This window comes from Lycorma delicatula, chromosome 7, assembly GCF_047948215.1.
Source record: "Lycorma delicatula isolate Av1 chromosome 7, ASM4794821v1, whole genome shotgun sequence".
NCBI lineage: Eukaryota > Metazoa > Arthropoda > Insecta > Hemiptera > Fulgoridae > Lycorma > Lycorma delicatula.
The window spans coordinates 27,499,176-27,562,918 of record NC_134461.1 but is presented as its reverse complement, the minus strand read 5'-3'; the positions used below and the strand labels follow the sequence as shown (position 1 = coordinate 27,562,918).

Here is a 63,743-nt window from a genome sequence, read left to right as displayed (position 1 = left end):
ACAGTTCATTATTTCAATTCATTAAAGTTTTTAGTTCAACTGGAAAATCTCCACTACTACATGTGTATATATATATATTTTTTTTTTTTTCAAAATGAAATATATCTAAAAATCTTCTCAGTTATGGCAAGAAACATGGGTAGAAATTTGGTTGTGATTATTGAGTAATTGAGGTTAAACAAAAAAAAACCCAAAAAAATTAAGAATTAAAAAAAATAAACGTTGCTTCTATGAATTGCCATCTTTATTTGCATCTAAGATTCACCATATTTAAAAAAAAAATGTGTAGAATAATTTTTAAATCAATTGTAGTTTATTTTGTTTTAAAGTTATAAAAAATTTGAACTATTATGAGATAAATTTTGCTTTTAATGAAGCTTTTTAAGATTACCTCTAGAAGCGTTTTTGTCAGTGACGTTGGCATGAATTACATATTGAAGGATCTTTTATTCATGAGATGTTGAAAGAATAGGTGTGATTTTAATTGTGCTTGTTCATCTATAATAGTATTTCTATATGTTTTTGCTTCTCAAAATGGAAAATTTTACTAATTTTCTTTTTGTCGATGAGAGTTTAATAATTTATGCATTAAAATGATTTGCCTTTGCAACATATCAGTGTTTTAAGCTCACTGTTTATTGCAGATATGATTACAATTGATACTTTTAAGATTAATAAAATACCTGTTGTAATATAACTATCGACACTTATTGGTTATAAGAATGCCACCTGTGGTTTTTTCTATTACACTTTAACTCTATTACGCTTGGTGTGTTATTTATATGAAGCTTAATAAGAAATAACTGTGGATAATCCTATTTTATTCCACATTCATCTTTTTAAACTGTATAATTTCATTTTATTAATTAAATAAATAAAAAATAAACAGTAAATTTTTCTAAACATTAAATACTCTTAAATGGTTAGAAACATTTTAACCACCATTTAGTGTAATTTTAAATGGTGGTGAGCTACGCTGCAATACCTTTTATTATGTTGTTTTACAAGTACTCAATGTTTCTCTTATTTGCATGTAATTCTTGCTAGAAAGTCTAAGAATCAGTAATTATGGTGACTGAATCAGCCTCTTCTATTTAATTTATTATTTATGCATACCTAAGTCAAAATAAGTGAACGTTCCTTCTTCAATGTGTTCTAATATGTAGTGATAAACTTACAAGTCAACAAGGCAAAGTTCATATTCGTGGAGGACCACACCACTGTTGTTTTGTTTGGCATAGACATAGATGGAGATATAACACAGCAGTACAGACTGTGCCTAGTCCTACTGAACAAAGTGACATACTTGTCAATTCATTCTAAACAAGAAATGTTGTCTGTTTAAAATAGCTTATTGTATTTTTTAGAACCTGTAATTTGTTTCTGATTACCGTAATAACACAATTAAAAATATTAATTTGCATTACTGTACTCATAAATGATGCTTTTATTACAAAATATCAGAGCAAAAGATAAAATTCATTATTTATACAAAAATAGATGTTATTAGGCAGAAGAAAAATTGATGTTTTACTATTAACATTGAAATTAAAATGACATTAATTAACTCATTAATATAAATAAAGCCTAATAAATAATATAACATTATGTAACATTATCATGATGTATGTCTCCGTCCATACACACAGGCAATAATTTTTAAAACAGAATTCTAATCTCATGGCAGAAGTGACAATTACCGTTAGAACTTGACTGTACACAACAGTAGTTCATAAACTCTCTGAATATAAAATTCGTCTTGTCGACTCGTATATATCTTACATAAAGATTGAAGGAAATAGTTTTTTGTTTCTTAGGCAGTATATAAAAACTACTCCTATGATTGTACATGCCCAGTATGATATTTACAGAGCGAAAATAAACCTACATTGATCTCTGAAATTGTCTTTGAAATGCAATGGTTTTTTCTATCCTCAAGATATATAATCTCCGTGAATATAACTACTTATACAAAGAATTATAATTTTGAATGAAAATAGATGATATAGAAGTTATGATAAGAAAAAAACATTATTATTTATTTCACCCAAAAGTGTTAATTTAATAAAACATTAAATTAGATCTACTTTGTTCAAACCAATAAAATTAAAATTACGAATAAATAATTTAATAAACATTTTTGTATCGTAATGATAAATAAATCGCCAATAATTGTATCGGTGATTACATCACCAATAATTGAAAGAGTGCTTAGTAAACCAGTTACCATAGATCACCAAGTTAAATACTAAAATTACATCTGTTGCCCAGTATACTCATAAAGCGATTGATATGAGCAGTTGTCTGATACAGCAATGGTCCTGAGTAGTGATGAAATGAGTATTAGCTTTTCTTAAGTTCAAATTTTAACCTTATTTTGAATATGTGAATACCTGGAATGAGTTACCTTTTACAATTTTTAAGGTTATGCTGATGAATAGGAACATAGCATTAATATTTTATAAGTATCCGGTGTGACAAATAGCCTGTACATGGTGCATTCATAAGCAACAGAAAAGCAGATGAGAGTTGTCTTGCGATTTTTTAAAGAAAGTGCTGAGATTAATCTGTGGATTGGTGTATTAAGAATCTGGACAAAGATCGGAGAGTTAATGGACAGGAAAGACATCACCATATTTACTAAGATGCAAAGGATTCAATGGCTTGGTCTTCTGGAAAGAATGGACATAGAGAAAATGTCAAAGATTATTGTTTGTCAAAGGATCTTAAACATAAAAGAAAGGATAGAACACTGATTACATGCGTGTATGTAAAGATCTAGTGTTACAGAAGTTGAATAAGATGGAAGCGAGTGGATGAAGTAAGTAGCATAGGAAAAAGAACAAAGAAGAATGAAGAGTTAATAGAGGAAGACGAGGCTGCTCATGAACTAAAGTTCTATTAAAAATAAATGAATAAAAAGTATAAAATAATAATTTATTACAAAATTTTAACATTTCAATCAATTTTAAAAATAGTATTTTGATACTAATTTATTTAGATTTCATTGCTGTAATAAGCATTATATCTATCGTTATTGATGTTTGTTACATTTTCTTTTCTGTTCTTATTTTTTAAACAATTTTTAATAAAGTTTGATGGAAAAAATATGAATAATTCAACTATGTTGATTACACTAATACCAAAAAATGTAACTACTAAGATGAAGATACCAAGAACTGAAAAAAGAATACGAAAAAACAAAGAAAATATTAGTAGAAATTTTAATAAAAAATAAAATAAAAATATTTCTCGCTTATTATTATTACGTATAAGAAATTATTTAAAAAATATGAATATTTTCTAACACAAGAATGTTTATCATTTTTGGGCACCCGTAAGATGAATCTTGTTAAATCTGGGAATTAAAAAATTAAATACTCACATGTTAACTTATACATATGTTTATATTTATAAATGTGCAATCTTTGATTAAAAGAATAGTCCACTTAATATTAAAAATTTAATAATATCCGCCCTTTCAGGTTATGAGAAAGAAGTTTATTATGCTTCCATTGCTATTTTTAATAAATTACTGAATCGTTTGAAAAATATCACTAATTTTTTAAAAACACAATTAAAGGATTCTCTTTTACAAAAAAAAAATTATTACTTCATTGATAAATTTATCTGATAATTATTTTGTAGTGATTCTGTGTGTTTAATACATTTTCTGTAATTTTATTTCATGTTCCTGTATTTAAATCATTAATGTGGACATTAATCACATTTATTAGTGACATGATCTATATAACGTACATATTATTACATAATGATCAGAATTAATTATTTATTTAGTAAAATGTGGTAAAGATAACGTTTTAATTGCTAAACTTTGTCTCACAAAACCGTGCAGCAGATATAATATGAATTCAGCATGTATGAGTAATATCTCAGTAGTTAGGCAAGTCATTCTGTCACTCTGACGTGCAAATGCAGTTATTGTTTTATGCGTATAATAATGTGTACTATAAGCTATCACTTCTCTGGCACTGTCAGTATTGTTTAGGGGTGGTGGTTCAACCTACACAGCCACTCCCACTGTTACTGTACGTGCAATGTGACTGGTTGCATGTGCCTCCAGTTACTTGACTAAAAAACATAAAAAAAGCCATGACGGGAAACCCAAGTAACTATGTATCACAGGCGAAACTGTAACTGGGATGCTCTCTCTCTCTCTCTCTCTCTCTTTCTATATAGATATATATATATATATATATATATATATATTTAGCCTATAAATATATATATGTAGCCTCAAGACAGGAAATTTTAGATTACGACTTAAAACAAACTATTGAGAAGATTTTTATCATGGAAATCATGTTAATAACAAAATGTTTTGATACTTTTAAAAAGATCTTCAATTTTACATTCGTTTATAGATTTTTCTTCTTTTTTTTCTTATGGAAAGAAACTTGTGATAAATATTTGTGCAGAAAAAATTCTTTCAAGAGTACAATTTTATGTTAGTTTCATAAGATTCTATTAATCCTTAAACTACCCTTAACTTTAGTGTTAGTTTGTATTAAAACATACACATTTTATTACTGTGCTATTCTCTCATTGAACATTTTGTTTAATTTCAGTTAAATTTGTTAATTGTACGTTATCTAAATGCTGAAAATATAAAGAACTCTGTTCCATGACTCATTAATGAAGAGTTAATTTTTTTCTATGGTTTTAGCTACACTAGTATAATGTATATATAGTACTGAGATTGCAACCGATAAAATTAAAAAAAATTTTCCTGATTAAGAATAAAAGTTGTTACATCTAATATTATGCTCAATTCTTGCTTAATTTCTTGTTAATAAAAATAATTACTAGTCAGACTTTTTCAGCAATTTCTACTATATTATTAATTTATATTGTTATTTTTTTATTAATTAATAAATGTATACCTATTAATTGTACAATCGTAAGAAATGGTAGAACAACAGAATATTCCAAAGTATTTTTATGCCAAGATAACTGAAAATCATCATAGCGAATTATCACTTTGCTCATGCTGAAAAAAAAAAAAACACAATAACTGAAACTACATTACAATTTTAAATTATATGAATAATCTTCTAACATTTAAATACCCATTTCTTGTTATCAGTGTAACAGTCTTTTTAATAATAGCTGATACATTCTTAATCAGCAGCAACATTTACAAAACTATTTTGTTACAATCTATACAGAGAAAAAAATTAGTTTGCTATTAATATTTTTTATCTTCTATGGCGATTAGCCATCACTATGTCATCATTAAATCTAGAGTGGTATTAGGTAGATGATTGACATGTAACTGCTATGCCTTATTAACAATCTTATAGAGCTGAAGAAATTGTTCATAATTGTATACACTATTACACAGATGGTTATGATGCTATGAAAAATAAGTGTATGTTCTGCCACAGCAGAGTTAATTTACTACATCATATTGGTGTACTTTTAGTGATTTTTGAGATTTTTTTTTTATTGTTTCATCAGTTTGATTATAATGCTATCAAGTGTTATTTTTATTAGATTTAAAAAGGAGGAGGGTCTCAATTATACCTATAAATTTTTTCTATAAATTATTAAGTTTTACTCTCTACCATTTAAGTGGATTTCAAAAAATGTTTTAATTTCTTAGTAGATGTTTTGCGGCAAACGTAGTATACATTTTTTTTACATATACATACAGAAAAGAGAAAAATTTTTCAACTAAAAATTTATTTTTTTCAGATTTTGAAAATCTTTTTTGACTTCACCGCTTAGTATTAGATTTTTATTGCATAATGATATTATATGATGTCATTCTGATATTAAAAATAATTTTTCATAAAAATTTAAAAAGCTTATTTAAAAATCTAAATAATTATTAAAATAATACGTATTCCCTCATTTCAGAGAGTTGTACTTGTCACTTAATTGAATTGAATTTAGTCTCTTAATTGAATTTTCTTGTATTCCTTTCTGTATTATAATTAAGATTCACTTTTCATATTATTTACTTACTTCTTAATATATTTTTCATATGTTCAAACCTTAAATAAAGATGAGACTATTAAGTGCAATATAAAATAAACAAAAAAAGAACATACAAAAATTAAGAAAAATAATCTTTTTTAAATTAATTTTTCTTTGTTTCAACGATTAGAAGTGGGCATCAAATTAAAAACAACTACCAACTACCTATTAACATAGAACTTGGTAGTGACTTTATGTATTTTGCTGTTTTACTTTTTTATAATTTCTATTTGTTATCTTGAGAAATATTGATGGTGTATGAATACCTCTATTTCTTGTTGTTTTCTAACAAAAACTTTTATTAAATCAGTGATGCTATAGTAGATACCATACTAAGATGCCATACTAAGTATCAGGTTTAAAAACTAAAATTATATAGTATTAAAATAATGTTATAAGATTATGTTCCATGACATAGTCCTGTATCATAACGATTATCAGTAATAATGTATTTTTAATATATATATATATATATATATTAAAGTGCTAAAAGAATACAGTGAAACTACTTATTTTTTGGTCATTTACGGGAATCATTTTATTAAGTGCGGCTTTGGATATTCACAGGTTGTATAAGGAAGTGCCATATGAAACATAAAGAAATGATGTTTAACTTCAGTGATCATGGGAATTTTTTTATTAACTACAGAAATCAGCTGTTGCCTTTTGCCTTACTTAATTTATCAGGGTATTATTTCCTAAGAGATTTCAGATCTTTTAAAATAATCAAGTTGTAAGAGACAGTTTACCGTAACTTTTTTGGTTTACTCCACTATCTAGTGGAATAAAAAAATTATTGTTTTTAATATAGTTTAAATGGATTCTATTTTTAATGACATACATTACATTTAAGAATGAGAAATTTGTCATCTAATGATATAGTCAGTTAGTTGATCTTGTGTCTATTATGATAAGTTAAAAATATTCCTGACAGTAAGAAGTAATAAGGATTGGTCCTGAGTCAAAGGATATGTGTCCAGATCAAAATTATTTAATTTAGCCGATTATTTACCAGAAATTCCTGAAAAGAAAATACAGACTGATAGTGATGATGAGCAAGTCTACTATTACTCACATCAATTAGTCAAGCATTAGTCACAATCAATAATACCTTTAATAACATATTGGTATGGTACTTGTTTTAGTCACCCTGACATGAACCACAAGTTTGCAGGTTTAATATTATAAGTTAAAACACCTGCATTTTGCTTATCATAAGGACTGGTTGTGTAATGAATATTATACAATGAAATTATATTTAAAAAAAAAAGTAACTCTTGAGTTATATTGGTTTGATATTTCAGATGCTTTGTATATGTCATAGCCATAAGAAAAAAAGACTGGACAGATAGTACAAAGCAATAACTTATTGTACCCTTTTCTGCTGTGAAACAATACTGTATGTCTATATATATATATATATTGCTTTTACACAACAGAAAAAATCAACATATCAATTTATAAATAAAGCTATGTTTCTATGTTTATTGCATACACATTTACTGAATGAATTTTAAAGAAAAAATTGACACTGGCTACTAATAACTTTACCTTAAAGACATCAATCACTTACTTGCTCACTGAAAATTACATCTTGTTTGTTGGTATTATATCGACACTTTATGTTCCTTGTAAATATTCAGTCTAAATTTAAAAGGGTTATTGTTAATATTTAATGATGAATTCATAATCTTTAAAATTGATACAGAAAAATCGTAAAATAACTGAAAAACTGGTAAAAAATTAAATAAATGCTCTAATTTGATTCAGTTTTACATAAAACACAAAGGTGTCATGGAAAAAGTTTTAATTTAAGAAATTAATTCTGTGAAACTTTTTTAACATATTAATCCTGGTGCAAAGGTATACCAACAACCAATTTAATCACATCTTTATTTATGGCTTACAAGAATGTAATTTACAATAATAAAGGTGTCAAGAATATATCCCATCATGAAAAAAAGCCTTAATGAAATAGTGTTTGCTAACCAATACTTCAAATAATAAATTTGATTTATTAATTATTTATTAATTTGAATTATCAACAAACCTCTTATAAGTATGAATTTTATGGTATTTTGACCACGAGTAATATTTACTTGATGACGATATATCGTATAATATTTGATCACAAGTTGGTAGACAACTACAGTTATTAAATACTTCATTATTGAAGAAAAATGTTTCTGTAAAAAGAAAAGAAAATAAGTATAAATACACTGAACAGCATAACGAAACACCATAATGCTTTAAAAGTTTTAAATATAAAAGATTCATTTTTGAAACAATGGAAACTTTAGTAATAAATCTATAGAAATTGAACTGCACTGACAACAATAAATAATGTATATGTACATTATATATTGTCATAACAGACTGTATGTGTATTCACTCACCAATACAAGGAACATATTCATTCATTACAGACAAAAACAGAATCAAATTTCTCAAATCATCTTATGAAAGTACACTTATACGAAGATATTAACCACAACACACAAATTTTACAAATAATACACAAAACAAAGAACTCAATATACTAAATTTGAGAAAAACATTATATCTTATCTCTTGTTTTATTAAATATATTATGTTTATAAATCTCATATTGTGAGATTCTTTTGAGTTCATGTGTGATATGGGCTGTGAATAATATTACATGCACTGTTTATAGTTCATGTTATTATAATGTGTCCAGTTTTTGTAAGATAATTTTTGAACATTGATTCTGTTGAGTATATGGGCTTTATGTGTTCTTTGTACTTGATCATGATTATGCATCTATTTTTCTTTACTTTATATCACTACAGTTTAATTTTCATACTTATGAGCTCTTAATAGATGATTATTAATACATGTTTATTTAGTTAGTTTGCTATATGAAGTTGCAAATTTTGAAAGTGACAAATAATTTTTACTGAAAATATTAGTGAATTTTTATTAGTATAGATTAATGTGTTAGCTTAATGTAATCTTTTTTGTTAGGTGTGTTAATGTTTTTATTATAGTCTTTTGCAATATATTATTTAAAAGTGTGGATGTATAGCAAAAACTATTACTTTGTTACGTTCTTTATTATAGTTTTCTGTAGTAGATGATGGAACATGTGCAGAAAAGCTGCGCATGTCTATGTTGTATGCTGGGGAATTGTATTGCAATTATAGTAGGTTTTGTATACACAGTAGTTTGAAAGTTGTTATTGCTTTGGATATGATAATCCTAGGAAAACAGCAGCATGCTGTGTTCATATTCTGCAAAAAGCTACAAGGTGTGTAATTTGTTGATGACATAAGAAAAGTGTGGTGGGATATTGTATTTAGACCATATACTGAAAGATTTAATTGATCTTCATACAAGTCATGTAAATAGTTTAAAAGTATAAAAAATTATTAACAACTAAGAGAAAATCCATCTTCAGTGGAGTTATAGGTAGGTAACTATTAATTGTTAATTGTGAAAAGGTGTTTCCTAATCCTTTCTAAGGCAGGTGCCACATATAATTTTACTAAAGAATGAATTGAAATTGTATTTTGTAAGTTATTAGAAATTCTTATTATTTTAAAAGATTTGTAATCTCTTTGAAAAAGACAAGTGATGTTAGCAATGCACATCTACAGCACCATTGATGAAAGTACTAGACAATATTTCGAAAAGATCTTTTTAAATACATTTCCAAATAATTAGAATGTTTTCTTATTTACTATTATTGTTTTAAAACTTCATAAAAACATTTTTGTCATGCAGATCAATAAATTAAAAATTAATTCTGATCCCGTTTTATATTTTACATGAACTAATGAATTAAATGCAACAGATTTGGATAGAAGGCAAACAGTGCAATATTTCATCAGTCTGTTATTTCTACATCACAGATTTATGCAGAATGATAGTGGTTTTCAAAGTTATAGAATCAGTTTACTTAAACCTCAAATAGTAGTTATAACTTGAGAACAATTATTCTGCATACAATTTAAATTATTTACAACTTTACTGACTGTAACTAAAGATAACAATGCTGCTAATTGTTAAATGATAAACCAATTAAAGTTTTAACAATCAGTTTTTCCAGTGTAGCAAATTTTAAAATGAAATAATCATAAATAGTTTTTATAAGCAACACATTATTTATAACAGATTCACCCTTACCATAAGCGGAATCAAGACACCATTTCTTTCCTGAATCACAGACTTCTGTGTCATTTTTCCCTGCAAATAAAAAATAAATCAGATATAAGAAAACATTTAACTGTACTGCTGTTGACTTACTGCTTAAAGAAGTAATTATTTGCTGAAATGCATTCTTTTATTCTCCTATGTTATACACTAATCTTTTAATATCAATGTGTTACAACCAACTTAACTTATATTTCTACATCTATGATTTGGAATGATTGTGTTCATATTAGCCAGTGGTGGAAATTATGTAAATATATTAATCTTTTTTATTAAAAATCAAACATAATTTATTTCATGAAACTTATTTTATAACACTTTTAACCATTTTATTCACAAAAATGGATCACATCTTTTCACACTCGAACACTATAAAATATAAAAAAAAACAAAAAACAATGGCATATTAAATGAATATACATAATTCACATTTGATGTACTAATCAGCTACATTTTAAATATGTCTTCCAAATGCATGAAAATCATACAATAATATGAGTTGATACATTTTAACTCAACATCATTTTTTCTGATTGATCTTAAAATCTCTTTAAGTTTAATTTGTTAATTCTTTTAATTTTCAGTATTATTCTCCAAAGCACAATGACAAAGTACTTAGAATTCACCATTCTAACTGTTTTCTGTCATTAAGTGCTAAAATTCTCACTAATATTTATAAAATTTCTTTCATATTATCATAAAACTATGTTTAGCGTAAAGATATTTTTAATTTCTATTTTCTCTGAACTCAGACTCTGTAACAGATAGGGTATGGTATAATGATGAAGAAAATTAGAAAAAATTTTATTCATGAATGTGCATGAAAGTATGTTTGTTTTACATACAGATCACTAAATGAGGTTACAAAATTTTTTCATTCAAAAAAATTTGCTAAGTAATAAAAATCTATATTTATAAGTTTTTTAATATTTTTAAAGTTTGGAAATAATCCAGCACATATCACATTTACTTAGGCAAAAATGTAGGTAAGTATGAATAATATATTTATAAATATTCTTAACTTACTTGGCATGTAAAATCCAACACAATTACATAAGTGTAGTGTGAATTTTGTAAAACATTCCAAAACACAATTTTCTTTAGTATACCATTTAAAATAATCAAGCTTATGATTGTTCCATAATTGACAAGGATATTTATCAGGATATTGTAGACTCATATCACGTGCTATAGTCGTAAGTGTTGGTGTAACAATAATATTTGTTGCTGTATCTGATGGTACTGATATCACTTTAGATGTGCTAATATGTGGAACTGTTGCCGGGTCATGAATCATTACCTGAATATATAAAAAACAATTGCAGTAAAGAATAATATGTATTTATAACTATAATGTTCACAAGTGAATGGCTTGGACTCTAATTTTCTAAATTATAAAACCATAAATGCATTTTATTCATTCCAAAATGCATTTCATTTAAAAAACACTGTAGAATGTGGCATGAGTTAATTTAGATCTAATCAATTCCTTAACAGTTTTTTTCAAAATTGAAGCTACCCAATAAAGTTGCTTTGAATTTTGATTTCAATTTTTAAAGAAACATAATTATAATTTTTTTATGCATCAAAGTTTAAGATTTTTCAGTAGTGCATAAATTGTGCATCAAGGAATCAAGACAACCAAATTCACCTGAAAGAGTAGTTCAAGGCCCCTCCAATTTTGTATCCCTAGATGACCTTCAACTCCTTGGGAGTTCAGGATGTCTTTACCTAATGATTTTGTATTGAGCAGCACAAATATTTGCTGCAACAAATTGTTTTTCTACCATGCCATGATTTAGGTTTCACTAAGAAAATCTTCACCTTTCTATAGGATTGCGAGGCATGCTGACATACCTGGTTAAATCATTAACTATAAAGCCAGATATGTACTGGAAGGATATGATTATAACATCTTAACTCGCCAATCACAAAAAAAAAAAAACATATATAATATAACCACTATATATTACATTAATATAACCATTCAAAAACTAAAAATAGTTTGTGTAACATTAAAAAAAATTCAACATACAAAATTATTAATAATAAAATATGTAAATAATAAATAAATAAATTTATTTCTACTGAACACTATATGACGCTATAGTGTGATATGTTGTGTGGTGACACTATAATGTATAAAGTAGTTGAAAATATCTTCTTTATTTAAAACAAAATTAGGAAAACTTAAAATAATTTTACACTAGTTGTGATACAGAGTATATCATGCTTGAATGATAGGAGAAGCAGTTATTTATTAAATGAAAGGAAAATTGATACAAGAAAAGAGGAAAAAAGACAAAAACTTGAGTGAGAGAAATTAGCTCTTAAAATATTCAAGTATCAATGAGAAATATAGATTTTAATTTTTTTTGTCAATACAACATTGTATGATAAATCTCAGCACTGCAAATTCTATATTATGTAATTACCATTTTATCTATTTTATAATTGTTATCTTATTAGTTGTTAAAAATAACATGTAATGAAGATTTATTATTATTTTATAATAATGTATAATATATATATATATATATATATATATATATATATATATATATTAATGATAATATTTATTTTTGTATCATATTAATTTTTTATTTGTTTCTATTTTTAAATTCATTTTATTGTTTTTTCCTTGTTTGGTTATTAATAAAATTATTTCCTTATTATGTATTATGTCAGTGTGTATTTTTAATTTATACTTTTTTCTGTGATTGCATAATGTAAGTCCAACTCATGTCTGCACACACATATTCCTTACCCTTGCAAGCATGATTTCATAAATATTGAAATTAGCTTATCGGTTAAATATATTATTTTGTTTGATAAAGGAATACATTTTTAGTTTTAACTGTTACATATTGTAAAACTAGTCAAGTTATTGCATCTTTTAGTGGATAATAGTAGATCATTTATTCAGTCATTTATTCAATAATTGAACTGGATTCAATAATATTTAATTATTGAAGTATTAAAAGAATAATTATTGTCCTTTTAATAATAAGTGATTTCACGGGAAATATTACTGCAATAAAATGAAAAACCAAAAGAAATAAACACAGGGAAATATAACTGTAGAGAGAGGATGATGTAAAACCATAGTTGTTTAATCTGTTTTAGTAATATGGGTATTGTCTGTGTTAATGACACAGACAATAATGGATCTTTAACTGAAATTTCAAATAATTTTTTTTTTATATAAACTTATATAACATATAAAAATTATAAAAAATAAAATTTTATAGAGAGTAGATAGAATATAGTTCTTTAATGAAATCATCAGAATTCAAAATTAATTTAAAACCAACATTTCATTTTAGATTTATTACAATCATATTTTGTAAATTTTATTACAAATCAATATTTTTTTTTGTTTCAGTTTATGATTTTGTGGTATCTTTTGCTTATCATTAAAATTGGATGATTGTCTTGCCTTGCAATCTTTCTAAGGCTCTTATGATATGGACGGTGTAGAAGGTAAACAAAAAACAAATAAATATTAATCAAAATTACTATTACTACTAACTAAATAATGTAATCTTAATGAAAACACACACACACACACACACACACACACACACACACACACACACACACACACACACACACACACACACAGAGAGAGAGAGAGAGAGAGAGAGAGAGAGAGAGAGAGAGAGAGAGAGAGAGAGAGAGAGAGAGAGAGAGAGAGAGAGAGAGAGAGAGAGAGAGAGAGAGAGTGAGTACTTAGACACACAAAGAAAATTGTAAATTAGATTACAATACTTTAAAACCATTTGATCCTCTACATGAATCATCAGCTGACATCTCTTCCAAATCTTCTTTTGCCATCAGTTCCAAAATTAATTCATGCTTATGTGATGCGGCATATTTTGGATATAATACTGTGTAATTGTAACTAAATAAATATCCACTATCTGGAGACCATCCTTCAACATAATTAGATACTTTCTTATCAGATCCACTCTCCGTTTCATCAATCCCAGTATTTGACCTATTTGTAAAACATAAACCAAAATCGGTTTAAATGAAGTAGTAAATATTATATACATTTTTTTTAAATAATAAACATATTTATATTTAAATACAGAGAATGTTTTCTTTTAATGAGATTTTGATTTCTTTATTTTATTCCAGTCTTTGATGGATTAATGGATTAGTCTCACAAAATATACAAATAAGTAATTGTAGTATGATTAAATTATCCAAAAGTGAAAAGTATTGTTTGAATTTATTAAAAAAAAACAGCTGTAATCAATTGTTTTTTTGTGGAGAAAAAATCATATGCTGATGGTCAATATTTTTTCTCCTGGAGTCATCTTTGACTGGTTTGATGTTATTCTCCAATCTTTTTGGTTCTTGCGCTAACCTTTAACCTCATCATGTTTAGTAGATCCAAAATCCTCGATTACCTGTTTTATTAATCTGCTTTTTATAATTTTTAACATATACAGATACTTCTTTTACCAAATTATCATGCTTTCATATATGACCCACCCACCTAATCTGTATCTTTACAATATTCTTCCATAAATTTCTTTTTACTCCACTTCAGTTTAAGATTTCTTTATTTAGAATTGCACCATATCACCTAATTTTCAACATCCATTACATTTCAATGGCTTCTATTCTTTTTCGTTCTTTTGTCCTGTTGTCCATGTCTCATTACTATAAACAGTTATGCTCTTGATATTTTCAAAAATTTCTTATTGATTCTTAAATCTACATGTAATATATGCTTATGTCTTTTTTACATGAAACTCCTTGATTGTATCAGTCTGTGTCTCATTATAATAATTTCATCTATTTTTTGTAATTTTACTATTTAAGGAACAAAATTCTCTTACTTCTGATATACTGACCCCCTACCTTAATATTTAGTTCCTTATTTCTGTTACATTTCATTTACTTGGTTTATTTTTAAACTGAATCTCTTCCCTAGCAATTAATTTGTGACACTAATATTTCTTCTGGCTCATCTTTGGATTCCGCCAAAATATCAATAGCATCAGCAAACATAACATCTTAATTTTTTCTCCTTGGCTAGCTACTCATCTTTTGTTCAATTCCCTTTATTACTTCTTTGTAGAGTTAAAAACAATGAGGACAGACTACATTCTTGTTTTGTTTTTCAATTACAGAGTGTCTTTCTTTATCTTTTTTTTCCTATATTATTCTTAATAATTGGAACCTGATTCTTGTAAAGATTATAAATAATCCTCTCACCCTCTGTTTAAATTTGTATTCTCTGAATTTCTTTTTTAAATCTGAAGGTAGATAATGTTTTCTCAACATTTTATTAATAATGGGTAATTGAACTAGGTAAAGATGTCAAGTTTGAGGATTTTTAATGGCTAAAAATTTAGAAAATTTCATTGTTAAGAAAAAAAATTGTTTATGATGAGCCTAATAAGTCTGGTTTTTTTTTGTTTTTAAATTCTGTTAATGAACGATACGACAGAAGGGAAAATTCTGTTTCCCTTCTGTCACTGATTGATGATGAATAAGACGTTCAAAAAATTGACATTTCTAAAATTGAAGTTCAAAAATTGACATCAACAATTATAAAATTCTCTGTTAGTTTAATATGAAATAAATGTACTACTTATTACTTTATGTGTGGGTTTTCTTGCACTGACTTAGTTAGAATACATTTTTATTTAAAACTTTCATGACAATAATAACAATAACATGATGACAGGCAAATATTCAATATAAAATGATGAGCATGATGTTGATGTAGCAACAACTGCTCTGTGTCAAAATAACTTTAGATATCCTGTCAATGTAAGATAAAGAGTTAAGTGGTGAGTCATTAAAAATTTCATTATTTAAAAGGAATTATTGTTTATCTTATTTTTTCATAAAATTATATAGTAAATCGAATCATGAAGGTATAAGCAAATATGAATGAAAAAGCTAAGTATAGAGGCAAGTAGAAGGATTAGAGTAATAGATTTATCTCAGCCAGGCATGGTATTTCTCATATGCTACAAAAAAGATTCCATTTCCATTTATTCTCACGCTTCAAAGCTTCTGTAGTGAATTATTCTATCAAGGAAAAAATATATATATGTCACTTTTTGTAAAACAATTTGAAAATAAATAAGAAAATAATAGGTGTGAGGTTTTTCTCAAATAAACAATAATTTCAGTAATATATATTATGTGTACAGTAATTTCTAAGAACATTGTACATTCTAAATAATTAAAAATAAATATACTATTCTGTAACATGTGTATTTTAATGTTGCTTTAAACTTTTGTACTCTGCTAAAAAGAGGGATAATTTTAATACATTTTGTTTTAAACTCATGGAATTATGAAAGCGACTTGTTTTAAAACAGTTTCCTTTATAAATAGATATTACCGGTGAATAATTTAATAAAAGATTTATTTATGATTTAATAGAAATAATCATGAAAATATTACAAAAAGTTCAAATAAATTTGAAGATTACTTAATATAAACAAATAAAAGATTAATATGATGAAAATAATTTAAATCAAATTTTTTGAAATACATTTAAAAGGGTAGTTAAAAGTTAGAGAAACAAACACTCATGTATTATGAATAGAAACCTAAGTAAATGTAATTTGAGACAATGTTACATAAAGATTCGTAAAAAAAAAACGTTTTATTTAGAAATGTAGTTATTTATAAAGTATGTGTACCACTTAGTTTGGAGTGTCCCATAATTGGATATATTTTCTTCCTTTTTTTCATATTTCATTAAATGTAATGACAAAAAAGTAGTAGTGATACTTTTGAAAAGGTGAATGAAATATTTATCAGGTTTTTTGTTGCTTTTAACATCCTACTTGAACAGAAAAAAAAAATTATATATTTTTCTTAAAATCAAAAGGAAACATAATTGTTTTTAATGTAGAAAAAAACAAATTATACTTAACCATTCAGAATTGTAAAGTAGACTGCTATTTATCCCATTAAAAGTAAAACACAAGCCATCGTCAGTAATAACTGAAGTAAAATAATCAAAACAGTGTAAATCACCATATTTACAGGTCTTTACAAAATTTTTCACGGATGGTGGGCTAAACTGTAACAAAATTATTTTCACAGTATAAATTAACAGATCTAACTTATGACAAATATCTGAAATAATAATTAATTTAACAATGTTAATATTTTTTAACAGTCAGTTGCATGTATTTTATATATATATATATATATATAGAGAGAGAGAGAGAGAGAGAGATCAATTTAAAAGTGGACTTTTGTAAATTTGAATGGTTGATTACAAATATATTTTGAGCATGAACTCTATTTTAAATAATTAATATGAACTTTAATCACATCTATATTTTATTTTATAATTGTCTACTTTATGATCCTGCTCTGCTCAAGGATTTACCATGGTTTCCCTTGATCAAGCCAGGCAATGCTAGGCCATTTACTTTTATTTTTATCCATAGAATAGCATATCTACATAACCCACTGGGTTGGTCTGGTGGTGAACTCAACATTGCAAATCAGCTGATTTCGAAGTCAAGAGTTCTAAGGTTCAAATTCTAGTAAAGTTTTATATGAATTTGAATACTAGATCGTGGACACTGGTGTTCTTTGGTGGTTGGATTTTAATTAACCACATGTTTCAGGAGTGGTCGACCTGAGACTGATCAAGACTACTTCATTTATAATCATATATATCATTCACATTTGTCCTCTGAAGTAATACCTTATGGTGGTTCTGGAGGCTAAACAGAAAAAAAAACATATTTACCTATTCTTGATGTGATCTATGTATTTATATGCACAGATCAGAATAAATTATTTATTTATGTATTGCAGGTGTTTAAAATTATATGCATCCTTTTCATAGTATTCATCAACATGTTTTACCATTTCAAACAACTACTCTTAGAGTTCCCTGATTTATTTCTTTGATATTATTAGTAATGTCCATTTTAAACTTCCCTAAGATGTGTGGTTTGTTCTGGTAGACGGTAGCTGTATAGTAATTCCACAGAAATGTTGAACTCATATGTTATTGGTTATAGTATAAATCCTATAGAAGTGATTCTTTTTCTAAAAAAATAGTATATATCAGAATTTATTTTATGGGAAGCTTCCAGATATTTTACATCTTTTCTGAACCTCCAATCATGCTTATTTTACATCACAGTGAGTGCAACTGTATGATTTATAACAAGTTTTTTGTTCATAGAAGAGATTTAACAAAACAGTATTGGTTTTCAAAATCTTAGGTAAAGAATCCTAATTACTGACATTCTTAAAATGTAGGATTATTCTTTGAGAATAAAACAATAGATATAAAATATCAGTGCTGTCTAAAATTTTTTTTAATTTAATAAAAATGATGCAACATTGGTTAACTTTATTAACAAATTTAGAATAAGGAAACTCTCAAGAATAATTTTTCAAAGAATAAAATTCTATCAGTATGTATACAAAACAAAAAACAAATAAAGATTTTTAACTTTTAAAGATTGCTTTACTTTTATTAAAAACAAACCTGCTAAAATTAACTTTCACGAGTTCTCTCAAATTATATAATAAAGATAATATCAGTCGCTCACAAAAACTATTGAAAATATATTTTGCAAAAATTTAACAACTATTAAATAAGTAATTTTATTAGTTTTATAAAAAGATAATAAATATTTTGTCATACATTGCTACAACTTAGTGGTTCTTGTCTAGATATCACAATAGTTATTGACTGGTAGTAGGAGAAGGCTTGGGTTAATATGATTTGCAATTTTTAAATATCTGAATGTACCAAAATGTAACTAAATCATCATAAATTTATTACATCATGGAATCAACAAAATTCTTATCTGTATTCAAACCACCATTGTAGTATGATTATTTTAAAAATTATAATTTTATGTGGTTTTATTATACTTCAAAAGTATAATGAAAATTACCTTTAATAAAGCTTTATTTATAATAGAATTATCACGTTCAACATTGTACGGAGGATTTCCATAAATTTCTAAATCACATAAGGCTTTCATTAATTCCCATTCTTTGTACCTGAAAAACATAGTGACAGAATTATTTGATCAAATAGTTTGCAAATGCACATATTATATCATTTTCACTGATAATTTAAATAAGGATATTTAGATAAAAGGTGTTAGAAAACACCTGACTAACAGACTATAATCAAAGTTACAAATATATGAATAATAATTAAATTAATCTCTAATCACATGGTCTACCTCACTAAGAGGTAAGTAATTTAATGGGTATAGTAGAATAAATGTTTTTCATTTTTAAGTCGATTTTACATCAATTTGTAAAAAGGTTTTGTTTTGTAGTCACTATGTTGTATTTAGCGCCTGTATTTCTTGTTAGTATCTGTGGTGGCATTAAGTTCTGTATACTATACAAGACAGGTTGGACACATTCACTCAGAGATACATGGAACACATGCAGGCATAAAATACAACAGTGTAAACTTTTGAATAACTTCTTGTAAGAGTAAGATATACATACAAAGACGTTAAGATCAGTATCTCATTAAGTTGAACAATGTGAAATTTAGGAATGTAGTAAATATTACGTGTATTAAGTGAACAAATACATCATTATATATTGAATCTATTATTTAATAATACTTTCAGGTTAACTGATATTTTTGAGATTAGCATAATAATTCTATCACAAAACTTGATTGTTGAAGGTACCAACAATTAGCTCAAAAGAATTTCAAAACTCTAGTTAATTAGTTTTAAAGCGTCATTTATAATTTTCTGGTGTTATATTTTATCGTGTTCAATGAAATATTAATACTTGCACTTATTTAAAAATTAAGAGACACTTAAAAAATACAATTAACCAAATATTTTTCTTTAGAATAGGTTATTTAAACCTATTATAGAATATGAAAATTATCATGAGCTTTGGCTTTCTGAGCACAGAGTAACTCGGAGAAAGTTAAAAAATTATTTACTAACAGGGATTTTTTATCAATAGAATTGAAATGAATAGAAAAGAAAATAAAAAAAATAAAATACAAAAAAAATTACAAAAATATATTTGATTACATATAAAAAATTATTTTTTAAAAAAGCTTTTATTTAACTAATATTAATATTAACATTAATAAAAAAAGGAAACAAATTAGAAAAATCCTCTAAAAAGTAAAAAATAAGAATTAAATCAATTAATAAAAATTAATATATTAAATTAAATTGAGAATTTTAAGCAAAAAAATACAATATATTAACAAATATAAAAATGCACTGAAAAAAGTAAAAAATAAATTATATAAATATCTAATAAATAACCAATAAATAATGTAATAATTATTAAATTTTAAAATTAAAAGTAATGAAAATATTTAGTTAAATAATTAAAAATTTTAAAGTTTAATAATTATTAGATTTATTTATTAAATATTTATATAATTTATTTTTTACTTTTCAGTGCATTCATTTTTATATTTGTTAATATATTATATTTTTTTGTTTAAAATTCTCAATTTGATTTAATTCTTAATTTTTACTTTTTAGAGGGTTTTCTAATTTGTTTTCTTTTTTTTATTAATGTTAATATTAATATTAGTTAAGTAAAAGCTTTTTTAAAAAATAATTTTTTATATGTAATCAAATATATTTTTGTAATTTTTTTTGTTTTTTTGTATTTTTTACTTTTTAGTCTTAATGAACAATAAACTCTCTACATCCAAAAAAAAATATTCTTAATAATATTTATATCTGAATATTATTGTTTGTTCAAGTTTGTTTGTTTATTAAGACTAAAAAGTAAAAATATTTATTTTTACACACCGAAGTTACATACGTGTACCAAATTTCAATCATTTTCATACGATAGTTCATGAGAAATGAAAATTTCAACTAAATGCATGAATTTAGCGTAGGCGTAGCACGTGGGGGCGTGGAGGTGGGTCATATCAAATTTCGACACCGTAGTGCTGCATTGTCATCGAAGTTACATACATGTACCAAATTTCATTGATTTTCATACGATAGATCAAAAGGTATAGCAGTTGCAAGATTTGATTATAACTAAAGCAAGTTAAATAAAAGTTTATAATAAAAATGAATAACTTACCATGATAAATTATCTGAATCTACATCACTTGATTGCTTATTAATTTTATTTTCACTACATATAGTGACAGCTGGAAATGGAATTTGATTTACTAGCATATAATTAATTTCATGATGAGGATGTTTAAAACCATTTATTAGATTGGCCAAGATGCTCCATACCAATAATACACAACAAATAAGTATAATAATCATAATGAATATCCATTTTATTCTGTAAAAATTAAACAAAAAGAAATTCTTCCAGTAAAATAAAAAAAGAATACAACGAACCTTGAGAAAGACACCTAATAATATCCATACACAACTGACTTATTCGGTTTATGGCAAAGGTTCAGTCAAAATAGCAAGGGATGATAGTTTTATTTGTACAAAACAATCAATGTTTGAACTATGATAATAAGATTAATATATTAATTTATATTTATTTGAAACAGGTTAATTTGTTACGCTAAGTTATATTTACTAAAACTAATAAAAAAAATTAGATTGAAATATTATTATATTATTTAACGCCATAATTTGTTGCTGAATTTAATTACACTGCTTAAATGTCTTAACCAATTTGAAATGTAGTATTAAATTTAGATTAATTCGTCTGGTGTTAAATAACTACACTTGGCATCTTCATCTATACACCGTAATATCTGAGTTGAATAAATAGAATGTTCAGTGCTTATGATGAAAACGTTTTGTCATTTATCAGTCGACCAATTTTTTTGGGTTCTCCATTCATTTCTATTATATGCAAGTTTCCTAGCCTCAAGATACATCTTACACTCTACATCTTCAATTATCTACTTTATGTATTCTTTGTCTTTATCTTCCTTTAAACTTTTTTCTCCTACATTTTGATTTTAATTCATTAACCTTGATATAGATTCATCAACCTTGATATAGATTCATCAACCTTGCCTTTTCCTTAAGCTCTACCACAAATTTCTGTCTGTAATTTATATGAAATATCTTTTCATTTGCATTCTGTTGACCTACCCGATTTTCAATATTCTTCTGCAACATCACTTAAATACTGTTGTTAAGTCCTTAACAACAGCACTGTTGTTTAGTGTTGTTAAGTCCTTAATTTTTATCTGTTTAATTTCCATATGTTCATGTTTTAATATTGTAATGTACCACTTTTAACTACTCATTATTCTCTGTTTGATTGCATTTCATCATCTTTCTTCCATGTTTATTTTGAAAATAAATTTGTCTTTCGTCAATGAATCCATACTATTATTTTTACTTTTCTAATTTACTCCTATTCGGTTAAAATATCAGTATCATCAAGAAATCTCAATATTTTTATTTTTAGTTTCTGAATTGTAACTTGCTATTTTGAAATTTTTCTTTTATTTCTTTTATCAGATCTTGTCCTGACTGACTGATAGATTCATCAGTGCCCAGCAAAAACTACTAAAGATAAATTGATGAAAATTTGTATACTTCTTATGGTGTAAGTGCACACTTAACAATGCGTGTAACTTAATAATGGAGTTAAATTAACAATGTGTCACTTAACAGTGGAGTAACAATGAAATTTAATATTTTTTCAATTTCTCTGTAACAAATGAAGATATCAGTGTGATTTTTGGTGTGTGTAATCTTCATATCTAAATAAAAATTTTTAGATTTTTTGAAATTCAACCTTGAAAGGGATGAAGAAAAGTAAAAAAAATTCAGTTTTCCCCATTTATGACTATACTAAACAAGATATTCAATCGATTTGGGCTTATAAATAATCTTCATATTTATGTGTAAAAACCTTTTTCAAGTTTTTTTGAATTTCATTATTTTAAGAGGTAAAACATGTAAATTTTTGTTTTACATTTTTTTCATTTTATGCTAGTGCTATTGAATCAATCTCTGTTAAATTTGGTAACATTGTGATGGTAATTTATGTTTATAATCCTGATTACGTATTTCACAAGCAAAGTGCTGATTGGAAATTTGAAAACTAACCAGTGGGGTCCTGCACTGACCAAATTGTTGTTCCGAAGAAGTTACAATACACTGATATTTTTTATAAATTGAACAGGCTTTAATTTTTATTTATTATCATTCTCAAAAGCTTAAATTTAATGAATACTGAGGGATCCAAGGAGCAGAGCCCCTCTGCTAGATCGGCTAGTATTTATATATTTTATTATTTATTATATACAGAATGTATCTGAAAGATTCATCCGATTTCAAAAGGCTTTAATTCCGCACACAACCGTTCACTGCAAACGAGCCAGCCATATAGCATGCAAGAGAGTATGTTCAGAGAGCATTCGTGCTGAGTGTTCAGTGACGAGGCCAGGTTTCATCTAATTGGAAAGATGAATCAACACAATGTAAAGATATGGGGGTTAGAGCCACCAGATGAAATATTTGAGGATAGGAGAAATTCTCCAAAGTCAATATCTTCTATACCTTTCCCGAGGAAAAGCTTATAATCTGTACTTTTTTTATGGAAAACAGTGTTACGGAAATTTCTCACATCTGGAAACATTGTAGAACTGTTTTTTTCTTCCAGTTGCAAACAGAATCTGATGAATTAATTAATTATTTTCTGATAGAAAATTAATTCATCAGATTCTGCTTGCAACTGGAAGAAAAAAACAACTCTACAATCAGGGCGGAGCACCACTGTATTGGCACTTGCAGTTTCGAACATCTGTTAATGAGCTTCCACAACTATGGACGTGGCATAAGGGACCAACCAACGATTTGTCATTTCATTACTGGCCAACAAGGTCACCTGTCTGTGACTTTCTGATGGGGTTTTTGAAACACTCAGTTTATGTACCTCTTCTTCCAGCAACTGTAAACAAATTGCGAAACCGCTTAACAGTTGTGGCTGCAGTAACACTAGACATGATCGCTTGAGTATGGGATAATTTTAACTATCGTGGTATATGTACATCCGAAGGAAGTTATATTAAGCTTTTGTGAAAATTGTAAATGTAATTTCATATTATATATCTCAAGGTTTATGTTCATTTGTTAAAAATAAAAGTGTAAGAAAATTAAAAAAAGAACAAGGATAAGTAAACTAAAAGAGTAGACGAATAGAATTTAATTTAAATTTATCATTTTAAAAATACAAATAAATAACGTAAATCCTGGTAATAAATTGAATTTCATTTAGAGAGATTTTAGTGGTTTAACTACAGATTCACCACAGTTCGTTTAAATAATATTGGTACAATTGTCGGTTGTATTAGTAAATGTGTTTATCGATTACGTGAGAGTATATGATACGAATAGTACTTAGTTTATCCTATTATTAACTGATACGGTTTAAATTTCTAAATATCAGTAACTATCTTTTCGAGTTCACTATTCTTTTTATTTTGTAAAAGCCAAAACTTAAGACTTAGATTGATAGAATCGTACGTTTTGAAGCGCCCAATTTTATTTTCTGGGCTATAGCTCTCTATTACTACTGAAGCAGCACCTATAAAGGAAATGTATCGGCTAAAGTTTGGGTATCGGGGATTTTGCAGATGTCAGTTTCAAGAATCCCTTAGTAAAACAAAAGTCACAAAAAAATTATAGAAATTTCCGGAAGACATATGTTGACCTATATTTTTATTAAGGTAAACACAAAATCATGAAAAATACCTCAACAAATTTCTAAACATGGGAAATTGATGGAACTAAATAAATTTTGGGTAAAATTAAAGACAGAGAAGGATAGTATTAACCATTTCTATTTTTGACTTTTTGTGTAACGGTCGTTAAAAATTAAACTTTGCTCGATGAAAGTGATAGATTAAATTATTTAAAAGTCCAAAGTTTTAAGTCGATGGAATTTATTGGTAGGGGATATTCAAAATTATTTCTAAACAGTTTTTTCCTCATATCTATTGACCAAGCATACATATTTAGATATATATATTCCAGCTTTGAGTTGATTTTCGACGCCATCGAAAAAGGGGGCATCAACGTACCCGTACTTTTTGTATTTTTTTTTCAACGTCAGAGTATCCTGGGATGTATGGGCCAAGGGACTGATCAGGACATCAAAATCAACAGAAACCTTTTCATTCATGCAAAATTGGCCTATCTCATATAATTTTCCCTCTGGCCGCCGTTTTGGGCTTTTTTTTAATAAAAATGTTATTTTAAGAACAAATTGGTAGATTTTAATGAAATTTATGTACAGTTACTCAAAACGTATCTACGAAATAAATAATTGAAAATTTTATCTTTGAAAATTCCAAAATGGGAGTCATTAACACTTTTTAATCATTAGTAGCTTCCTAAATATTAGTTTTATCGATTCTTTTTTTAAAATAAAATGTTAAACCTTTTTTTATGAACAAAATGACGCCTCATTTGTTCAAATCGGTAACTAAAGGCTGAGATATGACCAAAATTATTAAAATGAACCGCAAATATTATGCGGGAAAACAGGCTCAAAATTGTCAGGAATACGTACGGCAACGTATGAAGTTGAAATTCGGTACAATGGTAATACTGCAACAGCTGTTTACAGTACTGAAATTTAAAGTTGATCGGACTTAAAGATGAGGATATGATTTAGCGTTTTTATTAAATATTTCTAAAACAAATTATTAAAAACTTATAAAAACTGGAAAAATTATCTGCTAACAAAAGGTTTTATTTTAGTTAAATTTTGACCCCGGTTCGAGAAGGGAATACAACTATACACAAAATAATTTTCATTTAAATTTTAGTTAAAGTTTCTAAATAGACTTAACAATTAAGCACCAAATTAGGCTAAAGTATTTCAGTACATGAAATCTTAATTATACTAAGTTCAAGTCCTCATAGTCAAACAGTTAAGGAAATTTTTATTAGTTTTCTTCTAAACTCATTAAACAGATTTTATATTAAAGCAGGAGATTTAATTAAAATGTTTTCTTATAAGGAAAGTATACAACGGGTTATTAATTTTTACACGAGGTAATATCGCTACATAAAACCTCTAAAGAAACGATCCACCAGCTAAAGAAACCTCTACGTCAGTACGTAGAAACCAATTTCTAGAGTTGTTTACTAAATTCGTTATCTAAAATCGATTTCCAAAATGTATTCTAGATTTATTTCGTAACTGATTTGATCAATTTTAAGTAAAATAATATTTAAAAACCCAATGACGTATTTGAAATAAAAATCTATCAAGGAGAAGTTATGCAACCTTTTGCCGACTTTTTAAAGATACTATTAGTTCTGCGAAATCTCGATCGTTTTATATCGAATTTTAGCAAAGTGAGTACTATAACAAAATCGAATGAATAAAATAAAAATAAATATAAATCGAATCGTGAAGATGTAAAGGTTGTGAATACGGAAAGGTTTAGTCATCGCCAAAAATAATTTTAAAGTGTTAATAAATAATTCGTAAGCTTTGTTGCCAGAGACATCGGGCATCACTCACTGGACAAGATCCTTTTAATATCCCTAAAGTTTGATATATGTAAGGTTGCAGCAATTTAAAAAAAATCGTATCCCAGAAACTACTCAAACGAGTGATTTTTTTAAAATTCATCAACTCAAAAAGTTTTTTTACATATATTACAATGTTTCAATATGAGCTGCATTGGTCGCTTTGCAAACATCCAGTCGATAATTGACTTCTGCCCAGGTCCGCTGGATCATCGCAGGCGTGAATGTGAAAATAGCAGCGGTGATCCGTTGTCTTAAATCTTGTACATTCCTGATTTTTTCACTGTAGACAATGTTTTTAACGTATCCCCGTAGAAAAAAGTCTAGGGATGTCAAATCTCAGCTTCTCGGAGGTCAAAGCACTGAATCTGCCCTACTAATCCAACGATTAGGGAATCTTTCATTGAGAGCGCGTCGAACAGCTAGGCTAAAGTCTGGGGGCGCACCATCGTGTTGAACCATTACAGCAACGTTACTTTCTTGTTCAATTTGGTTAACTTGCGAGAAAAAGCAAGTTTACAGTTATTGTCACAGTTACGCCTGCGATGATCCAGCGGACCTGGGCAGAAGTCAATTATCGACTGGATGTTTGCAAAGCGACCAATGCAGCTCATATTGAAACATTGTAATATATGTAAAAAACAATTTTGAGTTGGAGAATTTAAAAAAAAATACTCGTTTGATCATCTCTAGTAGTTTCTGAGATACAATTTTTTTTAAAATTGCTGCAACCTTTTCGATAACTCTGTATTTTTGTTTTTTGTAAATTAGATAACCGAAGGAAAATTAAATACAATAAAATAAAAAAAATAAAAACTATAACTAATTTTAAAAAATCTTTTTTTATTTTTTTCCGGTCTTAGTTTAATAAAGAAAGCGTTCTTTTTAATAAAGAAAAGCTTAATTATTTGGGCTGAGGAGCAGCTTACAGCCGGTTAAAAATATACAAAGCGTAATTTTGCCAGGAAGTGTTTCGTTTCTTTTCTTAATATTTTAATAAGTGATCATTCCTTAAAATCAAATCATTCATTGTTATACTCTGCGCTGATGGTAATTACGTGATAGGATTACAAAATTCTACGTTACCAATACAAAAACGTATTTATTAGATTTTAAATATTAAAATTTTTTCGTGAAAAATCTGTTTCAATTGGCTTCTCAAAAAGTAATCATAGATGATCACCGGATAGGAATCCCATTAATGATAGTATTTCTAATTTTTAGTAAATTCAAAATTTTAGAGTTGTCATGTGTTTTTTTAATCAATATCTATCTAAATAATTTGCCTTATAATAAGTTATTAATACTACAAAAAATAAATTTATTTGTATCATACAGAGTTTTATTTTGGCTCACGAGGAAGCATTTTATTATCCTTCATTTTTTAATTTCTAATTATTATCTTTTTTTGTCTTCAGTCATTTGACTGGTTTGATGCAGCTCTCCAAGATTCCCTATCTAGTGCTAGTCGTTTCATTTCTGTATACCCCCTACATCCTACATCCCTAATAATTTGTTTCTCATATTCCAAACGTTGCCTGGCTACACAATTTTTTCCTTCTACCTGTCCCTCCAATATTAAAGCGATTATTCCAGGATGTCTTAATATGTGGCCTGTAAGTCTGTCTCTTCTTTTAGCTATATTTTTCCAAATACTTCTTTCTTCATCTGTTTGCCGCAACACCTCTTCATTTGTCACTTTATCCACCCATCTGATTTTTAACATTCTACTACAGCACCACATTGCAAAAGTTTCTAATGTTTTCTTCTCAGATACTCCGATCGTTCAAGTTTCACTTCCATTTAAAGCAACGCTCCGAAGATATACTTTCAAAAATCTTTTCCTGACATTTAAATTAATTTTTGATGTAAAAAAATTATATTACTGACTGAAGGCTCGTTTCGCCTGTGCTATTCGGCATTTTATATCGCTCCTGCTTCGTCCATCTTTAGTAATTCTACTTCCCAAATAACAAAATTCTTCTACCTCCATAATCTTTTCTCCTCCTATTTTCACATTCAGTGGTCCATCTTTGTTATTTCTACTACATTTCATTACTTTCCTTTTGTTCTTGTTTATTTTCATGCGGTAGTTCTTCTGTAGGACTTCAACGACGCGTTCATTGTTTCTTCTAAATCCTTTTTACTTTCAGCTACAATTATTATATCATCAGCAAATCGTAGAATCTTTATCTTTTCCCCTTGTACTGTTACTCCCAATCTAAATTGGTCTTTAACATCATTAACTGCTAGTTCCATGTAAAGATTAAAAAGTAACGGGTATAGGGAACGTCCTTGTCGGACTCCCTTTCTTATTACGGCTTCTTTCTTATGTTCTTCAATTATTACTGTTGCTGTTTGGTTCCTGTAAATGTTAGCAATTGTTCTTCTATCTATGTATTTGAACCCTAATTTTTTTTTTAATGCTGAACATTTTATTCCAGTTTACGTTATCGAATGCCTTTTCTAAGTCTATAAATGCCAAGTATGTTGGTTTGTTTTTCTTTAATCTTCCTTCTACTATTAATCTGAGGCCTAAAATTGCTTCCCTTGTCCCTATACTTTTCCTGAAACCAAATTGGTCTTCTCCTAACACGTCTTCCACTCTTCTCTCAATTCTTCTGTATAGAATTCTAGTTAAGATTTTTGAAGCATGACTAGTTAAACTAATTGTTCTGTATTATTCAGATTTATCTGCCCCTGCTTTCTTTGGTATCATGACTATAACACGTTTTTTGAAGTCTGACGGAACTTCCCCTTTTTCATAAATATTACACACCAGTTTGTATAATCTATCAATCGCTTCCTCACCTGGACTGCGCATTAATTCTACAGGTATTCCATCTATTCCAGGAGCCTTTCTGCCTTCATCATCTGCCTTTCTGCAATCATTATCTAATGATCAGAAAAATTTTCCGACCAATTTATTTAAAATTAAAAGATTTTCCCTTAAAAAAAAACAATTACTCAACCGGTAAGTTATTCAATAATACAAATTAGATTCACCTAAATTTTACCCATTTAAATAGATAAATCTTTATTCTGATCGGTACATAATAATACTTTATATAAATCATGTCAATGTAAGATAAATTTTAAATATAAAAACAAATTATAAGATAAATAAAAAAATAAAGACTTACTTTTAATAAGAATAACAAAAAAATTAGTACTAAAAAGTACAAATAATTTTGTTTCCAAGAAAATTATTTTCAAAAAACTTTCTATTTACGCATGACTAAACATAAAAGCTATCATATACAACGACTTTATATTAATTAGAGCGAGCCTCACGCTTTTTTTTTTAGTCATGCCTAAAGAGAAAATTTTTTAAAAATAATTTTCTTGGAAAAAATTACTTTTACGTTTTAGTAGGAATTTTTATTTTATTTAGTTATTTTTTTTAAGGAAAAATGTTTTTAAAAAAATTTAAAAAAAATTATTTATTTATATATTTTTTTAATTGTACAGGAATTAAAACTGACAAATGAGTTTTTACATTTATTAGTTGTTTTAATTTTTTAGCAAATAAAATAATATTTATTTCCAGTTTTATTCTATACTAACAGACTCGACAATGCTTCGCTATTGCTGGATTTGAATATATATAGATTAAATGAACACAATTGAAAGTTTGATAAAACATTAACAAAATGAACATTACGGAACTTCACAAAATTTAACCTTTCCCTTTTACCCTTTCACCCCTTTCCCCTTTTTCCTTTCTCCCTTTCCCCATTTTCCTTTTCCAATTTTTTCCCATATTCCCCTCTCCCTTACCCCATTTCCCCTTTACATTTCCAATTTTCATTCACCATAGTTCCCTTTTCGCTTTCCCCATTTTCCCTTTTCAGCCTCTTTCCTTTTCCTTCCCCTATGTCTCTTTCTCTTGTTTCCCTTTTCCCCTCCCGTTTCCCATTTCCTTTTCCTCGTTTTCCCCTTTTTATTCATTCCCTTTTTCCTTCTTCCTTTTTTACCTTTTTCGATTTTTCCCTATTTCCCTTTTCCGATTTTTCCTTTTCTATCTTTTTCCCCGCGCGAAAATCGGTCCAGTAGTTTTTTAGTTTATAACGGGCACACATATCGAATACATTGAAATGGAATCGTAAAATATTTAGTATAGCGTTTGTTGCTTTTACGTCCAACAGATAGCGCTGTTTATAAAAAAAGCGTGTTTTTACCTGTCACAGGTGTGACATCTTAGATATATAAATAGTAGGTATATAAAAACATGCGCGTATTCGAATGCAACGTTGTGTCAAAATTTCAAAGCAAACTGTGAAGAAGTTTCGGAGATTTAAGATTTTGAACAAATGAACATTTACATTTTTTATTTATATAGATTATAACCTCAATAATTAGTTTTTATTATTATAAATGATACCAGTTTATTTATAACTAAATCAGATGATTAGAGTACCGTACATAGATTTTAGAAGGTAAATTTGCCGGCCTCCATGGCGCGAGTGGTAACGTCTCGACCTTTCATCCGGAGGTTTCGGGTTCGAATCCCGGTCAGGCATGGGATTTTCACCCGCTACAGATCATTCATTCATCTCATCCTCTGAAGCAATACCTAACGGTTGTCCCGGTGGTTAAAAAAAAAAGAAGGTAAATTTACGCTATTTATATTAAAATCCGCTTCTACAACCACCTTATCTACTCGTACTGAATCTACAGTCAATATCAATCGGATCGATACCTACATCTTATCGATTCAGCTCCCTTCCTCAAGATGTCCTTCTTGTATTACAAATACAGACATATTCATATAAATGTAGAATTTAGAAAAATATATGGAATTAAAAAATGAAATGTTGTACCGTCACTCGACTTACGTCGCCGTGTAAACTTTTTTACCGTTGTATGAGGTCGGGAAATTAATTTAATTAAGGTTACAAGATTTGAGGATACGGTCGAACCACTAAGTTAAATAACAGTATGTAATAATAAAAATAGGAGTGTTTAAAATCCGTATTAATTATTTAAATAGAAACACATGCGATAACATTAAGATAATACATTAAAAAAAAAAAATTATTACAAAATAATTCACAATTCAGAAGTTACTATTGAAAATCTTTTATGAATACGTAAAACGGGATAAAGTTAAAATTTTTTTGTTGTTGTTTAATTAGTATAATCTAAAAATGCATCAACAGAGTAACATTGTTTTCGTAAAAGAAAATCATTTAACTATATTTTAAACAAATCGGTGGGAAGTTTTTTCAAATATTTCGGCAGTTTATTAAATATGGCCACGGAATCGTAATAAGGTTTTTTTCTGGTAAGCCGATGTATTGTGTTGAGTTATACAAAAACCGTTCTGTTGCCTGGTACGGTAAAGATGGATGTTGTTATTTTTTATGAATAACTGAACATTAATTTTAGTAAAGATTGCATATTCATAAATATAAATACAAAGATTAGTTAAGATATTTAATTTTTTCGATAAATATCTACAGGATTTATACTTATGGACGCCAGATATGATCTGACAGCCAATTTTTTTATTTTAAAACTTACTTTTTTTTGAGGGAGTCCCTTAATATGATATTAAATTTTATTTTGGAATATATGTATGCATAAGAAATATTTAATAGCGATAACAAGGTTAGCTTTTCGTTAAGGCGCTTCAAAGAAAAACAGTGCGGCTTGATTTTGTTACAAATTAAATCAATTTGATTTTGTACGTGAACTTGCTGTGTAATAAAACACCCAGAAATATAGTTTTTTGGACAACAGAAATACTATCGTTATTATTAACGGGAATTTTATTCACGCGATCGGCTATTTTACGCCTACCTGAGAAGCATATTCATACGACGAGGATTACAAATATTCTCGGCTACTTTATTCAAAGCGTCAGTAAGAATTCTTCTTCTTCAGTAAGAGTTCTTACCGATTTTGTTAGTTTATATTGTTTATTTTATGTAATTATTATCTTTATTCATTAATATGTATTATAAACACTTCTCTTTTTTAATAATTAATTTTGCACGTCTCAAGTATAATTTAATCGAGGTTATTTCAAGGTTTCCCTTAATGATTCGTATAAATGGAGCATTTTTTTGTTATCCGTGAAATAGCAGACTGTCAGTCTTGATGTGATTTATGTAAGTCCTAATTTGATTAAAATATTTATCTATTCGATTAACAACTGAACAACGATTAATTAACCAAAACGGCTCACCTGTCTGGTCTGTTGGTTAAATCGTCGTCGCAAAAAGTTAACAGCTGATTTTTGAGTCTGATGTTCAAATCATAGTAAGAGTTAGTTGTTTTGTACGGATTTGAATGTTAGACAGAGGATGTAGGAATACCTTGATGGTTGGGATGCAATTAACTACACGTCTCAGGAATGGTCGGACCGAGTCTGTAATTTATACGTAATTCACATGTAATTTATACGTAATGTTTTTTATATAATTTTCATAGCATTGAGTCGTGGGGAGGAATTTGTTCACTAGTTGAATAGATTGCAACGTACACATTAGGGGATAAAAATTGAATATTATATTTCGTTTTTGTAGTTATATATGTAATTTTTATTGCGGCATACTGTTAAACGATTGAAAAACAGTTTTTAGTTAAGTTAAAAATTTTTTTAAAAATAAAAAATATTGGTGAAATAAAAGTGTGATGTTAGGAAAATTTGTTAGTGATAGTTAAAAAAAAAATCAAAGACTGTGCCTAATAAAAATCAAATAGATTTAATTTCAATAGACGTTAAATAACTTTTCTTCTTTTAACTAATTCCATTGTTTGATAAAAAATACATTGCCAAAATATTCGCGGAATTTTTAATTTTAATTTTAATTAAATATTAATTAATTTATGTTATAATTTTAATAAATTTATTTACAAAATGATAAAATTTTAAAAATAAACTCCAACGTATAAGTAAACATGTTTTCTTAATTTATTATATTGCATCTCGACTTATTTATCAATTAATTATCCATTTACGACAATTATTTATTTCAAATTTCGATATTACAGGCTTATGCCCGACTACAGGTATCCATTCGCTCTTTTTTATTATGAGAAATGAAATGTTTTAGAGTGTGAAAAATGTCCAGCCTGATCGGGATTCGAACCCAGAACCTTCTGGATTAAAGATAGAGAAAATAATTTTCCGCTATGGAGGTCGGAATAATAATAATAATAATAAAATTAAAAAATTTCATCTAGTGCACGAAAAAGGTTTGTAAAAATTTTAAAAAATTTCCGAACTCCGCAAAATTTCATTAATTTATCGTAAAAGAATAATATCCTTGTATATCTTATCTTAAGTATTTAAAAATAATTTATATATATATATATATATATATATATATATATATATATATCACGTACTGACCTATCTTGACGATTTTCATTACATTTATCTGCAAAAATATGAATACAACTCTTTCTTTTAGTAGAGAAACGACTTTTGTTTTTATTATTGTTATTATTACTATATTCATTTACATCCAAACTCGATAATGTTAATTCATCGTTATTCATAACAGATCGTTTTCCATCCGGCATATTAACATTTAACTCCGTTTTACCGTTCGATGTAATCGTATATAATTCATCGATATTATACCATACGTTCGGTGTAGACTTTATCATTATGACTGAACGGATGTTTAAAAAGAATTTGTAATCATCAATTAAAAAAGAGTGCGCTACAGGAATATTAAAATTGCTTATAGGTGACCCAAAACAAAACCTTGGACTTCTCTGTCTGTATTTATTCACTAATATATAAATGCGATAAATGTAGTGTGTTACATATTATTAGACTATATAAACTACGGTATTTTTTTCTAATGAAACAATGTTTGGAGGTCACACGCTATCGCGACTCCCAGCGCACTTTTTATTAGTTATTTATAATAATATGATTATTATCAAAACATTATGTTTCACGCAAATTAATTATATTTTTAATTTAAAAAAAAAATGTTTCTATAAAAATAAATATTTAATAATAAACGTTTCATTTGATGTTATTATTATTATTTATATTTTATCTAGAAAAGAAAATAACTGACGGATTTAATTTGAAATAGCCCGTGATAAATGTGAACTAAGCTAAGAGTAAATAAATCTGAGCTTAGACATACGTTGTTCTAGTTTCATATTTACGGTCTATTTATGCAGTATGTTAGTCTGTTTTTTTTTTTTGTTAGAACTCAACAATAGATTGGTGATGATGGAGGACTCTCATTGATATTGATTCGGAGTCTCATTATTGTTAAAATATAACTGGTTCGGCCAGGCCTCGAACGATCAACCTCTGTCGATATATATGTTCCAATTTCTCATTAGGCCTACTTTTAATTACAATGTAGCATACTGATTACGAACAATTTTTATTTAACAAGATATCCTGACCAGATGATTCACGGTTATAACGCTCATCCTTGAATCTATGAAGCAGATTATATTATACCAAAAATGTGTGTTTGTCGATGTATACACATACGATAAACAACGGAGCAACCGCATTTTAGCCGCGAATTATGTTTATGAAAGTTTCGAAATATGTCTTAGATACGCAACACATTTCTTTTCTCGTGTTTAGAATTCACATTAATGAAACAACACTATTTCTGTTGACCGTAAAGTGAAATTTTTTAGTGTTTTATTAGATGACAAATTCTTTTAGAATGATCAAACAGGTTTCGTTTGCAATAAAATATAGAGTTTTCAACTTAAAAGAGGCCCATAATTTAGTTTAATCTGTAAATAATATTTCTGGCACACTTACACAATAATTTACAGAAGATGTTGAAAATGATGTCCATTCACTTCTATGCACTTGTCAACACGAACATCTTCTCGGCCATTCTTGTTAGCTGTACCCTGTCTATTTCCTGAGTGGCATTGATAATATTTGTCTTTCTGCAGGGAGTGTGTATGCTCGTATAAACAATTTCTTTTAAGTAAACCTGCAGAAAGAAATCTGACTAATTAGATCAGAGGATCTTGGGGGCTACAATCTTTGAAGACTGATTCTTTCACTGAAAAAAATCTTGTGTCATCTCCTTAGTGAAGCAAGCTGTATGGAACATCCTTTTACAACCAGCAGTCATGCTTATTCTCTTGTAGTAACACTCTGAACTGTTGGATGATTTCTTGGTAGATGGCAGCATCTAAAGCTTTTTCGAAAAACAAAAGTCCTATTATTTAAAACCGCACAAAATAAGCCTAATTGTTTTTGGATGTAGGGGAGATTCAAAGAAAATATGTTGATTTTCAGTACCCCAGGTTCAGAAGTTCTGATTGTTAACTACCATCATGAAACCACGCTTCATCTTTCAAAAACACTTAATCATAAGTGACAGTGTTGACTATAATGAAGTTCTTGAACCGCTGACAGTAGTGAACCCTTTTAGCATAATCAACGTTAGTTTGCTTATGGAAAACCTACATACAATACGGATAACATTTCGGCATTCTTCTTATTGCAGTGTGGGGTGAACAAAGTGAAATGTTCTTTTTCTCGACTTTAGTCTCCAAAAATATCTATGAGGAGGTCTTGTAACTGCCATTTTGATGTCCTGCATGACCTGTGTCATTAAAACTGACCGGTTCAGGCACGTTTCTAATCTAACACTGAACCTGTTTACCAAATTTCTAAACTAACTTCTGAATAACACTTTACTGGTGCTTCCTTTTCAAATTCTCCCTAAACTTTTGCCAACACAAAACATAAATGAGATTTTGTTTATAAGTAAGTTTCCATCACAAATACACGTTCTTAAACAATTAACTGTATTTAATAAACAACAACACATGATAATGCAACCTTGTTCAAAAGACAATGCTCGACACAGACTAGCAATACTCATATGTGATGGGAATAACCAGTCCTCCCTACTCCAGCTCTAGTCATATCAAAATCGTCCACATTATTTTACCCATCTGATACCACTTTATGCATTTTAACAAAGATATACATTTAGTAGAAACTTCTGAGTGGTGGGACCTCTTTTAAGTTGAGTACCCTGTAAATTGTTTTTCTTTAAAGTGTCACAATAAAACCCTAAACTTATCATCATTATTAAACCTTTATTATACTAATGTACATTTATACATCTACCTTTGTATTTTTAGTCTGTGTGTTTTTGAGGAAACAAATTTTGGTTCTGTAATTACATGTTCTTTAGTAACAGCCGTCTAATGACCAATTACAGTTAATTTTTCTATGATTGGAATAAGAATGAATTTTTTATTATAAAAACACTTTTAAGCCCAGGTGTGATTCAGACTTAAAACTTATGAAATTATTCATAGAATGCAATACTACTAACATTCATAAATTAAAAATAATTTGGCTTTTTACAATTAAAACCTCATTTTTCAGTTTTATTAGTAACATTTAAAATTGTTTTTTAATTAAATTTTTGAGTTGTCAGTTACTCGACTGGTTTGATGCTATTCGTTACTTTTTGGTGTAACTAACCTTTTGATATCGACATAATTACTTGTTACTTACTCAATTATTTGTTTTATATATCACAATCCCTTGTCTTCTCTGCAGTTTTTACTTTCTACATATCCTTTATTGCAAAATTAACTAAATCTGGACATCTTAATAGATGGTCCATTAACTTAATTTGCCTCTATGTGGTTTCTGCCATAAATTTCTCTATGTTCAAAGCTTGTCTTAAAACCACTTCTGAAAATGTTTATTTTCCAACCTAATTTTTAATTTTCTTCTGTAATATCATGCTTCAGAGTGCTCTAATCTTTTCCCTTCTGCTTTTCCTACTGTAAATATTTCACAACAATAAAATTCTGCACTTCAAACAAGTATCTTTGAGAATTTCTCTAGTTCTATATGAGGTCTGTTCAGAAATAACCGAACTTTATTTTTTTGATCTTTCTTATTAATTTTACACATTACTTGTCTTTTTTCTCCTACAAAGTACTCCCCTTTCCTATTCACACACTTTTCTCAGCGGTGTTTCAACTTCACAAAGCAGCCTGGATAGCTTCATTTGAAATGGCCTTTAAGGTCCGTGAAGAATTTGCTTTAATATCATCAATAGTTTCAAACTATGTCTGATGTGCTTTCTTGGAGTATGGGATCCTTTGCGGTTCCATTCTGAACTTTTGAAAGAACTTTTGTCTCGATGTCGTAGCCGTAAACCCACCTTTTTCTCTCGTTATGATCCTTTGCATGAATGTTTTATCATCATTGGCTTGTTCGAGAAGCTGCCGAGAAACATCCAATCATATTCTTTCTGCTGTTTGGTCATCAAACGAGGAACAAACTTTGCTTCGACTAGATGCATGTTCAATTTTTCAGTCAAAATGTCACGACATGATCCGATCGAGGTGCTACCTCTTCTGCAAGTTCTCTGACAGTCGATCGGCGATTTGCATGCACCAGATCATTGATTTTCTGAATGCGGGTGTCATCAGTTGAAGTTGAAGGCCTTCCTGATCGAGGGTCATCTTCGATTGATTGACGACCACTTTTAAATTGTGAAAACCATTTGTAACATAGCATACAACCCAGAGCATCATCTCCGTAAGCTTGTTTCAGAAGTTGAAACGTTTCTATGAAAGTTTCCCCAATTTCACACAAAATATTACTTCTTACCGTTTCTTCCTAAAAATGCACATTACCAAAATCGCTACTAACACTTAAACATGTTGCACTCAAATAACAATAACACGAAAACTGAACGAGACATCAACAATCCAAGAATATGTGGTGACAGAAGTGGTTATGCAGAACACAATGCTGCCAACCACACGTCACTAAATATCTCTGTTGGCGCGTAATTAAAAGTGATTGGTTATTTTCTGAACAGATCTTGCCTTGTATGTGGTACTAGAACCTTTTTTTCGTGAAAGTTTCTATTTATAATATTTTGCTTTTAATATTTATTTTGTATAAGTTTATCAATTATTATAATTTATTCTATGAATTAATAAAACTACTATTCTTCCTCAAGGTGAGGAGGGATATTTGCCTGTGGTTGATTTAAGTTAACATATAATCTAATCAATCAGATTTATGATAAATTAATCTAGTAAAAAAAAAAAAAAAAAAAAATTAGATTAATATTTTTTTGTGATATGGAACATATGTAACACAGTTTTTAGATAAAAGATAGTGGACTAATTTGTTTAACTTTTGTTCAAAATACAGATTTATCATAAAACGAGGGGTAATTTGTGTAATGTATTGGTAAAACATCATTTTTTCAAAGTAACATAATTTTTTCTTTTTTTTACATTATATAAATTTGTGCTTACACAGTACTACACTTATTTGTGTTATAAATTCTAAATTCAATATAAACAACTGTTTAAATATTTGGTGAAATATACTTATTACATTATAATCCTCTAATATTCAGTTATGTAAAAAAATTTGTTTTTGTAAGAAAGATCTAAACCTGTGATTGTTTTCTAGAATTAAATAAATACTGTATAAGTAAGTATCTTCTTAAGTTTGAATACTGGTTGCTAGTTGTTGAGTAAGTGCGAATAAAGGGGAAGTATTTGTATATTTATACATTTATTTATTTGGTTGTACATTTATTTACTGCTGTTGACCATTTAAAGTGTTCAATTAAAGAAGGCCTTGAAGTGAAATTCATATAATTAACAGTCATGTAAGGGCTATGAATCAAAGAGATGGATATGGACAATTGAATTAGCAGGTATAAAACCACACACAATTTTTAATGAATGATGAAATAGATTAAAAGATGTGAATTAAATCAGTTCATTTTATCTCTTGGAATGTTAATACTTTTTTTTACATTTGTATTTCTCTTTGTTTTGTTTTTCATTCTGTTCATTTACTGTATTCTTTTATTTTATTTATGTTTGAGAAATGTTAATAATTATACTGTAATTTAAACTACAAGTGTATGTGTATATGTATGATGTTTTTCAAAGATAGAAAAGAGAGCAGTAGTAGTAGTAATAGAGTAGACTAGGTGATAATAAGTATTTTATGATATACTTTTGCTTCAATTAAATAAGTAAAAATGTAGATTCGCATTTAAATGGATAACTAAAATACATACTACTGATATTTTTTTGCTTAAAGTTAGCATTTCATAAAAATATACTTTTAAACCATTTTCATAATAGCCCTGGATCATAAAGTAGTATTATGATTTACTAATGTTGTTGTTTTATTTGGTTTCAACTAAGAAGAATGAGTTAAAAAAGCAGAAAATGAAATATATTATCTTATCTCTAGGATAAAAATTTTATTTAAAAGTAAATAAGAATAAAAGATGGAAGTCAACAACTATTGAGGAATTTCACTGTTATCAGTGACTTACAAGATTCTCTTCTAAGCTCCATTGAAGAGACTGGAATGACAGTCTGAACCACAGGTAGAATATCAAGGGAGGTTCAGAAAAGGAAAATCATGTGCAGAACAAATTCTAAGTCTGAAACTAATGATTAGGGATTTCTGTATGAAAAGTAAAAACTGACAAAATTTGTGGATTTCAAAAAAATATACAACTTGGTTGACAGGGAAGCATTATTTTTCGAAGTCAATAGTTCTAAGGTTCAAATCCTAGTAAAGGCAGTTATTTTTATACGGATTTGAATAATAGATCATGGATACCGGTGTTCTTTGGTTGGGTTTCAATTAAGCACACACTTCAGGAATGGTGGTTGACCTGAGACTGTACAAGACTACATTTCATTTACATTCATACATATCGCCCTCATTCATCCTCTGTGTAGGTAATACCTTTCGGTGGTTCCAGAAGCTAAACGGAAAAAGAAAAAAGGGAAGCATTATTTAATGTGAAGAAGAATCCAGGGTTTATAGAAAAATAAGAGAAATCTAAAACAAACCTTAACAGAAATGAAATCCAAAGTTAGATTCCTGGGAGAAATCTCAGGGCCATTCAAAATTAAAACAGACGTGAGAAAAGGTATTGGACTTTCATCAACACTTTTCAGTTATGTGCTCAAGAAGATTATAAGGAAGTGGAGAAGAAACCAAAATTTCTGGGGTAAAACAGGTAATATTTGGTTGCAAAAAGAACAATTTGATTATGCCTTTATTTGACCGTTTAGCCTTTGTAGACAATTTGGCAGTACTAGCAAAGAATACAAAAATGTGAAAACTCAAGTGAAAATATTGGAAGAAGTTGTAGAAAAAGCAGAACTACAAATATCCTTTGAGAAAACAGAGCTCATGCCCTAATCTAGAAACTCAAGAAACTGAGGGCTGGAAACAAAATATGGAAAAATTAAAAAGGTTGAAAAATTCAAGTATTTAGGTGAAATCATACAACCTAATGGTTTAATAAAGAAATGAAAAAATTTAGATAAAAAAGAATGGAATTAGCATATCAGTTAATAACTAACCAAACTACAACAATCAGATACCTCAATAAAATCCAGAACTTGGCATTACAACATTGTAATCACACCTGAAAGCCTGAAATAAATATATGGACTGGAAAAAAAGAGAGAGAAACTGAGAAAAAGCTTAGGATCAAGAAAAATTGGATATGAATGGTGACTCAGAAAAGAGCAAATTCTACAAGGAAACAGAGAAATTATCAGATGTGTTAAGGAAAATAATTTGTTTTTTTATGGGCACTAGGAGGTGAGAATTAATCTAGGAAGTCTGACAAACTTTTTTTGACAATTTTAACTTTTTTTTTTTTTTGTCTTCAGTCATTTGACTGGTTTGATGCAGCTCTCCAAGATTCCCTATCTAGTGCTAGTCGTTTCATTTCAGTATACCCTCTACATCCTACATCCCTAACAATTTGTTTTACATACTCCAAACGTGGCCTGCCTACACAATTTTTTCCTTCTACCTGTCCTTCTAATATTAAAGCGACTATTCCAGGATGCCTTAGTATGTGGCCTATAAGTCTGTCTCTTCTTTTAACTATATTTTTCCAAACGATTCTTTTGCCGCAATACCTCTTCATTTGTCACTTTATTCACCCATCTAATTTTTAACATTCTCTTATAGCACCACATTTCAAAAGCTTCTAATCTTTTCTTCTCAGATACTCCGATTGTCCAAGTTTCACTTCCATATAAAGCGACACTCCAAACATACACTTTCAAAAATCTTTTCCTGACATTTAAATTAATTTTTGATGTAAACAAATTATATTTCTTACTGAAGGCTCGTTTAGCTTGTGCTATTCGGCATTTTATATTGCTCCTGCTTCGTCCATCTTTAGTAATTCTACTTCCCAAATAACAAAATTCTTCTACCTCCATAATCTTTTCTCCTCCTATTTTCACATTCAGTGGTCCATCTTTGTTATTTCTACTACATTTCATTACTTTTGTTTTGTTCTTGTTTATTTTCATGGGATAGTTCTTGCTTAGGACTATGCCGTCCATTGTTTCTTCTAAATCCTTTTTACTCTCGGCTAGAATTACTATATCATCAGCAAATCGTAGGATCTTTATCTTTTCACCTTGTACTGTTACTCCGAATCTAAATTGTTCTTTAACATCATTAACTGCTAGTTCCATGTAAAGATTAAAAAGTAATGGAGATAGGGAACATCCTTGTCGGACTCCCTTTCTTATGTTCTTCAATTGTTATTGTTGCTGTTTGGTTCCTGTACATGTTAGCAATTGTTCTTCTATCTCTGTATTTGAACCCTAATTTTTTTAAAATGCTGAACATTTTATTCCAGTCTACGTTATCGAAAGCCTTTTCTAGGTCTATAAATGCCAAGTATGTTGGTTTGTTTTTCTTTAATCTTCCTTCTACTATTAATCTGAGGCCTAAAATTGCTTCCCTTGTCCCTATACTTTTCCTGAAACCAAATTGGTCTTCTCCTAACACTTCCTCCACTCTCCTCTCAATTCTTCTGTATAGAATTCTAGTTAAGGTTTTTGATGCATGACTAGTTAAACTAATTGTTCTGTATTCTTCACATTTATCTGCCCCTGCTTTCTTTGGTATCATAACTATAACACTTTTTTTGAAGTCTGATGGAAATTCCCCATTTTCATAAATATTACACACCAGTTTGTATAATCTATCAATCGCTTCCTCACCTGCACTGCACAGTAATTCTACAGGTATTCCGTCTATTCCAGGAGCCTTTCTGCCATTTAAATCTTTTAATGCTCTCTTAAATTCAGATCTCAGTATTGTTTCTCCCATTTCATCCTCCTCAACTTCCTCTTCTTCCTCTATAACACCATTTTCTAATTCATTTCCTCCGTATAACTCTTCAATATATTCCACCCATCTATCGACTTTACCTTTCGTATTATATATTGGTGTACCATCTTTGTTTAACACATTATTACATTTTAATTTATGTACCCCAAAATTTTCCTTAACTTTCCTGTATGCTCCGTCTATTTTACCAATGTTCATTTCTCTTTCCACTTCTGAACACTTTTCTTTAATCCACTCTTCTTTCACCAGTTTGCACTTCCTGTTTATAGCATTTCTTAATTTCCGATAGTTCGTTTTACTTTCTTCATCACTAGCATTCTTATATTTTCTACGTTCATCCATCAGCTGCAATATATCGTCTGAAACCCAAGGTTTTCTACCGGTTCTCTTTATTCCGCCTAAGTTTGCTTCTGCTGATTTAAGAATTTCCTTTTTAACATTCTCCCATTCTTCTTCTACATTTTCTACCTTATCTTTTTTACTCAGACCTCTTGCGATGTCCTCCTCAAAAATCTTCTTTACCTCCTCTTCCTCAAGCTTCTCTAAATTCCACCGATTCATCTGGCACCTTTTCTTCAGGTTTTTAAACCCCAATCTACATTTCATTATCACCAAATTATGATCGCTATCAATGTCTGCTCCAGGGTAAGTTTTGCAGTCAACGAGTTGATTTCTAAATCTTTGCTTAACCATGATATAATCTATCTGATACCTTCCAGTATCGCCTGGCTTTTTCCAAGTGTATATTCTTCTATTATGATTTTTAACAATTTTAACAAGAAGACTAAACTAAAATAGATAACGAGGTTAATCAAAAACTGAAAGAAATGACAACAAATCAAAGAAATACTGAAGAAACTTTAAAAAAGTTTGTTTGTTTTAAAACAAATTTTGAGGGTTTCCATGAGAAAATCCTAAAGAAATCAGGACCTACTTAGAGATGTGAAAGAAGAAAGAAACAGAGTGAGACAGTGATTGAATTCTGGAAGAAAATGAGACAACAGAAGAGGAAGAAGAGGTATTTCTCATAGTCCAGAGCAGCTAATTACAAAAAAAATGTAAAGTATTGGTAATGAAGTATAAAAATATGAGTCAATACTGTGTAAAATAAACTGAAGGAAAACAAAGTCTGTGAGAGGATGTATTAAAAAGTACTATCTGTATCAGTGGTATGACACCAGGACTACTGTGAGTTAATTTGGTTGTAAAAAGAAATGAAGGAAATGAAAGATAAGTAAAATAGAAAGACTATAATAAATAAAACAAGTAACCGAAAATGTAGGATGTTAGAGATATGTATGTTGATTTTAAAGAGATTGGCATGGAATAGAAGGAGTAGAGAAGTGCATCAACCCTGGTTAAATAATTATGTCAGTAGAGCTTGTTGTTTTATTTTTCTTTCTTTTTAATTCTTTATGGTGTGTCATTTGTCTCATTATCTATCATTTTTATCACTTGGAACTAAAAAAATTAGGATTTAGTTTTCTCAGTTACGTAGAAATCTTGTTTCAAAATTAATAGCTTTGGTGAGAAATTCATAAATATGTAGATGCTTCTCTATTGTTGAGGTAATTATTTCAGTGTAGAGGAAACTTTATACACTTCTATTTGCTTTATTTTATAAACTTTACTACAGTAGGTGAGAAACAGTGATTTAAATCAATTAAATTTATAATTAATTCAGTGTTAAATTGTCATATGCAATGCATTCGTTTGGAATATAAACTAATTTTATGATTTACTCTTTGAATTTTAATCATAACTTTAGTATTCATAATGTATGTAATATCTAGATAACTCTGCAACAATAGAAGAATATTAATAATTATTATGAAGGAAAATTAATTATAAGGGATGAAGAAAATTAATTATAAGGGATTTATATAATTGTACTTTATACTTGTACTTTGTACTTATATAATTTTGATATTTATTCTTTTTTAATTTAACATTGTCATTTATTTTTAAGTAAACTGTAAAATTTAAGTTCTTTTATTAATTTTTACTGTAATGACAACAAAAGAAGTTAACTCAATCAACACTACAAGATGTCGTAGAATCCTGTTATACCATACTAAATGGTGACATTATAGAATACACAGCCTGAATACATTTTTCTTTCTGGAATTTAAAAAGGAAGAATATGTTCAGCCAATAAATATTTTTTTTTTTATTATAATGCTAAGGATTAAAATGTTAATCAATTACCATTCTGCTGACTTCTGAGGTAGACTGGTAGTGTCTCAGCCTTCAATCTGGAGGTCCTGATTTCAAATCCAGGTTAGGTATGGCATTAATTTCCATTTCTATAGAGATCCAGCCATAGTTTCCAATAGAAATCGGGATTTATTAAAATGATAATTATGGATTAGTTAATCAATAAGAAGTCACATTGGAAGATTTCCTCTTTGTTGTGCATAAATGAGACAGTACAAATAAAATAACTGGTCTTTAATTCCAGTTGTAATATCATTTTCCTGTAGGTTTAATTTTTAAAAATGTTTTTATTTTTTCTAATGTTTACATTTTAATCTGTTCAACTAGTGAACAATTTGCAACTCCCCATGGTGCCCAATGAGATGAAGATGATATGTATGACATGAAAATGAGGTGTGGTCTTGTACAGACTTATACTGACCATTCATGAGACTTTTGGCTAATCGAGCCCCAGCCACCAAAGTACACTGGATCCATTGTCTAGTATTCAAGTCCACATAAAAGAAACTAGCTTTTTCTAGGATTCGAACCTCAGAACCTTCGACTTTGAAAAATTAGCTGTTAAACAAGTGATTTACGATGAGAAGTTAACCACTAGACCAGCCCAGTGGGCTTCTTTAATTTAGCAGTGAGAATAATTTGAAAATTACTGTATTTCACAGGTCCAATGTATGAAGCAGTTTAGTATTGCTGTGGGGTTTAGTTTGTGTGCAAACATTTATGTATTTATTTTATGCACTCTGACCAAGAAAATTTCAACTTATGTGATCTTTACTTCTTTTCTAATATATTGAGCCAGAAACCAGTATTTCAATTTCGTATGTTATTATTCAAAATTTAATTTTAATTTAATATTCCCTTATTTATACTGGAATCTTATAAAATATTTGGGATGTTAAATTTCACGAAAATTTAGTTCTAGGCTAATCTCATTGAATACATAAAAAATTCATAGGACATATCTTTTTGTCTGCAATTTATTTTTCTCAGAAGAAACTGGTAAAAAGAGATTTTTATCAAAAATCTGATACACACAATCTAATCACTTACCCAAGGAAGTGTATTGACTTTGAGCTAAATCTTCTTTAAATAGGTTTGAGTCATTACTTTGTCTGTCCATTTAATCTTTATCAATCCATCCATGCCCACATAAGAGGTGTGTGAGAAAAGTAATGAGACTGACTTTTTATTTACCAAAGTTTTTATTTTTTCAAACAGCAATATTATCCCCTTCAAAGTAGTTCCCTTGGGCAGCTATACACTGGAGGAGTCGTTCCCACTCCTGGTAGCAGCACTGGAATGCTTCAACTGGTAGGGCTTTTAACAGGTCGGTCACAGTCTTTTGAATGTTCTGCAGAGTTCCAAAATGACGTCCTTTTAAGACATTTTTCAATTTCGGGAAAAGGAAAAAGTCACAAGGACTCAAATCAGGTGAATAGGGGGGTTGAGGAATCGTAGGAATGCGTTCTGAGGTCAGAAATTTCGTGAAGGAAATGGCCGTTTGACACGGGGCATTGTCATGAAGCATCAACTTGTCTGCAATGTCTGGTCTCACGCGAATCACTCTTTTCCTGAGCCTTTCAAGGACACTTTTATAAAACACTTGGTTGACAGTTTGTCATGGAGAAACAAATTCTTTATGCACGATTCCCTACTGTCAAAAAAGCAAATCAGCATGGTTTTGATCTTTGATTTGCTCATTCAACATTTTTTCGGTCGAGGAGATGACGCAGTGTGCCACTCTTCGCTTTGCCGCTTTGTTTCAGGATCGTACTCAAATATCCAGGATTCATCACCTGTGATCACACGATTGATGAATTCTTGGTCATTGTCAATCCTCTCAAGAAGATCAACGCATACATCGTTTCTTCGATTGTCCTTCTGTTCCGTTGTGAGGTTTTTCGGCACAAATTTCGCACAAACCTTTCGCATGTCCAAATCGTCTGTTAAAATTTGATGTACGGTGAAAGTGTTTAAATTTAACTGTTCACTCATCATCCTTATTGTTAAACGACGGTCTGATCTCACAAGAACCCTCACACGCTCAACGTTTTCGTCAGATTTTGAAGTCGAAGGTCTCCCTGAGCGACCTCCTCTCTCTTCTCTCTTCATCGTGTTCTCGGCCTTCCAAAAATGATTTGTGCCAGCGGAAAACTTGTACTCTTGATAAGCAATATTCCCCATAGGCCTGTTTCAACCTTTCAAAGGTCACGCTCGCGGATTCCCCAAGTTTAACACAAAACTTGATTGCAGCAAATCGTTGCTCTAAATTCCGATGCTCCATTTTCGTAACACACAACAAAAACACAACTTCACTGATGGCGCTGTCAAAAATAATGTGTAGCTGAACGGAGTTGAAACTGTACTGAGCATGTGAAAGGGATGAACAAACCGGTCTAGCACAGATCGGTAGAGACAGCGTTGCCAGATCACTTGCAGTGTTACCAATCTCATTACTTTTCTCACACTTCGTATTTACCATCTATAAATAAGTAAACTTTACCTTTAAAGTAAACTTTACAGTTAAACTTCAAAAGATGCTTCTTTAATATATTCATTGCTATTCTTGTTTTTAGCTCATTTTAAGTTTATATTTTTCTTCATTTTCACTTTACTTTGTTCATGACCATTTTTACTTTCTTTCAATCTCTTGCCGACTTCTTTTTACAGCTGATCTCATAACTTCTTGTATCTATTTAACTTGAAATCCAAATGAGTTGCAGTTTTAACCCTGGAAGATTTAAAAGAAGTAGACTATATGCCAGGATGCTAATACTTAACCCACTGGATTGGTCTAGTGGTGAACACATCTTCCCAAATCAGCTGATTTCAAAGTTGAGAGTTCCAGTGTTCAAGTCCTAGTAAAGAAATATACTTTTATATGGATTTGAATATTAGATCGTGGATACAGGTGTTCTTTGATGGTTGGGTTTCAATTAACCACACATCTCAGGAATGGTCGAACTGAGACTGTACAAGACTACACTTCAGTTACACTCATACATTTCATTCTCATTCATCCTCTGAAGTAATATCTGAACGGTAATTCCCAGAGGCTTAACAGGAAAAAGGAAGGATGCTAATACTTAGAGATTCATTAGGTGATGGTATTTCATTGCTTTTGGGTTGTAGATCAGCTGTCCAACTGATTGCACCTACCTTAACGTACACCATACATGATGCTCTGAAGCTTTTTCTCACTCAGTGTGGATGAATAATTAAAGACATTTAAAAAAAATAATTAGTTTTGAAGACAAAACAACCAGGTTCTTTTACACTGACCTGATTGATCCAAAGGAAACCTCAATGTGGAACCTATCATATTGAAAATATCAATAAGATCTGTAGCAAGCTGAAAATTCAATCACTGTATAACAGGTATGATCAGAGAATGGAGGTTTCTAATGATGGATTTCAAAGTATAATAAAAACCAATTTTAATTTATTCAGATAATTTCTGGCTTGAATAAAGAATGATCTGAATTAGTAATGAGCAATGGTTTCCATTTATCACAGCTAAAATGAAATAAGAAGAAATGTGTGAATTAGAAACTTGGATGACACATTAAGAGGGTGATTGGACAGTTACTGTGAGTATTTCTGGAACTAATAGGAAACAGAATAAGACAATTAGGAAGACCTAGGAGCAGATGCATAATAAGGAATATGTATAGACCCAGGGTTTTAAGTATGAAAAAGACATCGCCAGAGAGATGAAGAAGAAACATGGAGGAAAACAAATCAGTGGAAAATGTTGTATAAAAGACAACCTACAAGACACAAGAAAATCAAAAGTATAAGACGAAGAAATGCATGATTTGAATAAAAATTAATTTTTTAATCGTGTGATACTCGCAAAAAAAAAAACCACTTTATTGTTTAAAAAGTGGTTAGCGTCATTACTGATCAGATTTAACAACAGGTTCTTTTGTGCTGAAGTTATGCACTTCTAATTATTCATAGTTATGTAATTATTCATACTATTTTCATTCAATAGTGTGATAAAATGCAGTCACATATTAAAGTTATTAAAAATTATATATGACTTACTTTCAGTTATTACTTACTTACTTACAGTTATTATGGTTCTTGTTCTTCCTAAGGACCTAAAACCTAAAATGTTTATTGAAAGATCTAAGCTTTTCTTGAAAATATTTTATTAAATTAAAACGTAATAGACATATCATACATAATGTCAGATATATAAATAATCAACCCATTTGTCAAGAATTGTAACTTTATCTGGATTAAATATGTGTACTAGAAACACAGTTTCCTTGTTTTACAATAATGCATATAATAAATATACTGCTGTTTACTATGTCACAATCCGGTTTCTCTAACTACTGATTCTCATTAATTATTACAAACTAGCCAAGTGCATGACTACAAAACTCACAACTGTTACAATTATATATTTTGGTTACTTGAATTTCAAAGTTGATAGTACTAAGGTTCAAATCCTAGTAAAGGCGGTTACTTTGATATGAATTTGAATACTAGATCATGGATACCAGTGTTCTTTGGTGGTTGGCTTCAATTAACCATACATCTCAGGAATGGTTGACTTGTGACTGAACAAGACTACACTTCATTTACATTCATACATTTTATCCTTTGAAATAATCCCTTACAGTGGTTCTGGAGGCTAACAGAAAAAGAAAGGTCACTTGAATTTATCGGTGTCTGTTTAATATTAATGTATCATATTTAGGTTTTAGGATAATAAATTTTATATAAATACTATTAAACTCTATAAATAAGTTAAATACAAAGATTCTAAACATAGATTTTTTATTTATATTAATATTTTCTTTAATTTCTGTTCTAAAAGATTATTATTTGTAATAATTTTTTATTTATTATATTCATTACAAATTGTAAAATATTTCTAACTAGAAATATAATATTATATCATAGGGCTCCTTTTAAAAGTTAGAATAACCATATTTAAGAATGGGGCACCAGCTCTCTTTTATTTGGAATCAATAATATAGTTCAAAAATACAATTTTTATTACATAAAGGTTTATTTTTTATAGACTGAAATTTACAAATTTAACCTTAAAAAACACAATAAATAAATAAATAAAACAAAAATAACCATTTTTTCTTCAATAAATAACAATATTCACTTTTATCAAATTAGACAAAACAGTAGTTTTCTCATTAGAGTATGTAATAAATTGGCTTATAAAAAAGGATCTTATATAATTCTGTTTCTGTTATTAATAAATTACCTAACAATCTAAAAGATATTCCCACCAATAAGGATTTTAAATCCTTAAAATTAATATTATTTTACTAAACTAAAAACTACTAATACTGTTTACCTGTTGGTTATAAATAAAACTATTTAAACTAACCTCAATTTTTGTGCATCTCATTTAACATATATTAATACATCAGTTAGTCTTAGGTCTGGTTCATGAAAAATGTGTGACTTTTTTCTCCTGTCATTTGATATGTCTTGTCCTGCCTGTAAAAATACGACCAAAACCAAAAAAAGTCATAAAATATTATACTCAAATACACATGTAGATTTTATAAATGGATTTCTCATATTTTTCAGTACATCATTATTGGTTAACCATTGTAAGTTTCCTTCTACATGTCCACCAATATTCTTCCGTATTTCCAGCTAAATTTATGATTTTTCCCATTTCTTCTTAGATTGCTTATCATTTTTACATTCTTCTATAGCTTTACTGATCTCTTTAGAACTATTTTAACTATTGTCTTCCACTACCAGTTAGTTTTTATTCTGTGATTTATACTGATACTGATAAGTTTCTATTATTGTTAACTCTTCCAACAGTTTTTTTTACTTTTCACTTTGTCCATCTACTTAATTTTCTTTAATATTCTCCATGCACACATGTAAAAGAATGCCTCCAGCCTTTCTTATTTTACTTTTTCTAGTTTTTATGCTTCAAATTCATTTAAAAAAAATTTTAAACATCACACTTAATGAAATCCTCCTTCAAGTCTAACTGTATCTTACTAATAAACTGTTTATTTCTATTAAATGTTTCTTTAGCCATTACTATTCTTGTTTCTATTTTATTTTCACGTTTGCGATATTATACTAGTATGATTCCAGTAGTGTTTTACTTGTTTAATTATTCCTTCTTTCAATTTTTATAATTGCTGCTTCATCTTTTCCATTTCATCCTGATCTTTTTCGGGAAGATTTCTTTTTGTTAAACTGATTATTTTCTGCATGGAATAACTTTCTATTGAGGGGGTGCAGTTACTGTATGTTCTTTCTACCTTTAAGTATCTCTTCCTATTTTCATGATTCTTCGCCACTTATACTGGCATTTCTTTAGTATCTGTACCTTTTCTCAACATGTCTAATAGTACTGATTTTTTTGTTGTTTGTTTTACATCAGCTCATAATATATTCTTTTTTTCTAAATCCTCTATAATTTTTTTTGTCTGTAATAAAATACTTAATTTAATAAATCATTTGTCTATAAGCCATTTCTCCTTTGCTTTTTTGTTTTACTCTTTGTAACTTATTATTTAATTTCTATAGTGTCTTGCCTTCTTTGTCCTTTCTGTTTTTGAATTTTCTTCTATCTTCCAGTTTTTCCATCATCTCTCTGATAACACATTCATTCTGTATTTTTCCCTTAATGAAGCAAAATGTTTCTTTTTACTGCTGATCTTGTGACATCTTTCATATTAATCCAAAACTCATTTACACAATTGCTTTCTCAATGTCTTCATAATACTTAAGCGACCATTTCTGAGATTATGTTGTTAATTTAATCCAATAACATAAACAGGATTGATATACAAATCAAAATAAAAGTAACTGTACCTTTTATCCTGTAGGAACATGGGTTGCAGATCTATTGGAAGCTTTCATTTGTCAAAATTATTGGTTAAAAGCAATCAGACATTCCAGGATGATGCTAGCTGAGTGTCTTAGTTCAATCAAGACATTTACTGTACATCTGTGACAGTAAGGAGTAAATATTCTCTGAGGTGTTCCTAAGAGAAACCTTTACCTTTTTTATAGGATTTTGCTTGAGTGAGTCCATAAGAAAAGCAGCATTTAAAAATCACTGTTCTGATGGTAAATCTATAAAAAGGAATTCTCATGGGTGGAGAGGGGAATTGTTTTAATCATGATCCTTTTTTTATCTGAGAGAAAAAATAAAAATGTTAAGATACAACTGTTGATATTTCTTTTTTTTTTCTAAGAACCTAAAGTGATCACCAAGAAAGGTAAATATCTTGAATTCATTCCTGGGAGAAAAATTCAATTGGGAAAAATAAATAATAAGAAAACAATGGTAATGAATTAACAGAAAAAAGGATAATAAAGGATTCAATATAAAGATAAAGGAATTATTTAGCTATAGTGTAGACCAAGTACATGAAAAGTAGATTAGCACAAAGAGAATTTTTTCAGAAAAGAATTTTTCAGTATTAAATGGAACTGTAGGAATTAAAAAGAAATTCTTACAAACACTTTTAGCATAGTGTAGTTGCGTATAGTAATTAAACATGGATAGTATAATAACCAAGGGAAAAATAATTAAATTTGAAATATGCTGTTAACAGGAGAATTTTTAAAATCAGATGACTTAGTAAGAGCGAATAACTTTTGTGGCAAACTTAAATGAAAGAAAGAAGTTGTGGAAGTATATTGTAAAAAGGATGAACTAGGTCAGTCAGCATGTTTAGGTAGTTTGTGTACAGGGTAAAAACTGTAATGGAAAACAACAGGTTAAAATGAATATTTTGGTGCATTATATTGGATTGTATACAATATAATATAATATTAGAATAATTTGGTATATTGGGCACAGTTAATATTTTAGAATTAACAGATTATCAAAGAACTGTAAATGATTGATACTGCACTGAAAAAACATTCTAGTGGGTGATAAAAAAAAAAAAAAAATAACCTAATCATTGGATATTTCTAGTTTTTGTTGCACTTTATTTGTGGAATATTTTCTTTTTTTACTTCCTTGAATGAAGTACTGTGATTACGCAAAAATTTTGTTTTCAGATTTCAACGGAAATATTCATTTTGATCGTCCCTGAATCCAATATAACTAGTTTTGGCATGACGTTTGTATGTTCATATGTACATACATACATATGTACATATGTATCTCGCATAACTCAAAAATGATTAGCCGTAGGATGTTGAAATTTTGGATTTAGGACTCTTGTAACATCTACTTGTGCACCTCCCCTTTTGATTGCAATTGACTGAACGAAAAGTGTCCAAAAAAGCCCAAAATCCAAAAAAAAATTGGATTTTGGATTTTTTTTAACTGCAGTAATAAGCCCTCATTGAGAGCTTTTCAATGATATATCATAAGTGTTACTTATTTCCATCGGTTCCAGGGTTATAGCCAAATGAAATTTTAATCAATGAAATATTTGGATCTTAGAAGGGGAAGGCTCATCAGTTCGAATCAGACTTCATATCCTTTTTTTTCTTAACTTTTCTTTTAATTTAAATATATTGATTTATTAATAATTATTAACATCTAATTGTAAAAAAAAAATACAATAAATAATTATTCAATAATAACAATAAAAAAAAGAAAAAATATCAGAAATTATTAATGAAATAAAATTCTATGTACTTTTCATTAAAAAAAAAAGTGTATATGTAATTTAATAGGTGTACAAGGAAGTCATGTGATGTCTACATCAAATATTTTCTTCAGTAGTCAATTAATTGGTACTACATTGCTTTTACTGTATTAAGACGACATTATCTTTACATTTATTATTTAAAAAAGAATGTTAGATTTAAAAGTTTCATATTTTGTTTTTGTCATAGTAAAATAATAAAAATTAATTTTAATGATTTAGAAATATTTATTTTATTTTAATGCATTTTTTGAAATGTGAAGATAATTACTTCTAGTGCAATAATTATGTATAACATCGGTGGGTGGAAGTTATAAAGGTAAGATGAATCTGAAATATAAGCAGGTATGTAACTGAGTAAGTAAGTGTTAGGGAAGATCGAGTAGGTTAGTCTAGACTTAGATGAAGCAATAGACAGATAGAAGGAGATAAATAGAGAATGAGTGAGAGATATATAAAGAAAAAGAGAGGGCGAATGATGAAGAGTAAGTGAGGTCGAGGAGAGTTGGTTGTTGGCGACATTTGTGAACTTCAGATCTTCGGTACAAGATTTCCTTTGATCCTGAAATATTCTACTCATCCTCAGTTCAGTTCTAAACCTGTCAGCTTCAGTTCTAAACCTATCAGCCTCAGGCACTTTGTACTGCGACTGTCATTTCCTCTTTTACTTTGTATGTGTCTCTCTCACTCACTCACTCTATCTCTTTCTTTATTTGCACCTTCATCTTTATCTCTTTTTTCTTTCTCATTCTGTATTCCATTTTCTCATTTTAGCCAATCTAAAATCAATTTTATTTTTATTATCTCAAAAATATTAATTATAAATAATGAGAATAAGAATCTATAAATATGACTTCCCATTGATATTTTAAGGGAGTTATTGAAATAGAAAAATGAAAAATACCAGGCATTTATTAATTACCTACAAAAAAATAAAATTTAATTAATTAGAAAATAAAAATCTTACTGAATTTTTTAATACAGTTTTGAATATAGGATATTTTCAAGTTTAATACAGATTGATTGTTTAGCAAAGGAAATGTCAAATCCATAAACGATTAATTTTTACAAATCATGTGTGGTCACACAGTTTTTTTGCTTCCTGAACTGAGAATTCATTTAGATTTGCTGTAAGAGGGAGAACAATTTTATCTATCACAAAAAATCACAAAAAATTATAACTTTTTAATTAGGTGATTAGCTTATAGAACAATATTTTTCTCTTCTCACTGTATTTGTATCTTCTCAGTTTGTTTATTAAATATGTTATTTTTTGCAAAAGTTGTTTAAAAAATCTAACCAAAATATGTGTAGTATAAAATCGGTTTGCCAACATTGGCTATATAAGAATCCTGTGTAATTGTGGCCACATCTATGACTGAATACAACAGAGTCTTATGGAGTCCTTACTATCTTATTTGTAAAGAAATGTCAGAGTATAAATATTGAAGAGATTGTTAAAAGAAATACTATTTTAGGATTACAATATTTATAAATTGTTATTATTATTTTAATTTTCTAGCAGTGTATCTCAGAATTTTTGTTTGACTTTATAAAATGTTATTGTGATGGTAACGATTGACATGGATTTTCTGCAGAGGGTACCTAAATTTTAATGAAGTAACACTTTTTATGTTATATTGCAGAAATTGTTTCATTAATTTTTTTATTACTGGTATTGTTATAAAAATAAGATGTTATTTTGTGTGAAAATATTAATAAAAAAAAGTATCCAAAAGCAATCTCTTTGTTGTTTGCAATTTAAGAATTTTGAGATCTCACGCTTAATATAGAGGATGAAGATTGCAGTACTTAAAACAGATGATTGAAGGGTCTGCACAATGTAGTAAATACTTTGGTTAAAAGATGTACACAGAACAAAAAGGAATGGAGAATAGCATCAAACTGATTAACTGACTGACAAGTCTAAAAAAAAATCTTATACTTAGATTGCCTGAATATACTCAGCATTCACTGTCTTGATCTTCAGAGATCTACTACTTTTCATTAGGTATCTGAATAGCCTTGTTTATAGTAAGATTGACTATCTTGATATTCTTTGTCATATTAATGTTTGTATATATCTTATTTTAATAACAGATTCAGATTATTATTTTAATGAAGATTATTCTGTCATTGAATTCATCACAAGTAAAATAATATAATGATATAACTTTGTATACGTATTAGACTGCAGCTTAAATATGTTTTATGTTAGTATGTCATCATATAGAGAATTGGTTACTATCCCACTATCTATTTACTTGAGAAGTTTCTTCTTTTCTTCATCTTGATGTAGCTCTTTTTTTTTCATTTTTCTTACAGGAATTATTTCTCAATGAATCTTAAAAATATTATAGGCAGACTGTATTATCAGTCTCTTCTTTGTTGTATTTTCTATAGTTATTATACTTTTATTATATATATAGTGTGTGTGTGTGCGCGCGCGCGCGCGTGTGTGTGTGTAAATTAATAATATTTTTTAAACAATGCAATTAGGTGAATTGTTTGATGTAATTAAATATTCATCCCGTTATCTTTATGATAATACATCAAAATATAAAAAAAACTGACAAATAAATTAATTTGTAACACTGATTGTACAGTCTTAATGTTTAATTGATTAAAGGGGCCAGCTTGGGTTTTCATCTGAAAGTGTTCTTACAAACCAATTTGGCCACTTTTGGCGTAAAGATGTTTTGCTGATAAATTCTTGGGTCTATACCTGCCAGTAATCTGTGACTGTGTGGGTCAGTGGTTAAACACGTGTCTTATTACATATAATTATTTGTAAAAATATAGGTATAAATCCAAATATAGGTATAAATGTCAACAGTAACTCTAGAAGCAATTTATATGTATATATAAAAATTAATGTTTATTTGTTTGTCCCATATATGTTCTGCTGGTGCTGGGGTCGAGATTTTGGAAAAAATTTATTTATGGTTCAATTTGGCTCATATTCAGAATATGTGTTACATGGAAAGAAATACCTCTGCAAAAATGGACCTGCTAGATGGCGCTGGGGTTGACATATTTCAAAAAATTGTATTTACGGACAGGTTTGGCTTATATTCAGAACATGTATTAGTTATGTGAAAAGAACAAAAATCTGCAAAAACTGATGGCTGTGGTACTCTTAGTATTGAGAAACTCTTAGTATTAAAGTGTAACTTCTTTTCTTGGGTTTCAAAACATCAACATCCTAGATGGTTAGACTGCTTAAATCATTTATACTACAAAATTGTTTCAGAGGTAAAATGTGCTGATAAATCCATAATCATATTTTCAAACAGTTAGGTGGAATATGAATTATTTAATTATAAGCAGTTTTATTCTTCATTACTTTGAAAATGCTATTATTGGTTTTTAGATCTATCATCCCTTAATAGAAGAAAACTTGAATTAGTGAGTGGACACTTGAGAGTGAAGATAATGAAAGGTCTCATTTTCTTGTTTTGGTTAAATTGGTAGATATACATCCCTTATATTGCTCAAAAGGGTTCTGCATGTCCTTTAAATACTGCAATTAAACAATGGGTCTTGCAGTTGTAATTAAATAACTGAAACACAGCCCTGGAATAAATTTTACAGATTTCTTATCAAAGTACCTATTGAACATCTCAATATATCTTTGTTAGATCCTAATCCTTATTCATTAACCTTCATATTTAACGAGTTATTACTAATTATGCTTAAAATCTTTTCTTATTTTTTGTTGACTAAGTTAACAATTTATTTTTCAATTTTTACTAGTCTATTTCTGGTTTATTATTCATCTTACATACAATATGATAATATAGTAAATATTAATATAGAAATTTGAATTTTTACCTCAAGTGTTGTAAAATAATTGAATTGCACAAAATTACATACAATTTAATATAAATATTAATGTTTTCCTTACATATACCCTGGGCTCTGACTATGTGATGTCTTAGGGAAGAGTTTACAGTAGTAGTTTAATGATCTGAAATTGCAGAAGGGAAAATTTGTGAACCACATGGCTGGTCATGCATAGAATTTTTAAAGGGTAGATTTATTTTTTATTTTCCCCTTTAACTGATAAATTTGTGAAAAACACTTTGGGAAAAAAATTCTGTGAAATTCTCTTTGTTATTTTGAACTTTGTTACTTGGTACATTGAAAAATATAGAATTAAGAATTAAGAGATTCTTCCTTTCGATAGATATATTTCTGTTTTCGTCAAATGTTTTTATTATAACGACACCAGTATCTTCATACAAACAAATTTTTACTCTTATGGAAAAATTTCTTTTGTCCTTCACTTTTTTAATGTTGACTTGTCTTTCTTTTTTAAGTGTTACTTGTTTTCTTATTTCAACTATTTCTTTGCTCAGATTTTTTCTTAGTTCTCCAGCATCAAAAGTATACTCAGTATTGGCTATGAATTCAATTTTTAGTCACCATTGCTATTTAGAAATAGATTAAAAACATTTGTTTTAGACAATAGAAATAATTCAGTATAACAAATTACACAAGATGGAAACACTATTATTTATTTGCAAAATTACTGAATGTGTTATTACTGAAAGATGTCAAATATGAGTTGTTAAAAATAGGTCAAGTATATATTTACTTCTTACATAGCAAGGTTCATTAAAGTTTTCTATAAAGAGCTGAATAAAAACTTCATTCAGGTAGAAGGATAGTTAGGAACACTGAATATTGTCATACATTGATATAATTAGAGTATGCTTAAAAAATATAGGTTAGTAATTAAGGGTTAAGAAAGATATCGGTTTTTATAGCTGAGCATTGAGTGTTTTCAGGAATCATTTAAAAAATGTGATTATTTTTTTAAGATTCAAAGTTTAGATATTACCAAAAATATAATGAGACTGGAAGGTGTATTCATTCCTAATATGTGGTAAGCTTCACCAAAATCAAATAAAAACAATTCATAGAAAAACCTCTCTCCTAAGGATAGGTTCCTTATTTGTTATACCAGATTCTGCATCTTATTAAGTACGCAAAATTTTACTAAAAGTATTAGGACAGAAATTTAAAGCAATTCCTCTTATAGGTTGAAATCTGTAGGGCTTGATCTCCTCTTTAAGTGATTTAGAATGTGAAATCTTAATTTCCATTTTTTTATTTAAAACAACTGTTATAAAAATTTCCAGTATTAATTTTCTATTTAGATAATTTCCTAGACTTAATCAGCTGCATGTAACTTAGCTGAAGGTAGGCTCAAAGTAAATATATTATGTAAATATATATATTATATATTATGTAAATATATTATGTTATTATTATTATCTTTTTTACTCAGCCACTCCATTATGATGGCTAGGAATAATACTCAATGAGCTATTTACTATTAGCTTGTATGTAGTCTATTTCTACTGACTGAGAAGTTTACATACTTTATGACATTTGATGAATGCTACTGATTTTTTAATGAACTTGACAATATATGTAGGAATTAAGTTGTAATTGCTTGAAATATAAATATATTATTATTATTATAACCAATAATGATATTTATTATTATTATTATTATTATTTAATAATGAAATGTAATGTATTCAGTGTTGGTACAACTAGAATGAATGAAGCCATGGGAGAGAGTATGAGTGGAATCTCTTACATTCAAACCTCTTGCTTTTGCTTGCAAGCCCTTTTCTATTTGTAACATAGCGCTTGTCTTTCTTCATCTTGCTCTCTTACTCTCTTATTAATATTATCCTTCTCTTTCTCTCTTGGGTTGACTGAAGTCAGATAATAGAATAGGTAACAGGATCCTATTGTGTGCTTCATGAGCTGTGCCCTGCTCTTCTCCTGTCCTGGTGGCTGTGTCTGTATAAACCCAGAAAGCTGAATAGGCAACTACCCGTCCTCTTTAACTTCCGCTCCTGTCTTTCCTTTTCTTGTTCACTCTCTTTCTCTTGCCATATACCTTTTCCGATCTACCTACACACCTATCTCTCCAGTACGTATAGTATGTACATTTACTTTCTTATATTACAGAATGTAATTTTAAGTTAATAGCTTATATATTCTGTATACGAATGGCTTTTAAGTCTTGTATAACTTTTATTTCTTAACTCTGCTTACTTCTAACTCAAAAACAATTATTCTTTCAGTTTTTATATTACAATTTATATATTTTTTCCTTCATTTGAATTAAATGAAATAACAGAAGGAATACTCTGTCGTATGAACAACAAAATCTTGATAAAAGGATTTTTATTTCCATAAAATTATGTTGTCGGAAATAAAAATAATTTTCAGTGAAAATTCAAATAACTGAATTTTTATCCATTCATTAATAATCTGATGTGAATGAGAATAATAATGACAATTTATAGTAAAATATAAATTAACCACAAACAAAAGTAAAATTATACGTGCCATTTCTTCTTTTTTATGTAAATATAAGAACACTAAGTCAATATTATAAAAAAGACTTCTTTTTTATTGATTTGTAGGCGATACTGTAAGGAATATTCTCTTCCCATTGTTCCCTTTCTATATATTTTAGAAGATTAGACAAAAGGTACCCTAACTACACATTATGTGGGAGTTCAACCAGTTTTTTTAATTAGAATAGTAGTCACAGCATCTGCATACCAATATATATATATATATATATATATATATATATATATATATATATATGATATAAATTAGATTTTGATTAGTACAATTAAAATAAGTACCTCTACTCTTTTAATTATTCAATTCTTATTCTTTTGTTTAGAAATTCATTAATTGTATTATTGACTCCCATCCACATTATGCTTGTTTTCTTAACATTAATTTTCAAGTCATATTTAGTCATAGTAATGTCTAATTTTAAAATTAAAAAATTCTGTGCTTCAACTCCTAAAAAAAAAAAAACAAACTGTATCATCTGAAAATTTATACCAATTATTCTGCTATGCTGATACTTCATCTTCCAGAACATTTTGACTAAATGCTCACTATAAAATCATAATAACATAATAAACAAGGTTATTGACAGGCAAATTTACTCCTCTTCCTTCATTATATTCCTCAGTTAGGGCATTCTTTATTTTCAAAACTCATTTTTCGATTCAGGCACTATTCTTTAATTAATTTTCTACTTTTCTGATGTACTGTTTGACTTTTTAACATTTCCATTTCTGTATTCCATTTTATCTGAGCAAATGCTCTTTCCATATCTATAAAATGTGCATTTATTCCTTTACCGATTTCTAAAGAACTCATCAGTATTAAACTCTTTATAAAATTAATATTGTCTTGTGATCTTGATGCTTTACTATTATTACGTTTTTTAGCGACTGGTCAAAAGATGGCCATTATTTGAATGTATGTATTATAGATGTCCAAATTTAGTAAAAAGTGTCACTTTACCCTATCTTAGCTGTCAAATGCATATAAGGAATTGTGAACAGGAATCTAGAGTGCTCATCTACAAGTAACAAACCGTATTCTTTTTAAATTTTTGACGGCAGGGCCCTTTAAAATCCATGTTTAATTGCTAAGAAAGGCTTCATCGTCTCAGACAATAAATGTTTTTTTTTCATAGTCTGGTTTAACTTCTGAACAAATCACTCAATGCAAATGTACTTTCTTCATGTAATCTAAGACAAAAAATTCTGTAAATGTACTTTCTTCATGAAATCTAAGACAAGAAATTCTGAATAATAATAATAAGCATCCAGTGCTAGGCTTGCTAAAGTGAGGACAGAATTAAATGATTTCCTGGTGACTTCCTCACATAGTCGAAACACACTTACATATTAACATGTAAGCCCACAGAAATACAGATATATAATACATAAATATATATATATATATATATCTGTATTTTCTAGAGAAAAAATAAAAAAATATAATAAAAATTATATATATATATGGGCAGACTGTGTTGAATACAGTAATGTGTCCCCATTACTGTATTCATCACAGTCTGACCATATAATGAAAATGATCACTCTCAAGAGAAAAGAAATCTTTACTAGTAACGCCTTTTCATATGTTTCATTCAGAAAAAACATGATACACAGTGTAAAATAACAAATTGTTTTACTCCTCTCTATAAACTGTCATCACCCATTAATGATACTGTTCATTTTGAATTTAAATTGGCACTATTTAGTGATGCATTTTATTTTTTGTAGGTAATTATATAAATTATTATGGTATAAACAGGTTTATTATTTATTAAGTAAATTAAAACGACAATTCTTTTTTAAATTTTATTAAAAAACATAATTTTTTAATACAGATAGTTTTCCAAAACAATTAAAAATATGTATTCAATCTCATTTTGATTTCTACATAAATTTTTAATTTTTTTAAATAATGAATAACCATACGTAAAAACTTGATTTTCAGGATGGGGGCCCTTCATCCCACGCTGCTTTGTCGCACCCTGCCCATAATGTTATGGTTCACCATTTCTGTTTTTCATTAATCTTATTTTAGTTTGTTCAATTTATGTTTAATTATAGATACCTTTTTATATTATATTTCTGTAGGTATTTTTGCGTTCTGAAAAGTTTAAATCTTTCTTAATGTTTTTATGGTAAAGTTTTTTCTTCTTTCTTATTGATTTTATTCAATAATAAATTGCTTTATAGTTATTTTCCGGGTTCTAGTACTTAAAATTTAAAAAACCTTTTTCTGGTTTCTTCAAAGATGTCTTGAATACTTTGTTTTACTTTATCTTTTAATAAGCGTTTCCCGTATTATGTTAAACTTCTGTAAGTATTTGGTCTGGAACAAAATTTAAAAGATGAACTTCTTAGAAAGATTCCAACAGAAGTAATGTTAAAATATTAAGGCTGATGCTATGCGACTGATTGCTTTGCTAAACATTATTAAAGAAAAATTATACTTTTGTATGAAGTTAAGTTTTTTCAACTGATATATGTCCTCTTTTTTGTTTGTGATTTGTAATTTGAAATTGTAAACCTTTATTTTTATTATAACTAATATAATAAAGGTTTTAATAAAATAGTCTCTTTTTACTAAATTTAGTAGTATTTTTAAAAATCAATAAACATTTTTAAACCATAAACTACTTCTATTTCTTTTCAGAAAATCATGAAATCTCAATAGAATTTAATATCTTGTGTACAGAACCACATGTATCAGAAAATTACTTAAAAAAAAAATTTCCATTTGAAATGAAAGGTAAAGTCCAATAATCAGAAAATTGTATGTAAAGTGGTATGTCTATTAGGTTGCTCCCGTCTTATTCACTTTTCCTGATGAAGATGGAAACGCTTTGCCTGTTTTTAATTATTTTAATAAAAGATTATCATATTCTACATCTATGTTGGTAGGATATATTGAATATTTTGGTACTAAAATATTAGCTTTCTGGTTAGACTAATCCGCCTAAAAGTAATTTATGTCGGTTATACGGTTAAATTTTGTTATTATTCATTACCGAGTTATCTTCAAGTTTTGAAGGAGATAAATTGTGTAATGTTGCCTTACTATAGTTGGATTAGGTTTTTTAACCTCTTTAAAAAATTACATTTTCATAAGTTAAGAAAAGAAAGTCTTAAGTACTTTCAACGTAAATATTATTCAACTGATATTTATGAGAAAGGGTTAAATACTATATTGACTGTTCTTTATCTGAAATAGAGATATTATTTTGGAGTAATCTTAGCATTTTTGATACAATTAATTCTAATTATGTAATAGTTTTCATACTTATCTTAGGGGTGAAAGGTATTGAATATGATGCCCTGTCAGAGATATAAATTTATAGTAAGACTCTTTTCAAAAAAAAGATCTTTAGTTCATGACTATGCTCCTCAGTGAATGTGGTAGACTCAATGACTTTTTTAATACTGTTTATTTATTCTATTTTAAGAATCAATCAATTTTAACAATCCACGGACAGTCTCAGCATCTGCTCACACAAGTATTCCTTGAAACATCTGTGATCGGTAAGGAACTGGGTCAATTCATATCCTAGTTCTCTATGTTTTCAGTGCAGCCATATATCTGGAGGCCCAGGATCAGTCTGTAGGTCCATCTGCCTTTCATCGACTGATCCCACCACTCCTGTCACCTGCAGACAAGCATTGCCTCCACAGCTGC

General features: G+C 28.4%; 1 protein-coding gene across 1 annotated transcript; it reads right to left on the bottom strand.

Moving 5' to 3' along the window:
- Positions 1-2,997: 2,997 nt before the first annotated feature.
- LOC142327945 (pickpocket protein 28-like) lies at positions 2,998-34,350 on the bottom strand. Its single transcript, XM_075371353.1, has 10 exons — positions 34,012-34,350; positions 21,250-21,462; positions 19,095-19,203; positions 17,094-17,242; positions 13,948-14,176; positions 11,203-11,476; positions 10,150-10,209; positions 8,054-8,189; positions 4,905-5,011; positions 2,998-3,179 (listed from the first exon to the last, which is right to left on the bottom strand). The coding sequence occupies exons 1-10, from the start codon at positions 34,269-34,271 to the stop codon at positions 2,998-3,000; spliced, it is 1,719 nt and encodes a 572-aa protein (XP_075227468.1). The 5' UTR covers positions 34,272-34,350.
- Positions 34,351-63,743: the final 29,393 nt, after the last annotated feature.

Coding starts and splice junctions, on each gene's coding strand:
- LOC142327945 (XM_075371353.1), bottom strand. CDS start 34,271: ATGATAAAGTCTACACCGAACGTATGGTATAATATCGATGAATTATAT. Junction 10,210..11,202: donor TGTTGGATTTTACATGCCAA/GTAAGTTAAGAA, acceptor TTTTATTTGCAG/GGAAAAATGACACAGAAGTC. Junction 3,180..4,904: donor TACGATTGTACAATTAATAG/GTATACATTTAT, acceptor TTCTTTTTTCAG/TTCTTGGTATCTTCATCTTA.